This window comes from Cornus florida, unplaced genomic scaffold (assembly GCF_030987335.1).
Source record: "Cornus florida cultivar Cherokee Brave unplaced genomic scaffold, ASM3098733v1 CherokeeBrave_3.0.0_Hap2_Chr06, whole genome shotgun sequence".
NCBI classification, from domain to species: Eukaryota; Viridiplantae; Streptophyta; class Magnoliopsida; order Cornales; family Cornaceae; genus Cornus; species Cornus florida.
Genome location: NW_026775576.1, coordinates 46,787,286 through 46,859,374, shown reverse-complemented (window position 1 = coordinate 46,859,374; position 72,089 = coordinate 46,787,286). Strand labels below are relative to the sequence as shown.

The window sequence follows — 72,089 nt, the reverse complement described above, 5'->3', positions numbered from 1 at the left end:
TACATGGTTAGTTTTCCTTTGACTTTAGTTAAATTTACAAATCTAAGTTACATTGAATGAAATAAGTTATGATATTTATTACAAATATGTTCCTACACTATATGAAATTTAGTTGTGATGTTAGTTATAAAATCGTTATGGTGTTATTTTTCTAAAACGGTATAAGAATATTATAAATGGTTTGGTAACTCACTAAAAATATATAACAAATTAACAAAATTTATGTCAAATTCTTCAACACCGAAAAGAGAGTAGTATTTTATCTCCAATCCAACCTTACAAAGAAATCTCATTCATAAGATTGTATAAATCAAATAGTTGCGTCTGATCTGTTAGAGAATTCATTGCCATATGGATCTGTTTGCTTTTCATGTTTCCAGCTGCAGACCAACTTTTTTCTCATTTTTGTTGTTTTGGGGTTTGTCTATTCTTCATTAATGTCTAAAAATTTAAATGGGTTTTGGAATTATTGTTGATTAATATGTTTAGATTTTATTCAGGGTTAAGAGTTCCTTAGATCTGAACATTTTATAGATTCAGGGATTCTTAGCTTGAAAATTATGCTATTCTTTTCGATCTAGGGTTTATTGTAGTTACTCTACAGTTTGGATGAAATAAGAAGATACAACAAGAACCAAAGCAAAAGAAAACCGAAGAGGAAACGATTTCACCTTTCCACAAGAACCAAAACAAAATATATCAAATTCAAGAAAAGAAAAAGAAGAAGAAGAAGAAAGAATAACCAGAGCAAAAATGACACCGAGAAGAAGATGAAGAATTAATATAATTTGTAATTTTTCTAAAAAGGTAAAGATGAAGTATATTGGAATAAAATAATATTGTATATGATATATTATATAACGTATAACGTATAATTGTATGTTGTATTGGATATTTGTACATGTAGTAAAAAAAAAAATGTAGCTCAGTAAATTTGTCCACTAACTCGTTGGCTAGGCGCTGAGATGGAGCTAAGTAGGCACTGACAAGGCAAGGGAGCTGAGGTGGGTTTGATCTCAGCCGTTGGATCCTTACTGGAGCACTGGAGCAGATTCGCGTCCGGGAAAGGTTTGTTTTCTAAGAGCATCTCCAATTAGCTCTCTAAATTTAGGCTCTCCGAATTCGTTACATCAGCATTTTTTAATAGCCATGTCAGCATTTCTCATAACTACGTCAACGTTTTAGAGTCTCCAAATTTTAGTTATCGGATGTACTCCAATGGTGCATTTTCCCTCTCTAAAAATATTAATATTTTCATATTTTTAAAATTTTTAATAAATTTTATTTTTTAACTTTTTCCTAACTGCTATATTTTTAAAACGGCTATATCATACAAAAAAATTTAAATAATACAATATTTTTTATTAAAAAAAATATGATACGGCATAAATTTAAACAATACAAAAAAAAAATAAAAAAATAATACAATACGACATGAATTAAAAACATAACTAGGAAAAACAGCACAATCATATGGAATCCTTGAGATAATCCTATGAAAAGCTTGAGTTACCGCGTGTGCGTATAGATGCTAATATTTCATTTTGGCGTTCAATTAGCCATGCTTTCCCGACTTGTGTTGGCATTGATTCTGGATCTTTTTGCATGATTAATATCTCTTCAGCTCTTTGTTTGTTTTCAATCTCTCTTAATTTGTTTTGAAGTTCGAGTTGTCTGGTCTTTTCTTTATCTGCTTTGCGTGCCTCTTGTGCTATTTGAGTTTCAGATTGTCTTTGATAAAAGGTTGTTGTTGTCTAAAATATGGTCTAAGTATACCATATACTATAGTACTATTTATTTAAATATTATGTAAAAATATAATGTTTATATATATATATATATAATTATTATAAAATAATAATCTATATATATAATTACTTATAATATATAGTTTAATATAATAAAATAAAAAACTATAAATAAAGGAACTGATTAAAAATCAAGGCTAGAATTTGATTCTATATCCTTAAGACAGATTCGCCCCGCTATGGTGCTAACAGACTTAGTGGCGTCTATTTCCCAAGATACAACGACTTGTCTTCCTTCAGTAGTAGCATTGCAAACCAAAGGAATAGGCGAACCAGCTCGGTGTAGTACTCTCTGACTCGAAGTCGGACTTGAACTCACTGACTAAGGCTCGAACCCACAGACTAGAGCTTGAACCAACAGACAATTATAGAAGAAGAAAGAAGGAAAAAGATAATTCAAAAAGAGAAAAAAGATTTTCTGAATTGGTGTGTTAGCAAATGACCCCAAAGGGGGTTATTTATAGGAAGCAAAGTGCCTTTTCAGGTATGGGTGCAACCACGGGTCATGTTGGTTCAGCACTAGTTGCAACCCTTTTGAAACAGATGCAACTTTTTGGAAAACAGATGCAACCCTTTGGAAATATATGCGACCCTTTAAAAAAAAAAAACTAACTTTTAATTTAAATTCAAAAACCAACCACCCATTTAAATAAGCCCAGCCCAAAAATAAAGGTTCAATCCAAAATTCCATTTAGTAAAAAGAATAATCGGACTTTACAATTAGGCCCAAGCCTAAACGTAAGCCCAAATCCCAAATTTGGCTTATTTAAATTTCAATTGGTTTCAACATTTTTTTCATGTGGGATAAACACTTCCCACATTTTGCATATCCATTTAGGCTTATTAAAACACCATACTTTGGAGCTAATTTCTTATTCACCCGGAAACAGATTTGAGAAAGTAAATATACCACGTTCATCTCCTTGCGGAGAGAAACGCGCTCGTTTAGAGATCCGCAAAAAATTCTTAGCGGAATCTATTCCAAATCTCATCCAAAGTTTTTGTTTTTAATGCCCCCGTTTCCAACAATCCCCCACATGAATGGAAATTTGCGTAAAATGCAAATGAAGAAGATACAGACACTAGAGAGAGTATTATTAGAAAGTTACTGCATCAGGGTAGGTAGTTTTTGGCCTTGAACCTTCCCTAGTGTATTACTATTGGATTTACTGGCTAACCAGTGAACATGATGTCTTGAACTGTTCAACCGTTAATGTAAACCAAGACAATAGCAATCACACAGTTCCTTCCCACACAAAGTCGGTTCTCATAGTTGTGTTCATATGGCCCTGAACAACTCCTGGTATTTCATGAGCGCTCTAGAAAACTTAGCCTTAGAAGTTCTCATAGAAGCAGCCCCACTTCACACTCATATAGGTGACTTCTTATTAAGAGGATCATATTATACCCCACTTAAATTTTCAAGGTATAAGAGTCATTAAAAGTATGGCTTATCCTACTCATCGCTGTAGGTAGCACTGTTTCATCATAGAAATGGGTAGAAAATTAAATCTTCCCAGTGCTTCTGGTGAACCATTCAGAATTTCTATTGTCCCTTTGAACCTAGATCTTGGGATCTCCAGTCAACTAGGTTGGGTTTCCATGAAGATGACTCGTTAGCTTTCGGCTTTAATCCCATTCCCCTGGTGAACTATACACTTGCTCTCTTGTCAAACCTTTTGTAAACGGATCTGCTAAATTATCTTTTGACCTGATATAATCTATTTAGATTATCCTACTTGAGAGCAATTATCTAACGGTATTATGTCGTCGACGTATATGTCGAGACTTACCGTTATACATATTACTTTGTGTCATTCCAATTGCTGATTGATTATCGCAATGTATACATATAGCGGGCACAGGTTTAGGCTAATTTGGAATGTCTTCTAAGAAATTACGAAGCCACTCAGCTTCTTCACCAGCTTTATCCAAAGCAATAAATTCAGATTCCATAGTGGATCTGGCAATACAAGTTTGTTTTGAAGATTTCCAAGATATGGCACCTCCTCTAATAGTAAAGACATAGTCACTTGTGGATTTAGAATCCTTTGTATCTGACATCGAATTAGCATCACTGTATCCTTCAAGTACTGCTGGATATCTAGAATAATGTAATCCATAATTTATGGTATATCTTAAATACCTTAGAACCCTGATTATTTCAGTCCAATGGTTCTTTCCTGGATTACTTGTATATCTACTCAATTTATTAACTGAGTATTCTATGTCTGGTTGTATGCAATTCATCAAATACATTAAGCTTCCTATAATGCGAGAATACTCAAGTTGTGATATGCTAGGACCAGTATTTTTCGATAAATGAAGATTTACATCAACAGCAGTCTTTACAAGATTACTATCTTCTTTATTAAACTTTTCTAATATTTTCTTAATATAGTGAGATTGAGATAATACTAGACCATCTGATATTCTAGAGATCTTGATTCCTAGTATGACATCAGCTATGCCTAAATCTTTCATATCAAAATTTTTGATCAATATCTTTTTAGTAGTTTGGATTATAACATCATTACTACCTATTATTAGCATATCATCCACATATAGGCACACAATGACATATCCATTTTTAGTGTTTTTCACATAAACACATTTATCACACTCATTAATTTTAAAACCATTTGACAACATCACTTTGTTAAATTTTTCATGCCATTATTTAGGTGTTTGTTTCAATCCATATAAGGATTTTACAAGCTTGCACACCTTCTTTTCTTTTCCTGAAACTATAAAACCTTCAGGTTGTTCCATATAAATTTCCTTCTCTAATTCACCATTCAAGAAGGCAGTCTTAACATCCATTTGATGTGTTTCTAAATTTTGCAATACTGCAATAGCTAGTAACAATCTAATAGATGTTATTCATGTGACTGGTGAATATGTATCAAAATAATCGAAGCCTTCCTTTTGCCTGTATCCCTTAGCAACAAGTCGGGTTTTATATTTATCAATTGAACCATCAGGCTTCATTTTCCTCTTGAAAATTCACTTATACCCTAAAGGTTTAGTACCAAGAGGAAGATCCACCAGCTCCCAAGTATGATTTTGCATGATGGATTCAATTTCACTATTTATGGCTTCTTTCCATAAAGGAGTTTCAGGAGAATACATAGCTTCCTTATAGCTTTATGGCTCATTCTCCAATATATATGTCAGAAAATCAGGACCAAATGACTTAAATGTTCTAGCTCTTTTACTATGCCTAGGTTCTTCTTTATTTTCATCATCTATAAACTCTTGGTCTATATTCTTTTGTATATTGCTATTAGCAATATCATGATTTATTTTAAGAGGATTTTTACATGGAAATATATCCTCAAAGAAATAAGCATTCCTTGACTCAATAATTGTATTGACATGGATATCAGGAATTAATGTCTGATTTATGCACAAGGAAATGATATGCACTACTATTCTGCGCATAGCCTATGAAAATACCATCAAAGGTTTCTGAACCTATCTTAACTTTCTTAGGAGTAGAAACCGCAACCTTAACTAGACACCCCCACATTTTTAAGAATTTATAGGAAGGTTTTTGACCTTTCCATAATTCATAAGGTGTCACATTTGTTTTCTTTTGAGGTATTTTGTTGAGAACATAATTAACAGAAAACAAAGATTCCCTCCACAAATTCTGGGTTAAACCAGAACTTATCAATACAGCATTCATCATTTCTTTTAAGGTACGATTTTTGCGTTTAGCAACACCATTCTGTTGAGGTGAATAAGGAGCGGTAGTTTGGTGAATAATACCATGTTCTGAGCAAATGTCAACGAATGGTGCTTCGTATTCACCACATCTATTACTTCCAAACACCTTTATCTTTTTGCCAAGTTAATTCTCAACCTCATTCTTGTAATGTTTAAACATTTCCAAGACTTCATCTTTACTTCTTAACAAGTATACATAACAGTATGTTGTGCAATCATCAATAAAAGTAATAAAATACTTTTTCCCACCTCTAGTTGGCACAGATTTAAAGTCACAGATATCACTGTGAATTAATGCTAGAGGTTCAGTACTTCGCTCTATAGAGTGAAATGAGGTTCTAGTCAGTTTTGCTTTGACGTATGTTTGACATTTTTTATTTAAATCAATACTAAATTTAGGTATAGAATCCATGTTAATTAATCTACGAATCGTATGATAATTAACATGTCCTAACCTACCATGCCACATATCAGATGACTCAATCATATAAGCAGAAACATTTGCTTTATTATTATTAATAACTTTGGGTACAACAGTCATTACATTGAATTTGAATAATCCATCACTAAGGTACCCTTTGCTCACATACACCCTATTCTTAATAAGCACAAATTTATCAGATACAAAGACCAACTTGAACCCATTCTTGCTTAGGAGTGATCCAGAGACCAAATTCTTCCTAATGTCTGGTACATGCAGCACATTATTCAGAGTGATCACTTTCCCCAAGGTCATCAACAGCTTAATTTTTCCTTGTCCTTCAACATTTGCAGTAGAAGAGTTCCCTATATAGAGTTGTTCTCTATGATCTATAGCTTCATAGCTAGTGAACATTTTTTTTTTCTTAGCAAACATGACGAGTAGCCCCTGTGTCCACCCATCATTCTCCATTGTTGCTTACAAGGTTGATTTCAGAAACCACAGCTGAAAGATTTAGCTCTGACACATCAGCTGTCAACTTATCTTCCTCAGCAATGTGCACCTCAGTGGTTTTTTTCTTGGGGTTATGTTGTGCTTTGCGACTACGACAGTTTTTAGCTCGGTGTCCTAGCTTACCACATATGAAGCACTTCCCAGTGAACCTCTTGTAGTTTCCTTGGCTGGGACTTTCTCCAGAGTGCTTCCTCTTCTTATTTTTCTGTCCACCTTCCACTACATTTGCCTTTGACACCATTGAAAAATTTTCGACTTTCTTTTCAGATGTACAGTTATCTTCTTCAATTCTCAGCTTGTTATCTTCTTCAATTCTCAGCTTGACAATCAAGTCTTCAAGCCCCATTTCCTTGCGCTTATACTTCAAGTAATTTTTTAAATCTTTCCAAGTAAGTGGCAGCTTCTCAATGATTGAAGCTACTTGAAAAGATTCACTCAAAGTCATCTTCTCAACATGTATCTCATGTAGGATCAACTGGAGCTCCTGCACTTAGCTCATAACTGTCTTTGAGTCTATCATTTTGAAGTTCAAAAATCGTCCGACCACGAACTTCTTCGAGCCAGCATCCTCTGTTTTATATTTCTTGTCTAATGCCTCCCAGAGCTCTTTAGCAGTATTCATTAGACTGTACACATTATATAAAGTGTTATCCAATCCATTAAGGATGTAGTTCTTGCATAGGAAGTCTCCATGCTTCCATGCGTCAACAGCTCCTAACTTTGTAATGTCAGTCTCACCCTCTTCTAGTACTGGGGTAGTCTCAGTTAGGTACTTGTTTAGATTTAGAATTGTAAGGAAGAACATCATTTTCTGTTGTCACCTTCTAAACTCAGCCCCATTAAATTTTTCGAACTTCTCTCCATAACTGATGGGAACATTAGGCATAGTAGTAATTGTACTTGTCATTCGTCTGATTATAGTAAATATACATACCACGAGTCAAATTACAGTAATTATAACAACCACAATAATAATTAAATAATTAATACTATAGTAAAGCGGAATCTGTCTTAAGATTGTTGTCCAAAGTATGGTTTAAGTATACCATATAGTACTATTTATTTAAATATTATGTAAAAATATAATGCTTATATATATATAATATTATTATAAAATAATAATCTATATATATAATTACATATAATATATAGTTTAATATAATAAAATAAAAAACTATAAATAAAGGAACCTGATTAAAAGTCGAGGCTAAAATTTGATTCTATGTTCTTAAAACAGATTCGCCCTGCTATGGTGCTAATGAACTCAGTGGCATCTATCTCCCAAGATACAACGACTTGTCTTTCTTCGATAGTAGCACTGCAAACCAAAGGAATAGGCGAACCGGCTTGGTGTAGTACTCTCTAACTCGAAGTCGGACTCGAACTCACTGACTAAGGCTCGAACCCACAAACTAGAGCTCGAACCAACAGAAAATTATAGAAGGAAAAAGATAATTCAGAAAGAGAAAAATGATTTTCTGAATTGGTGTGTTAGCAAATGACTCCAAAGGGGGGTATTTATAGGAAGCAAAGTGCCTTTTCGGGTATGAGTGCAACCATGGGTCATGTTGGTTCAGCACCAGTTGTAACCCTTTAGAAACAGATGCAACTTTTTGGAAAACAGATGCAACCCTTTAGAAATAGATGCAACCCTTTAAAAAAAAAAAAAAAAAAAAAAACTAACTTTTAATTTAAATTCAAAAACCAACCACCCATTTAAATAAGCCCAGCCCAAAAATAAAGACCCAATCCAAAATTCCATTTAGTAAAAAGAATAATTGGACTTTACAATTAGGCCTAAGCCCAAGCCCAAGTCCCAAATTTGGCTTATTTAAATTTCAATTGGTTTCAACATTTTTTTCATGTGGGATAAACACTTCCCACATTTTGCATACCCATTTAGGCTTATCAAAACACCACACTTTGGAGCTAATTTCTCATTCACCCGGAAACGGATTTGAGAAAGTAAATATATCACGTTCATCTCCTTGTGGAGAGAAACACGCTTGTCTAGAGATCCATAAAAAATTCTTAGCGGAATCTATTCCAAATCTCATCCAAAGTTTTTGTTTTTAATGCCCCCGTTTCCAACAGTTGTTGCATGATCGAATTTGCTAATGAAATCATTCTAACTTTCAGATTGTCTTTTATCCTTATTTTGCCTTTGTTTTGCTATTTTTCATCCTTGTGGTCGCTGACATTCTTCAACATCTGTCGGATCATTTTTGCCTATGTGTGCCGATCCTTCAATCGAACTTGGTGTTGTTGTTGCATTACTTTATGGAGTAGATGGATTTGAGTGACCAATAGGCTTACTATCATCAATGTGGATTCCACTCCTCTTCTTCGATTGTTTTTTTTTTTTTTTTTTTTTTTTTTTTTTTTTTTTTTTTTTTTTTTTTTTTTAAGATGTCAATTCTTTTTGACAATGTAAATGCCATTTATTGTTGTTCTTCAAAATATTTCAACAATTGTCAAACTTAAATTTGGTGTTATTTTGACGAGCGAACAACTCTTTGGCTGCTATCATCTAAAAAAATAAAAATCAATAATTATTAGAAGACAAATCTTTAAAATATCTACCAATTAAATTTAATATAATAAATAACTTACCTTTTACTCCTTGTCTTGCCCACTTTTAATCTGGCCATGCATCCATAAAATTTGGTAATCATTTGTTGCATGAAGCACTAACGATTCAAGCAGACGATATGATTTCGTTTAGGTGTACTAGCACAACTAACGTGATGCTCAAAATTTTCTTGAATTCGGATCCATAATGCTGTCTTTTGTTAGGTCTGAACCGATAATCGCATCAATACTAATGGCCATCCACGCATAACATAAAGCCTCATCTTCAACCGTGGACCAATCAGGAGGCCGAATAGCCCTTTGCTTTCGGGGAGGTTGGGAGTTACTGAATTATGGCACTTCAATAGGAATTTTGGAAACTTGAGAAGGTTGATGAGACAGAAATTGAGATTCTTCTCCAACAAATAAGAAGGGATCAAAATTATCATTTGATTGGTTGAATTGGGAGTTGTAGTTGTAATATGGTGGTGGAGTATCCATGTAATTGAACTTGAGTAAAAAATATAACTAAAAGATTGAGAAAATGACTTAATGGTTGTAGTTGTAGGTTGAAGACAAGAGAAGATGGGTTAGATATAAGGTGAATAATACTAGGCGTTGATGTATTTATAAAGGAAAAATGAAGGGTTCTTTTTTTTAAAATAAATAAATATATAATAATTTTTAAAAAAAATAAATTCAAAAAATAGGTTTTTGTGCCAATATAGCCGTTAAGGCACTGTTTGGGTTAGCCAAATAGTGCCTAAAATAGCTATATGTCAGAAGGAATATTTTAAAAAGTAAATTTTTCAAAAAAAAAAGGCACTTTTCTCTATTTTTTAAAAACTTTTTTTTGTCCAAAAAAGCCTTTAAGGCACTATTTGTGTCAGCCAAACAGTGCCTTAACGTCTCTTTGGTTCAATTATTTTGAGGAACAAAAAAAGAGACTAAAACAAGCCAAAAATTAGTTTTTTTTCTTTTCTTTTTTTTCCAGGCAAACAGAACCTTAGGAATAGTGTTCTAGGCTAAAACACTGTTCTTGGCCAGAATAAAAAAATAAAATAAAACAAAACAGATGCGGGCCCGCATGGCAGCCCGCTGCTTACCAAGAGGGTTGCGTTTTTCAGCGACCCATTGGGTGGGGCCCAATTTTTGGCGAGGCCGTTAGAGGATTCCAATAACGGAATTTGGCCCAGAGTCACCTTAAAGGCCTGCGTTGGAGTTGCTTTAAGAATAATTTTTATTTTTAAAAAATTAAAAATAAAAAATTGTATAAAGTTTTATTCAGTTTTATGAAAACTAAGTTATAGAAAGATCTATTTTTAGAAAATTGTCTTTTATTATTCTCTGAAAATTATTTTATATTCTCTAAATTCTTCAGAACTATTTTTTAGAGTTACAAACCAAGCATGCACATACTCTCTAAGAACAATTTTATGTTTTTGGAGTTCTTGAGAACTGTTTTAAGAGTTGCAAATTAAGCAAGTCCTATACCATTTTATAACTGTGGAGGGAAAAATATCCCTTCAATGAGAACTGTACACGTCATCGCAATATAAATATCCATCACAAATGTCAGAGGCCCATCCTGCTCAAAGCCCAGTCTAAGCTCGTTGACAGCCCAAAATCATAAGACACAAGCCCAAGGTCACAGCTAATTGATCTCTGTAGCATTGCTCAAGCCCGAAACAAGAGATCCAGCCCGTTAGCAATGTCACATGGATTAAGTTACTTACAACCCAAATCCATTGAAAGGAAATTAGTCCTATTAGAAGAAAGATATAGCAAAGAAAGAAACTACTGCACAAGAAAAATTATACAAAGGAAGGAGCTCTATTTGTAAAGAATTTCTGTAGGCAAAGAATTGGAGGACAAGCAATGCGAGTCCTACCATAATTCAACTAATCTTTTGTGTATAAATAGAGGCTCAGACCTCCAATAAAAAAGAAAAATCAATTCTACGCTTCTCTATACACTATTCTTATTTACTCTTATTATTTTTTGAGTGAGTTGTTTTATTTTTCTCAATCATTATTGGTTAAGCGAAATTTTGCACCTACACTTTGGCGCCGTCTGTGGGAACTCGTATGCAAATATATCCCCACTCTTGTTTTTGTTTCACAGGTGAATCCTGCAACTACCATCCAGAATGTCGAACGGAGGATCTTCAACGGATCAACAGACGGAACTGATGCAGAAGATGCGTGAAGAGTTTCTACACCAGTTTGACGTACTTCGTCAGGCAAACGAAGCAAGCGTGGCTCAGATCGCCTTGCTTCAACAGCAGAATAACACTCTGCAAACGGCGTTGGCTCAGTTGGCACCACCGCCACCAGTGGGTGACATAGCAGCACCCCCTAGTCAGAATGTTCCTCCGATTACCGGACTTCCGCCTGATGGGGCTCCACCTAATATGGCACGACCCAATGAGGCTCAGCCGAATGAGGTTCAGCAACAACGGAGGGCAAGATCCAAGGCTGCGGCTTCAAATAACGTCCCTCGTCGCACACAGGATGAGCAAGTCGAATCCAGCCATAAGCTTACGGTGTGGTCCAATGGAATCCCAGATGGTGCAGGTGTTCAGGATGCCTTCGACGAGAAGAGACCCCTGAAGATTCAGACACCTGCCGAGATGGCTAGAGAACACAAAAATTCCTTGGTCAAAACTCCTTTCACTGACGATGTGTATCTAGTTGAGAGGCCCAAGAAATTTACCATGCCTTCTTTCACCCAGTTTGATGGAACAGGGGATCCTTCTCGGCACCTAGATCATTACGCTCAAAAGATGGCTTTGGATGATCGTAATGACCCTTGGATGTGCAGAGTTTTTCCTACCAGTTTGACAAGAGCAGCACTAGAGTGGTTCAGGAATAGACCGCATAAGTCCATCTTGGATTACGTAAATCTATGCACCATATTCCTGGCACAGTATTGCGGAAATAAAAAGCAAAAGAAGAGCATTGCCAGCCTCTTCACCGTAAGGTAAAAAAGGGGGGAAATATTGTAGGATTTCTTGTCAAGATTAAATATGAAAGCCTCAGAAATAGCGGATTGTCATCCCGCAACTGTTATAGAGACATTTAAACTCGCGATGATTCAGGGGACGAAGTTCCACACTTCCTTAGTCAAGTATTCTCCTCCCGACATGCAGACTCTCAATGCCAGGGCCCAGATCTACATTCAGCTTGAGGAAAATATAGCCCACCGAGCGCAACACATCACCCTCGTGACAGTGGAAAACAAGCTTCGAGAAAGAATTCCAACTCTAAAGATTCAAAAAAGCCAACATTCCTGAACGCCAATCACCCAGGCACCTGAGAAAAGGCAAAGGGTAGAGGAAGGATTTACACCTCTCTGAACTACCTTGGCTCGGCTCTTCCAAGAGAATAAGATGAAGTTCACAACTCCGCAGCCAATAAAGCAACCCCAGGAGCAAAGGGACAAAAGCAAGCATTGCGCTTATCATCGAGACTATGGGCATTCAACTAATGATTGCAGATCCCTCAGGCGACAGGTGGAGAATATGATCGCTAGAGGTGAGTTGACGGATTACCTCATGACAAAGGAGTATGCAAAGCCCCGCGAGGTCTATCCCCGCAAGGTGGAAGGTACGCAAGTAAAAGTCATCCATGCAATACATGGCAGGTCTGAAGATGATCAAGAGTCCGAGGAGGTATACAGATCCAGACTGAGGGCAACCCACAAGCTCAGGAAGATATCCTCGGTCAACGCTATCGCTTCGGGTAGCATCAGTATTGGATTCGGAGATGACGACCTATCCAGAGTTCAACTCCCCCACGAGGATCCATTGGTCATCAGTCTTTTAGTGGCTAATTGTATGATCAGGAGGGTTTTGGTAGATCCAGGAAGTAACGCCAACATAATCACAAATACGGTCTTTGAGCAGCTAGAGATCCTGTCATCATCTATTCGACCTACCTCCAGCTCGTTGATGGGATTCGATGGCACAAGAGTAGATCCCCTTGGAGTAATAGACTTATCCGTAACCGCGGCGAAGAGGACTCTAAAGGAGAACTTTGTTTTAACAGAGATCCATCCTTCTTACAATCTCATCATGGGAAGAGGCTGGATACATCGGACGAGAAGAGTTCTGTCCACCCTTCACCAGGTGATGCGGTGCTTATCTCCGGACGGGAAAGAAGTAATTAATCTGTGGGGCGATCAAGTCGCAGTGAAGGAATGCTATATGTTGACACAAGTTGAAGCAAAGAGGGTGTCGACTCAACAGCAACCAGGTGTGGCTTCCAAAACTGGACCCAAATAGCAATTACAGAGCCCTCTGCCCAAGTATCTTAAGGTAAAAGAGGAAGAGGAAATTGCGAAGCCCACCGAGGAGACCCTTGAAGCCGTGGAAGTTTTCCTCAGCGACCCTCAGAAGGTTACTTATCTAGGCTTTTCCTCCGCGTCTGAAGAAAAGGAAGCGTTAATTGATGTTATCCGGAGCAATGCAGATGCTTTTGCGTACGATCACTCGGACATGATAGGGATCGATCCCTTAGTTTCCTGCCATAGTTTGAAGGTGGATCCGGAGTTCAAACCGGTTAAGCAGAAACACCGAAGGTTTGCCCCCAAACGCAATCACATTATAGCTGAAGAAGTGAGCAAATTGTTGCAAGCAGGTTTCATTCAAGAAGTGCAATATCCCCAGTGGTTGTCAAACGTGGTAGTCGTACAAAAGAAGAATGGAAAGTGGAGGGTTTGTGTAGACTATACCAACCTTAACAAAGCCTGCCTTAAAGATAGCTTCCCTCTGCCCAAGATAGATCAGATGGTTGATGCTACCACCGGCTACTAGAGGCTGACATTCCTTGATGCATACTCGGGATACAATCAAATTCCTATGAACCCCGAAGATGAAGAAAAAACGGCTTTCATTACAGAAAAGGGGACTTATTGTTACAGAGTCATGCCCTTCGGACTGAAGAATGCTGGAGCTACTTATCAATGTCTTGTCAACAAGATATTTGATAATCTGTTGGGAAAGACAGTTGAAGCATATATAGATGACATAGTGGTTAAAAGTGTGAAGAAAGAAGATCATCCGAAGCATCTACAGGAAGTTTTCAATACCTTGAAGAAGTACAACATGAAGCTGAATCCATCCAAGTGCTCCTTCGTGGTATCATCAGGTCAATTCCTCGGCCACATAGTGAATAAAAGGGGGATAGAGGTAAGTCCGACTCAGGCTAAGGCCCTCATCCAGAATCAGGAACCAAAAAATCGCAGGGAGGTGCAGGTTCTTACCGGTCGGATCACAGCCCTCAGCTGATTTATACCCCGATTGTCAAATAAGTGCAAACCATTCTTCGATGCTATACGATCTAAGAATAAAGATATATAGGGACCTCAGCAGCAGGAGGTCTTCAGTCAGTTGAAAGGTTACATGGCCGAACCACCAATTCTATCCGCTCCAAAACCCGGGGAGGTTCTTATTATGTATTTGGCAATTTCTAATATAGCGACAAGTGCAGCATTGATTAGAAAGGAAGGAAAGAGGCAATATCCAGTCTTCTACACAAGTAAGACCATGACAGTTGCGGAGACACGATATAACAAAGCAGAAAAAGTCATCTTAGCCTTGGTCTATGCCAAGAGAAAGCTTCGGCATTATTTTGAATCTCATAACATTGTGGTACTCACCAACTATCCTATACGGGGTATACTCTCTAAGCCCAATCTATCTGGGAGAATTACCAGGTGGGCTATCGAGCTTAGTTCCTTCGACATAACTTATGAGCCAAAGGTGTCGCACAAAGGGTAGGCCGTAGCAGACTTTCTTCTCGAATATGAAGACACTCCCGAAGAGCCGGTACACCCTGAACCACAGTGGGAACTTCGAGTCGATGGCTCCTTAAATCAAGCAAGTGCAGGGGTAGGAGTTGTAATGTTAACACCCGAAGGCACCAAGTTGCAGCAATCTATTTGTTTGAAGTTCCCGGCTACAAACAATGAGGCCGAGTACGAGGCGTTACTTGCTAGTCTTCGATTGGCCAGCAGCCTCCAGGTACGTTGTTTAAAGGTTTTTAGTGACTTACAACTTGTTATAAATCAAGTGACAGGTCAGTACCATCCCAAAGAGAAAAGAATGAAAGCATATAAAGAACCTGTAGAGAACGTTGCACGGAGATTCGATCAGATCGAATTCTATCAGGTACCTCGTGTTGAGAATGCCGAAGCAGATCAATTGGCCACATCAGGGTCATCCTCAAATGAAGATCTGACTCGGATTGTGCCGATTGATGTCCTGGACGAGCCCAGCACTAATCCTCCGTAGGAAGTAATGGTGATTCCAGTTGTTCCTCGAGAACTATGTTGGATTGATCCATTGGAAGCCTACCTCAAGCATGGAGTTCTTCCAAACCAGAAGTCCGAAGCACGGAAGCTCCGTCTCACCGCAGCTAAATATGCCATCATTAACAATCAGTTATACCGAAAGTCATTTTCAGGTCCTTACCTGAAATGTTTAAGCCCTACTGAGGCTCTTGTGGTGTTAAAACAAATCCATGATGGAGATTGTGGCAACCATTCTGGAGGTAGATCCCTTGCGCATGAAGTTCTGACTCAAGGTTACTTCTGACCGTACTTGGCACGGAATACAGAAAAGTGTACTCGGAGGTGTGACAAATGTCAACATCACGGTCCCATGAAGCATCAACCTGCTGAAGATTTGCATGTAATGGCAAATCCATGGCCATTCGCACAATGGGGGATTGATATGGTGGGCCCGTTACCCAAGACTGTGGAACAAAAAGGAGTACGTGCTACTGGCTACCGATTATTTCACTAAATAGGTAGAAGCCGAGGCCTACTCAAGTGTGACCCATGAGCAGGTAAAAACTTTCCTTTGGAACAACATCATTTACCAGTTTGGGGTCCCAAAAGTCATTATGATGGACAATGGTAAGAACCTTGATAATAGAAGTACAAGAAAATTCTTCGCTGAGCATGGAATTATACAAAAGTTAGCTACAGTTAGTCATCCATAAGGGAATGGACAGGCTGAAATAACTATCAGTTGTTTAAAGAAGAAACTGGAGAAACTCAAAATGAAATGGTACAAGAATCTCCCTCAGGTGCTTTGGGCGTATCGAACCACACCACGGCGGCCCACGGGGAAGAGTCCATTTGCATTGGCTTATGGATCCGAAGCGGCGGTTCCAGCCCTTCGGACATCCTTGTTGCTTGAAGGAGACAATAGTCAGCAGCTCAAACATAGTCTTGACCTCCTCGATGAAAAAAGGGATGATGCAGCAATTAAGCTTGCTGCATATCAGCAGCAGCTGTGCAACAGTTATAACAAACGTGTCAGATTCCGGAGCTTTGCGGTAGGCGATTGGGTTCTGAAGCAAGAGAAAGCTCATGTAAAGAAACTGGAACCTAATTGGACTGAACCCTACAGGATTACCGAAGTAATGGGGAAGGGAGCATATCATTTGGCTGAAATTGACGGACGTCCCATTGCGCATCCTTGGAATGCAATACACCTTAAACGGTATTTTCATTAGATAAGTTTGTCAATTTTATTAAGAATTCTTCACAAATAAGGCTGCGTAAGCCCACAGTTAGCCATGTTTTTCTTTATTTTGTTTCTATTTGTTTCTTTCCATAAAAATGGGGGCCATACCACCATTCTATGATCATGCAATTTTTATGCAAAGAAAGAAATTTGAAATTTTCAAATTTTATGCAAAGAAATTTTCATACTACACTATGATTATGCAATTTTTATGCTTTTATGCAAAGCAATGTTGGAAGCAAGTTATTAAAAAGCATGCGTTTTGACCTATGGTTAAAACTCTTTGTCCTACATCGGATAAACATAGAAAGGAAATGTGGTCAATATATACGTAGTCCATTACATATGGTTGCCAAGAAGGGAGTATCAATGGAGGAAAGTCTCCAAAGTAAACAAATAGGAAACTTCCCAGCCATTGTTACTCGTTTTCTTGGCCTCCTATCATTTTTGAGTCCTCGGCAAGTTGTTTAAAAAAAAAAAAAACGACGAAGAAAAGAATATATATATGAAAACTACCCTCAGGCTCATCGCTGGGGAGTAATTCATTCACCTCAGACCCTAAGTGTCCGGCTCGGCAAAATCTCGTCTCGGACCCTAAGTGTCCGGCTCGGCAAAATCTCGCCTCGGACCCTAAGTGTCCGGCTCGGCAAAATCTCGCGTCGGACCCAAAGTGTTCGGCTCGGCAAAATCTCGCCTCGGACCCTAAGTGTTCGGCTCGGCAAAATCTCGCCTCGGACCCTAAGTGTCCGGCTTGGAAAACTCCCTCAGGCTCAGCACCAGGGAGTCCCTCAGGCCCAGCGCCAGGGAGTAATCCATTCGCCTTAGACACTGAGTGTCTGGCTCGGAAAACCTCTTATTTATTTTGCTTCGGTCCAAAACAAATAAGAAACCTTCAGGCAAAGTACCTTCTTTTAAAATAATAATAATAATAATAATAATAATCTCTCAACAGAGTGTGTGCAATATCAAAAGCATACAAGCATACTCAATCGAAGCAGAATAAAAGAAACACAACTTAAGAAATAAGGTTATATTATTCAAATTTATCATTCTCAAAATTGTTTCATTACAAGGGAAAAAAAGGGAAAAAAAATAAATTTGCTTGATCTTACTTCCTCTTCGGATCAAATGGGGCAGATTCGAAAGCGTCTACTACAGCTGGACTTGCAGGTGGAGGGATTGAAGGACCAGGAGTTACAGGAGTTGATGAGCTTGGAGGATCTTTCGGGTGAGCCTTCACCATTTCAGCAAAAAGCACCTCAGCCTCCTGAGCCTTCGGACCCTCATTATAAGGGAAGGACACCCCCATGTTCACATCAAAGGCATCAGGATCCATCGTTTTGGGGCCTGAGCCTTGATTGAAGCCGGACCGATAGGCTTTTGCACTTGACAAGCGCACCAGACTAGAGTAACGACCTTGTATCTGCCTCCCGGCAATGATGCAAGTGCTAAGGGCATCATTCAAACGCTGGATTTCAACCTCCAGCGACTCAATTTTTGCATCAGAAGCAGCCAGACGCTTCTTGTAAACATCCCGAGCCTCATATGCAATTTGTGCATTGGCAATGGCATGGGATGCCTTCTTCTCAGAGTTGCTGAGGTCTTTCTCCAGCTTCTTAAGAGAAATAGACTGAGCCTCAGTAGTAACACAGAGGGCCATAGTATGATATAAGCCCTGCGTCATGAGATAATAACAATGTAAGAAAATTTGTAAGACAATTATGACAATGGAAATGAAGGAAGGAGCAAACCTCTATGGCACGAACAGGGGCAGATGGGAGTAGCTATTCCAACCCCATTCTGCTGATAATTTCTTCATCCTTGGGGAGCCACATTCCCCGAGCGACGGCAAGTGCTGTAGATGGGTCAGTGATCATAGAATCACCAACATGAAGGATGGACTTGTCAGCCCTCGAGAAGGAAGGAGTCCAAGGTGCCCCAACCTCGCCAAGGACGTAGGCGCTGACCTCATCCTCAAGGTTAATCTCCTCGGCTTTCTTCCCTTTGCTTTTTGGGTTGGAAGCACCCTTGGGTTTCGTGGTTGAAGAAGGGTTCAGCCTTGCCCTTTTGTTCAAGGGGACTTCGTCAATCTCCTTCTCCTGCTCGTTTGTACGCAATATAGTCAGCGGGGCATTCTCTGCAGCTTTCCTCTTTAAGGCTTCAGCCCTCTGTTTTTCTTCCTCAATCATGGGGAAGCTGTCGAATGATGGAAGTGAGAGGTCTATGAGATCAGCGGTTACAGCTCTGGAAGCAACTGCTTTAAGACTTGCAGAAGTAAGTAAGCTCTCGACCGAGGGAGGGTCACTCCAAACCTGCCCTTCCAGGAAGGAAAGCCTCTTCTTGGAAGCCGAAGAAGGAAATGTTGCTGTAAAAACACCAAGAAACTCGTAAATATATCGAAAGAATAAGACTCAACATGGGAAACAGCCAGAACAATCTTCATGAAGAAAATGGGGATATTCTATACCTAACTTCCCGAACTTGCGAGGGATTGGGAGTTTGCTCGATTGGGGCACGGCCAATCTCCCTTTAACGATTATCATCCTCTCTTTCCACTTCTTCTCAAAAGTAGGGAGGTCTGTACATATCCTTTTGTGCAAGGGGGAAGTGAAAAAGAAACGACAAGGTTCGGTCCCATGCTTAGAAATAGAATAAGTAATCAGCAAGTCAGCCAGAGTCAGGTCAAGACTCTCCTGCCACCGGCGAATGAGGAGTGCCAAGATTACTCGAAGGAAGTTAGGGTTTACTTGCAGGGGTGCAATCCCCAATTTGTTGAAGACTAAATGATAGAAAGGATGAAGGGGGAACCTAAGAGCGTTGAGATGCCCAACAAAGATGAGCAATTCGTCTTCTCCAACGCCCTCGCCGGCGCAAAAATCAGCGCCTTTGGGGTATTCTGCAATTTCTACCCCCTCGGGAATCTCGAATTCTTCCATTACGGATTCAATGGAGAACGGGATGTGACGAATAGAAAAAATTGCATTTCTTTCTTCCTTAATGAGGATATTATCCGACCTAGAGGTGGATGTTCAGCTTGGATCAAGGAAGCACCCGGCTGATTAGCCAAGTCATTTACAGGTTTAGGAAAGTTCGAAACCCTAGGTGGGGGAACCCTAATGAGATTAGGGGAAGACGAGGGAATGGACTCAGAATCTATGATCTCTATACGCTCAGGAGTAGTCGAAGTACTCATAATGCAAGATCGAAGAGAAAAAGATGAAGAACTAACCTGATAAGACGATAGAATGAAGAACGCACGAAACGTAGTGAGAGCAAAAGAAACCCTTATGGAATCTCTTAAGGCAGAATGGCAATCGGCAATCTTCGAACCGTCTTTTTACAAAATAGACAACCGTGCAACTTCAATTCCCTTTTTAATAGAAGCCGCAATCCAATTAAAAAGGGAATTGGGGGCAAAGTGTGGAGGGAAAAATCTCCTTCCAATGAGAACTGTACACGTCATCGCAATATAAATACTCATCACAAATGTCAGAGGCCCATCCTGCTCAAAGCCCGGTCCAAGCTCGTTGACAGCCCAAAATCATAAGACACAAGCCCAAGGTCACAGCTAATTGATCTCTATAGCATTGCTCAAGCCCGAAACAAGAGATCTAGCCCGTTAACAATGTCACATGGATCAGGTTACTTACAGCCCAAATCCATTGAAAGGAAATTAGTCCTATTAGAAGAAGGATACAACAAAGAAAGAAAATACTGCACAAGGAAAATTATACAAAGGAATGAGCTATATTTGTAAAGAATTTCTGTAGGGAAAGTGGAGGATAAGCAATGCGAGTCCTACCATAATTCAACCAATCTTTTGTGTATAAATAGAGGCCCAGACCTCCAATAAAAAATAAAAATAAAAAAGCAATTCTACGCTTCTCTATACACTGTTCTTATTTATTCTTATTGTTTTTTGAGTGAGTTGTTTTATTTTTCTCAATCATTATTAGTTGAGCGAAATTTTGCACCTACAATAACTGAGTTTTCTGAAAATAATTTTCTATTCTCTGAATTTTTTAGAACTGTTTTCAGAATTACAAACCAGACAACCCAAAAATGACTTGAAGGAAAAATGAGTAATTTACTGAGGCCCCAATCCTAAACATTTTGTGTTTTTGTTTCTTAATAAAAACATAAACAATGTAATGTTATGAAAGTGTGTTCAATGGTGATGAGAATTATATTTGGTAATATAAAAAATTTTATAAGATTTTTAGAAGTAAAAATATAAAAATATTAGTAAAAAAATATTACAAGTTTGGAAAATAAAATGATTGGTTAAAAAGGATAACTAGATTTTTTTTTTGGTGTTCTGTAGCAATACTTCAGTGCGGAAACACTAAATTGGTGTTCTAGTTTTGGCAATTTTTTTTTTTCAAAAATAAATATGGTAAGTACAACAAAAGTTTTTATTTTTTATTTTTTATTTTTTAGGGAAGGTTAAGTAAACACACACCCATGCCTCTAAAACCCGACCTCTCATTTGTATATGAGACTTTGTACTAAAAAAGAGTAATGATACTCACACCGAACACTTGCAGTGAATTGTCTAACTGAATAATTTTTAATTAGCTATTTATACCAAATATAATTAAGTAGAAGGTTCAACTTCCTTATTTATTGCATAATTAACTAATTAAAAGAGTAGGTTTATCAATTCACTACAATTATTCGGCCGCAAGAATCATTTTCACTAAGTAAAAGCAGTTACCAAACATGTCTTTAAGGAAGATTTTAAGCTGATGAATTTTTTACTCCTCCAAAAGTGATAGACAAGATAATTCTGGTTTATTTATTTATTTAAATAGTGAATTCTTGTCTTGTCCCTCACAAAATAAAACAAATTATTTTCATTTCATTTTTTTTCCCACAACTTTTCCAAATGCAAATAGAAAGTTTATTACTATCATTTTTTTCTCTTTTTTTGTTTTCCCTCTCCTAAAGTTTTCCAAATATGACGAGTCGTCAATGCTACGAAGTATTATTTTGTTTGATGACTTTAGAATATTTCATAACATGAGAAGAATAATAGAAATGTGGCCTATATTTAGAAATTTTGAAATTTCCTTCAAAATATGAACTGCTGCAAATAAGACCTAAATTGAGATTTTTATAATCTCTTAGGGACCATACGTCAAATCTTGTTAGTATTTTGAAAAAGACTATTTATTAAAAATGGAGAACTACAATGATATTGAATTAGGTTCTTATTTTTATCATTTTATAAAAAATTAAAGTTCAAACTAATCATTGATGTGTTAACAATTTAGTTAATGAAAAATTTTATATATATATATATATATATATATATATATATAGATAAATAGCTCGTCCTTGTATATATATTTATACACACACACTAGTATTGTATAGTCTACACGTGGTGTAAGATGATTGGACAGCACATTCCCACATGCTACCAATCTTCATTTGCTTGGCTTTGCTTGGCAAGTTTTGTTAATAACGAGATTAAATGGTGAAAAGTAGAATAGAAGTAAACTGATGGAAGTTTTTCACCATAATGAGAAAATGAAGATAGTTTTTTCTGTAAGGATGTGTTTGGACAAGTGAGTATCTGGTTTGAATGATGGAAATGAGAGGATAATAAATAGAAGGATTTTGGAGGATAGGGAAAAAGATTAAAGATAAAGGAGGGCTTCACTTACGCTTTTCAGAGTGATTTTTATTTTTATTTTTTATTTTTTTATTCTTCCAAAAGTGGAAGAAAACAGATCAATTTTACTTTTTTTATTTTTTTATTTTTTTATTTTTGGTTGTAACCATGAATGCCTATCTTATCACTTGCAAAACAAAACATATATATATATATATATATAGTTTCTCCATTATCTTTTCCACAAAAAAAAAAAAAAAAAAAAAAAAAAAAAAATTTACTACTAATTTTTTTTTTTTTTCCATAATTGGCGTTGTATTAACAGAAATAATAATTACATATGCAACGAGGGCATACCCTCATAAATAAAAGGAAAAACTAATATACAACCAAAGCTTCAATGAAGCTCAAAACAAAAACAGATTTCGAAAAATAGAACTACAAAAAACCAACACCCAAGAAAGAATATCAGTCAATGTAGCTTTCTGAACTTAAAGAACCTCCATCAATATATTCCTAGCCACTTCCTCTTGAGAATTTGAAGCAGAACCATGAAGCTTGTCATTTCTCTCCCTCCATATAACCCACAAGACAACAGCAAACAGGCTTCTTAAAATTTTGAAGCATGATATAATTGATCACGCCATAAGAATAACTCCTCAAAAGACGAGACAGCAGCAAACTGGGCCAAATTTCAGTGCAGAACTACGCCTAACCATGACCAAATAGCCTAAGTGAAAGCACAGGTGAGGAGCAAATGATCTTTAGTATCCACAGCGCTATTACATAGAGAGCATCTAGGTGCCAAATGAACCTTTCTTCTCTGCAAATTTACCATACTTGGCAACCTATTCTGCATTGCGAAAACAACAGTAGGAGACCACCTTGGTCTAGCTCTCCCCCAACACAAATGGTACCATTGAACATCTTCTACAGCAACCCTGCAACTTTCCCAAGCATTCTTGAAAGAGAACTTTCCCCCAGCCCACAAAAGTTTATCCTCATGTGGGCTAATCTATAATGACACAATATAATGCGAGTTAGGCGGTGCGGAATGTGTTAGTTGATTTAGTTGTGATTAAATCCCTAAATGACCTAGATGAGAATATTAGGTCAACTTGTCCAATTTTTGTGATTGATTAATTTATCTAAACAATATAATCAATTAAATATCCACAATCAGAAAGATAAATACTGAAAAGTAAAGCAAGTAAAGTTAGAGAAATGACACCCCTAGCGAGGAAATCAATTGGAAAACCTCAAGGTTTTATGCGCTATCCTAAGCGTAAAAAGATCCACTATATATGAAGTACAGTACACCGAACTCTGACTTAAACTCAAACCCCTTCACTCTACCAAGACTCAATCTGCTAAATGTCTCTGACTTTGCGACTTCCTGTCCAATAGCTCTCGACTTTAGATTCATGTCTCAAACCCTGTAGAAAGTTGTTGGTAGATCAACAACACTTCGCAAGTGCCTTGATCCCTTCAAAGTGTGATCTGAAATTCTTCTTGTTGAATCTGAATTTGATGTAGAAGAAGTAGATCTGCTTTTCAGAATTTCTGAATCTTCAATTATGCTCAAATTCTAATGAGATAGAGAACAACACTTTTAAATACTTGTGTACATATGTGTGTGCTATCAAAATATAAACAGAAAAATCAAATTTAATTTTCTGAAAAATATCTCTCAAAAGGCTCTTTCAAAATAATGAATTTTTTGTTCCGAAGAGTCGTACATCAATGTTGAATAAAAGAGAGATTATATAGAAGTTTGGAAGGCCTAAAAATACTTGGAAACCAAGTCAATTTCGTGCACAGATTTTTGGAAAGAAGTCTACCCTCAAAAGGAATCAAAACAGGGCGGGATGATAAGTTACCAAAACAGATCTGTAAGCCTTGAACCGGTTCAGAAAAGTGGAACCGGTTCAAGATGGCCATGTAAAAATCGAAGTACACTTTTGATTCTTGACCCGGTTCAGGATGATTGAACCGGTTCAAGATGGTCAATCTTGAATAATACCAAAAAGCCTCAGATGTTAAACCTGTTCCAAGATTCTTGAACCAATTCAAGTTTGGCAGAATGTAAATTCTTCATAAAACCCTAAGTTTCAACCTCCCAAGTGTACTCACACACTCTCTTACCTCTCTAAAGTATTGTTCTCATCATCCTGGAGTGTATTAAGGCATGAACACTTGAACTTCTTCAAATCCGCTTCCGATCTTCAATCTTGAAATTATAAACCGAAATATTACAACTCGATCAGATTTGTTTTGACAACAAAATTAGCCAATTACAAAATATATATATCTCACAATCTCCCCCTTTAGCAATTTCTTGACAAAACCCTAAAAACAAATTTATAATCTACCCAAGCAGAAAAAGAAAATTACAATTTGTTAAAGAAATACAACGGAATTCTTCTTGAACCTCATGAAGCTTCAACACTTCTAGAAACCTGTGATCTGCACATCATCTCAACAAAAACTACCCGTGAAGCTTACTCAAGAAACAATACACACAAGCATAAAATAGCAATGAAAGCTAATAATGCCCAAAAGTCAATGCAATGCAAATGCAATGATCAAATATTCACCCTTTCAATGTAAATAGTATCTCTCCCCCTAAATGATAACTCTCAACTCTCTCCCCCTTTTTGTCAGAAATTGACAAGGGTCTAAAGGAAGAATTATTCTAGAAGAAAGAAGCAATCAACCATATAGAACTTGTAAATTGAACCCAATGAGAATATAGACTCCACATGACTATATGAATAAAGAAACCATAACTAAGATCAATTAATTCATTGAAGTTCCATAAACTTAGTAAGTGTAGTAAAATCACCACCAAGTTCTAATTTGTCAATTATTTCAATTTCAAATAATAAATCAGTGATATCACATATCCTAAGTCAAACAATTAACATGTGCAAAAGATTCTTTTTTTTCTCTCTCTTTTTGTGCTCCATTTTTTTTTTTGTACACATGACGACTTTCACGCTGTATGAGTAGTTATGATTGTTACTTAGCTCCCTCCCCTAAACTTCCAAAGGAAGTATTGTGCTAATATAATATATATTTATGTATATCTACATATACGTGTCTTTTGTGTGTGAAAGCAAGTGTTGTTAGCAAAAAGTATCTCATCTGTCAAAAGGAGAAAATTTATAGTATTTACATTAAAACTATCCACTTTTTCATTTACTAAAAAAAACAAAATAGAGATCTTTGATTAAGAGGAGTATCACATGTCAAAATATTCCCGAGTAAAACTTCTCATATAATGAGATTATTTTGTTAACTTATATCAACATATTTTCTTTTTCTATGCTTATATAGTTATATGTCTATTCATGTAAAGCAAGTTGGCCAAGATCACAAGGTGCCAAAAAAAACAAAAAAAAAAAAGTTCACAAGCTTCCCTTGGTATAACCAAATTGCTATTTATGTGATGTCATTCTTATGTCATGGGCATTACTTATAAACAACATATAAATATGTCTCTTGCAAAGTCCACTGTTTTGGAGACCAAGAATTATATACATATGCATATTTGACACACACACTTAACACGTACACTTCTCACCATTTGCTGAACCAGCTAGTTTGAGATAGTTTTTTGGAACTCCGGGTTGGGTACGAATCAGTTGCCACTTAGGTAGAATTAGAACATATTTTCATATAATAGAAACAAATATTGGGAGAGTCAAATTTAGTTCTCTTGGATCCCGTTGGGCCACAAACGTCTTGCGGTTATATTTATTCAATCTTTATGAATGTTTCAAATCTTGAGTTAAAAGTGTGTACCAGTCTATGTATTGAAAGCTGGAAAAAAAAAAAAGAAAAAGAAAAGAAAAAAAGAAGAAGCTATGTTTTAAAGGTTGATGCTTAACAAAAGCTGTTCTCAACAGCTTTAACGTAAAAATAAAAAATAAAATAAAAATAAAATTGAGCTAAATTGAATTAAAGAATTGAATAAAAGTTGTTGTCAACAGCTTTAACTTATATGATTAGAAGTTACGCTTGCAGTAGTACACTAACAAAAAAAATTAGATAGTTTTTAGCCAACTTTTTAAAACACCAACCTTGCTCAAGTTTGTTATATTTTCTAAAAAAATTCGGTGGCACTAGGCTGGTGAAATAGTAAATAGATGCCTAATATTTTTGTCTATCAAGTCTTGCCACTATAATTTTGTTGTTGATAAATTATACTAACTTGGTAAAATAGAGCAATGAGTGAGCCATTTAAAAGGCTCACTGACTGTTATATGTTATATAGTTAGTAAAGCGGTGAATATAAGTTTTTTTTAAGCAAGAAAGGAAGGAGAAATCAAACAATAACCAAGAAGGATAAGATGAAATAGAAGATGAATCAAGCGATGCAGACATCATCAATTTAATGAAGTACAATATGATTGAAGTCTGGTAGATTTAAAAAAAAATAAAGTCGAATATGAAGATAATTATAATGTCTAGTTATATATCAATATATGCTATCATAGACAACTAAAGTGTGATTGGAGGCAAAACCACAATTTTAGACAACATGTACATCTCATGGATAACTTTTTGCAATGTTAGTAAGATTAGTTAGGGTAGTTTAGAGAATTAGTTTCTAAACAGATGGTAATAAAGCTAGAATTAGAGGTGTAGCCATTTGCAAATCAAAACTCAATAGCTTGGTTTTAAGAGACAATGTAAAGATATTAGAGCAATATCTTTTTTTTCAATTTAAAAAATATTATTCAAATAAAGTTTTTGTGAGATGTAATGAATATGGGGGCTTATAATCTTTTGGAAGACCATGTTAGTTTGATAATAGATTGCCCACCTTTGCAAAAAATAGATAATTACATTTACCTACCTTGTATATTACCTAAAATTAATAACAGGAAACTCTTATATAGTTTCAAATATAACACTTACCTCTCGTGTCAGTGTTGAGTTCATTGACTTTGACTCGAAGGTGTTAAATGACTACTATACCCATTATACTTTTCTTCATGGACAAAATAACATTTTGAAGCTTTCTAAGGGCATTATCAGGTTTTAAGTAAATATTGAGCATGATATGAGCAGACATGAGTGTTAGATTTTATGATAAAGGAAGTTAGTATTATATGTGAAGGGAGATTATGTTATTGAAGATGCAAGAAAAATCATTCTCTATAATAGGAAAGATTTTCTCACACTCTAAACAATCTGCCTCTCTTTCCTTCCTAGCTTATATTTATAAAAGCTTACATTTGCCCTAATTTCTTACATTTTGGCCCTAGGTTAAAGGTTGATGGGCCTTCTTCCTTGGTGGGGTGATTCACTTACACCAAATAACCCAAATGGAGGCTGTTTTCACTATTTTTGACTAAACACCAATTGTGCTTGAACTATGGATCCTTCGGATGGTAAGCAACTCAGTCGGTTGGGTCTGTTGGGTTGCACCTGGCCTTGCCACATTTCCCAACTCTTCATCTGCACCTTTAATTTCCCCATAATGATTAGGGCGAGATTAATGTATAATGATAGTGATGAAGGCTATGATTGGACATGATGGTGTGGGGGATGTGTAAGGGCAAGCCGCGTTAGGTGCTTAAGTTTCCGAATCGTTAAAATTGTTGACTTCTCCATGTGAAAGCCTTAAACTTCTATAAATTGGAGATGGCTTTGTTCATTACCTTCTCTTGTCACTACCAAGTACTTCCCTTGCAATCTCTGTACACTAATCTTTAAGCTTCCCTACGGTAAGAATCTGTGTTTTCTGGCGATCTTCCTACTTTCCTGCTTTCTTCGTCTTCAAGGTTAGTCTTTTTTTTTTCTTTTTTTTCTTTTTTTCTTTTTTTTGTAATCTCTTCTCTTTCTCATTTTTTTTCCAACCTTACTCCCATCACCACATGCATTAACATCGAAGCCCTTCGCCTTCGTTATAATATCCCCGACGGCATCACCACCCATCTTTACTCGAACGATAAGAGTGCCAGTACCGCGAGGGCCTTAAAAATGATGAAATCTTGTTTACCCCCTCCCAACTCTACGTGGTTAGGTTTCCCCTTCATCCTTTATTCCACTCGGTCCTCAATGCCCTAGGGTTAGCCACACTTCATGTAATGATCCTGATTTTTCCTATTTTCCATTTTTTGGATTTTTCTAATTTTTCGGGGTTGTTTCTATCTTGTCTCGTTTTACATGCCGGATACTGTGGGGTGTGCCGAATGTGTTGCGAGGGTTGGTTGGGCATTTCCTTAAGTTCAGGACTCTTGGAAATGCATTGGTTGTCATTTCGGTATTTTTTCATTTTTCAGGCCGGAAGGTCCCAGGTGGGACCCGTTATCGATGTTGTGGAGCAATGGGATTGTGTTTCGGGTCTATTGCATTTCATGCATTGTTATTTTGTATAATTTTATGGGTACATATTTAAATGTGCAGTGGTATTATGTTTGTTGTATATATATATATGTTATAAAGTAAAATGAGATATTTTGGTAATTGTGGGACCCACCACTAAGTAAGCCATTATTTATAACCTTGGAATCACTTTAGATGATCATCAGATCATCTCTCTCTCGCGCAGTGCACTTCTTCCTTCTCATTTTCTATTTTTTTTTTTAATTTCACCACACTTTGAACTTAGATCTAGGTTTTTCCATTGGAAATTTGATATTGTCACCGAAGACAAAGTCGATGAGTATGACGAGAACTCCATTTCGATTGGAGCAATTTTCGGTTTGGAGCTACCTTGAATTTTGTGATTTTGGGTTTCTTGAGCTGATTTGGGCTTCTTAGATTCTTGGTCTCCAATTGAGGTAGTGGTCTTCCTAATGCCACAAGCTTTGCCTTTTAATTGAGCAATTCTAATTCTTCTTCTTATATTTTGAAAATTTGTGAAATGTGAAATGAAATTTCTGGCTTGTGTATGTTAACACTATGTTAAGTGTTTAAAGCATGATTGGTTTTCAATTATGTATCAAAGGCATACTTGATTTTATTCTATTGAAGTTATGTTAATGTATGGTTGATAGTATGATGTTGATTTGTGAGTGATTTTATATTAAGCATGCTTAAGGATAATTCTCGTAAATGCCTTGTTTACAAATAGTGAGTTGTGAATGCCATGTTGATGTGTTATTACTATATTGTTGATTTTGATGTTAAGAAGATGTGACATGGTGCATTGCATGACATGGCATAAAAAAGGGGGTTTTGAAAAATGTTTTAAGAAAAGGAAGTTCATACCAAGGAAAGATTTAGCTTGAAATGGGAAGTGAATTTTTTAAAATTGAACTGGATTTTGTGAGTTCGGGGTTATCTTGACCTAGAGGGAGCGCAGTCCGGTGTAGGGCATGAAAAGTTTGATACTAGGCCCTTTAACGGTTGCTAGGCCTTACCAGAATTGGAACCAGGGATAGTTGTCAATCTCGCCTTGGTAAAGTCTGTTAGCAAGTTTTCAAAAAAGTGTGAGTTGGGCCGGTATAGACCAAGTTGGGACGGGGTGCATTACATTTCATATCATGCACGATATTTTGTAGATTATGTTATGTGATTGAGAACACTGTTTGTCATATTATAAATGTTAGACGGATTGCCAATGTATAATCCCATTTTCTATTATTTCTTTATATGTTACGTAGCTCAAGGGAGTCCAAAGTTGGCGCCTTAGGCGACTTCTACTGAGCGGTTGTGCTCACCGCATTATTTTACTATTTTTAGGATACAGAAAAGAAGTGGTGGACGATAATCCACCACAAGTTTAGTATGGATTAGAAGACTATTTTTGGTTACATTTTATAGTTAAACACCATTTTGTAAAACCTTATTATGACATGTATAATTTTGTGACATGGGGACTGTAATTGCAACCATTTTCATTTTGTTGTAACTTAAACTAAAGGGTTATGGCCATTGAAGCATGTAACAGACTTCATTTTTTTCCTCTTCCTCGCATTCAGGTATTCTTTGATGGTTAGTCGACTACTATACATGGGTAGTCTACTAGGGTTAGCTGACTACCATACCGGGGTAGTCTACTGAGGGTTAGCTGACTATAGTGTAGGGGTAGTCTACTGGGTATCATTTAAAATGAAATAACAAAAAAATAAAAAATATATAAAATTTTCCTTATATTCACGTGCTGGACCTTTATAATTAGGGTCATTCCACCAATGAGTACTAGAAGGATCTATGAATTGTACTAGTTACATCTTAACCTTAAAAATGACAACATTACCCCTAAATGATCTCGTGTTCGGGTAAGAACCCGGTTAGTGATTCGGACCCTCAGGTTCGAGTCATTATAAATTTGGTATTAGAGCCTGACCAGCCGGAAGTGTGGCCAATGAGAACGTTGGGGCCCAAAGGGGGGTGATTGTGGCGACTTTGTGGGCAGGTGTGTGTGAACATATACAGGTGACACCAGTAGGCTACCACACTAGGCGAGCTATAGGTGCACAATCCCATATCACCTGGGGTGTGGAGGGGGTAAATGTTATATATAGATTCAACACCCTTCTATGGCACGACGCTTTTTAAAGTCGCGATGGCTGTGAACATACTAGAACTCCAAAATTAAGCGTGCTTAACTTAGAGTAGTACGAGAATAGGTGACCCCCTGGGAAGTCTCTAGTCCAGGGGAGCCAAAAACAGATAATATTGTGTCTAGCTAGGGTGAGGGTCTTTACAAATAGTATCAAAGCGATGGTTCGAAAACCATTAGGATGACAGGTAGAGGCCTACCTAGGGTTGGGTGAAAGTTGAATTGCATTGTTTATGTACTTATGTGTTAAAGTGTTTGTTGTTTGAGAAGCATGTTTATTTACTTAATTGCTTATGTGTTTACGTTTTTGAAAGGTATGCTTACTTATGAAGTGTTCACATGTTTATGTGTTTAAATGTCATGGTAATGTATACGGAATAATTATGTGATAATGATTAAAAGCATGCTGATTTTGATAAGATGACCAGTGTGAAGAGTATGGTGACTGCAAGTGGTAGGCACGGTGTGTGTAATTTTATTTTAAATAATAATGTGGCAAATAGTGAGCACGGTATGTGCAAGCATGTTTAGTATGGTATTATGACGGTTATTTAAGTTTGGTTTATGCAAGCATTTTCTTATGAAAAATCGGGTGTTTAATTTTTTTTTTAAATGAAAGGACATGATTATATCATGGTATGTGGTACGGTTATCATATATGTGTTTATGTGTGCATATATGGTTGGGTACGGGATGGTTGCTGGTACGGTAGAGTACTTGTTGCGGCATTGATGGTTGTGTAAGTTTTGACCTGAGTAGGCAAGGAGCTTGGTTGCTCCAGAGTTATTTGGGTGTCAGTTCTTATCAAATGAATATTGTAGGTCTTTAGCTCGCGGATTGGGCTATTAGGTACATTGTTGCTTCAGTTTTCTCATTATTTTTTTGGGCGTAGTGCTTGGGGTACGACTTTCGACCGATTGCGTATGGCACAGTGCGATGTCCAGGGTGAGACGTATGAGTTTCATGTGTTAGCGCGTGGGTTCCTGTGATCATAGAGGTCAGGTATACGATGTGAGGTTTTCGTGAGGCATGCATGACTTTTACAAGTTAGTGTTTGTGACTTAGGTCACGGTTTGGTACTGAGGTTCTCTTCGAACCAGTTTGTGGTGGGTGTGATGGAGGTTGCTCAAGTCACGAGTATAGTCTATGGATTACAGACGTATATTTCAGATATTTTGGCACGGTCTAAGGAAGTGTGTTGGTTATGATTGTTGAGGAGATTTGTTAGACTCTGTAAGTTTAAGATGGCGTGGGCATTGACTGGAGTCATGCAAGTGCTGGGTAACCGATTGATAGATGTAGTTCAGTGTGTGATCTTGCAAGAGTATGTTTTAGAGACTGGTTTATTGATGAGTGATTCCCATTTCGGATAGCTATAGGAGTACGGCAGGTAATTGACTCTCAGTGAGTTGATTGCATAACTCGGTGGATGAGCAGGGTTATAGGTTGTCACGGTTGTCGAGAGAGTCTCGAGGTGGTGTATTGTGGTTAGTTTTGGCTGTGTAGTGTAGGATTGCACGATAAGGCAGGTAGTAGGTGGTCATTAAAGTGCTTGGTTGTTTGCGGATGAAGTGATAAATGATGGGTACTATGTTACCAAATGGATTATTGTTTGGAGTGATTTGGGACGAGGGTGATCTCGTAAGTATAGCAGGTAGCCCCATTTAACTTTTGTTAGGGCCAAGGGTGTTCTGAGGAATGGTGAAGAGAGAAGGTGATAGTGTTGATGCTAGGGCGTAAGGTTCCTTTGGCTGAATGTGTAGGTTGTCTTGGAAGGAATGGTTGAAGTATCCGATGAAGTGTTAGTAACTGATTGTGTTGTTAATGGCTTTGAGGGGACAGTTGGGTGTTGAGCATTCTAGGTTTTGTGCTCATTTTTCTTTTGAGATTTGTTGGCATATATGGAATTGCCGTATAGAAGTTCTTTTCTGCTAATAAGTAGTGGTTGTTGTGGGAAGTATTGAGAGTGGGGCATACTCTCTTGTTGTGATAGTGTCATCCTAGGGATGTTTGAAGGGAGATTATTTGGTGGTAGCCTGTTGAGTTGGTGGGACGTGAGTTCAAGTTGTCATTTGAGAATGATGGTAGTAAAGGCATTATGGAGGGATGTTTTGCACTGGTGAACAGAATAGTTTAAGGTATGATCTGAGGGTAGATTAGAGAGTATAAGTTGTTTGTTATGTGTTGTCAAGTAGGTGATGGAATTGTGCACCAGTTGAGGCGATTGTGGACGATTTAGTCTTTAGAGCCGGTGAAGGCGGTGTTGCCATGTAGGCGCATTTTTTTCTGACGAGTTAGTGGGTTGCTGTGATCGAGTTCACGGGTCTTGTGTGCACGTTGTTTGAGGCAGTGTTGCCAGGGAAAGTAGAGATGGAATAGGTGTTGAGGTGTCATTTCACGACATAAAGGGTATCGATTGGGAATGACTGGTTCCAGATGGAAAGGGACGCTATGTCCGAAGGGTTATAATTGTTTCTAGTGTTAGTATGTTGTGAGCATTAATGCTCTTATCTGATGGTCATATTGTGGGATATACCTTAGTACTCGACGAATGGGTGGTATAGATCTGATTTGTTTTGGCTAGCATGAGTATCGCGGTGTAGTGTATTCGAGGTTCCGGTGTTGATAGTGTTTGGCGGTCCGTTAGTGGCGAGATCATCTAGATTTGAGTTTGCAGTCTTGTACGGGCATCCAATTAGCTTTTCTCCTTGTGTGTAAAGAGTTTAGTTTATCTCAGGTGAGATTGGGTGTCCACGGCTGGGCAAATGATGAGCAACGTGTGATAGGGTGTCAGGTGCAATCAGGTACGAGTCGTCAATCTCTTGTTAGAGCGGGGTTTGTTACCTTTTCCATTTGTTCTAGTCTTAACAAGGACGTCGTTTGTCATATGCCTTGTCCTCCATCTAGGAGTTGAGCGCTTCCGCGGATGGGCTAACCCGTGTGAGGGTTGTTATGTTATTAGAGTTCACAGGTAAAGGTTTGGTTGAATGGGTCGACTCACTCCCATGGAGGGAATGGAGTCTTTGGTTTTTGTTATGCTTATTCTGAGGGTAGTTTTAACTAATGGTGTGTGAGGCACGAGTTACCGAATAGGGATTGTGTGTTTCTAATTTCTGGTATTAGCGGTGATGGCTAGGGGATGCGTTATGAACTGTAAGTTTGAGGATGATTAGGTAATGTGATGTGAGTCATGCACTCAGATCTTTTTATAGGCGTTTAATTCGAGCAATGTCTTGAGGACAAGTGTCGATGTTGCCTTTAAATTACGTGATTAGAGAAAGTGAAAGTGGGATTTCATTGAGGAATAATGGGAAAGATTGACTTTGGTTTTGAGATCTCAGGCATGAGTTAGTTGTATTGCGTGTTTTGATAAGGTAAGAATTGAATCGAGTGATGTTATGGAGTTGTTTAACTGGTATGGGTGTTATGAGGAGATTAGAGAGCTTTTATGCTAGTGGATAATTATGACATTTGGTGCTGTGTTATTTTTAGATTGTTACGGGTTGTGTGATTAAAGCATGATTGAGATTTTTAGAACAGGAATATGACTGTATAGTTATTGAGGTGTAGAGCGACGGATTGATAGTGAGTGGATATCATGTTTGTCTTGTGGGCTGTGTGAGGTTGTGTTTGGGGTTTGGACCTGAGGACAGAAATGACATCTGTGTTGAGACCGGATTGATGATAAGAATGGCCTGGCCAATCATTTCTCCTGAATCAGTCCTTCTTTAGCACGATGTCGGGTCAAAGGTTAATGATTATTTTAATTTGTCAGGGACAGTGAGAGCATGGTACTGTGCGTTGTATCGGTATGACAGTGTGGATTCAAATGATTAATTTATCTCGGGTGACGAGGTATGTTAGGTAAGACCAAATGTCAGATAAAGGGTGGTGGTACGACCATTGATTATTGAAGATCTTATTTTGAGGATTTGCCTCCTGGGTATAGGATAGTTCGTTTTATTGTTCCAGTGACTCATGATTATGCAGTCATTGGGAGATTTGTTGTTTAGTCATCTTGAGGTTGTTAAGTGTAATGATTGCCAAATGGTGCAGTTAGTGGTCGTTTGTATCGAGATGTGATGGTGTAACTATGTATTAGATAGCGAGTGTTTGGTCTGACAGGGTTGTATAGATTTGGGTTTGAGCTTGGTTATGAGATGGATGATATTCCTCGTATGGGATTTAGGATGTCTTTTAAAGGACGAGTTGAGATTGGATGTCTTCATGTTCAGTGGTCTGGTGACTGTGCTTCTTTCTAGCTTTGAAGCCTTGCGAAGTAGTGTAAAGTAGACCGATGTCCATTGTGTTATGATGTGGTGAGGGATGAATACCCTCATAGGGTGGTGAATATCGTGTTTTAGTGGCAGCATGGTGTGATTGCCTATTGACGTCCGATGTCAAAGGCAGTAAGGTTGGTGAGTTCATAACCTTGCAGCTTTGTGAAGTGTCTCTTGTGAAGGTTTGTGTCTGTGGGTCTCCTCTTTAAGGAGGGTCGATTTCGAGGACGGAATCTTTTTAAGGAGGGTGGAATGTAATGATCCTGATTTTTCCTATTTTCCATTTTCTGAATTTTTTAAATTTTTCGAGGTTATTTTTGTCTTATCTCGTTTTACGTGCCGGACACTGTGGGGTGTGCTGGGTGTGTTGCGAGGGTTGGTTTGGCATTTCCTTGAGTTCAAGTGTGATGACCCTGTGGGCGGATGTGCCGTGGGTGGGTGCGAGAGACACTAATAGGATACCACACTGGCGAGTTACGAGTGCACAAGTCCCACATCACCTGGGAAAGGGAATGTGAAGTGCTTATATATAGGTGTGTTATCTCCAATTGGTAGGAGGCCTTTTGGGATAAAGCCCAAGAGCAAAACCGTGTGGGTTCAGGCCCAAAGCGGACAATATCATACTATGTAGTGGAGTGGGTCGTTACAAATGGTATCAGAGCCTGACCCAGCCAGAAGTGTGCCGACGGGGACGTCGGGCCTCTAAGGAGGGTGGATTGTGATGACCTTGTAGGCGGGTGTGCCGTGGGCAGGTGCGAGAGACACTGTCAGGCTACCACACTGGCGAGCTACGGGTGCACAGTCCCACATTGCCTGGGTAGAGGAAAGGTGAAGTGCTTATATGTAAGTGTGTCATCTCCAATTGGTATGAGGCCTTTTGGGATAAAAGCCCAAGAGTAAAACCGTGCGGGCTCAGGCCCAAAGCGGACAATATCATACCATGTGGTGGAGTGGGTCATTACATCAGAACTCTTGAAAATGTATTGGTTGTCATTTTGGCAATTTTTTATTTTTCGGGCCAGAAGGTCCCAAGTGGGACCCGCTATCGGTGTTGTGGAGCACGGGGATTGTGTTTCGGGTCATTGTTATTTTGTATAATTTTGTGGGTACATGTTTAAATGTGTGGTGGTATTATGTTTGTTGTGTGTGTATATATATATATATATATATGTTATAAAGTAAAATGAGATATTTGGTAATTGTGGGACCGCCACTAAGTAAGCCATTACTTATGACTTTGGAATCACTTTAGATGATGATCAGATCATCTCTCTCTCACACAGTGCACTTTCTCCTTCTCATTTTCTATTTTCCTTTTCATTTCACCACACTTTGAAGCTTAGATTTAGGTTTTTCCATTGGGAATTTGACGTTGTCATCGAAGATAAAGTCGATGAGCACGACGAGAACTTCGTTTTGATCGGAGCAATTTTTGGTTTGGAACTACCTTAAATTTCATGATTTAGGGTTTCTTGAGCTGATTTGGGGCTTCTTGGGTTCTTCGTCTCCAATTAAGGTAGGGGTCTTCCTAAAGCCTCAAGATTTGCCTTTTAATTGAGCAATTCTAATACTTCTTCTTATATTTTGAAAATTTGTGAACTGTGAAATGAAATTTCCGCCTTGTGTTTTTAACACTATGTTAAATGTTTAAAGCATGATTGGTTTTCAATTATGTGTCAAAGGCATGCTTGATTTTATTCTATAGAAGTTATGTTAATGTATGGTTGATAGTATGATATTGATTTGTGAGTGATTTTATATTAAGCATGCTTAAGGATAATTCTCATAAATGTCGTGTTTACAAATAGTGAGCTGGGAATGCCATGTTGATGTGTTATTACTATATTGTTGATTTTGATGTCAAGAAGATGTGAGATGGTGCATTGCATGACATGGCATGAAAAGAGTTTGAAAAAGGTTTTGAGAAAAGGAAGTTCATACCAAGGAAAGGTTTAGCTTGAAATGCAAAGTGAATTTTTTTAAATCGAACTGGAATTCGCGAGTCCGGGGCTAGCTTGACCTAAAGGAAGCGTGGCCCAGTGTAAGGCATAAAAAAGTTGATACTAGGCCCTTTCACAGCTACCAAGCTTTGCCATAATTGTAATCAGGGATAATTATTAATCTCGCCTTGGTAAAGTCAGTTAACGGGTTTTCAAAAAAGTGAGAGTTGGGTCGGTATAGACCAAGTTGGGACAGGGTGTATTACATTTCATATCATGCACGACATTTTGTAGAATTATGTTATGTGATTGAGAACACTGCTTGTTATATTATAAATGTTATACGGACTCCCAATGTATGACCCCATTTTTTATTATTCCCTTATGTGTTACGTGATTCAAGGGAGTCCAAAGTTGGCGCCTTAGGTGACTTCTACTGAGCGGTTATGCTCACCCCATTATTTTACTATTTTCAGGATATGGAAAGGAAGTGGCGGACGACAATCCACCATAAGTTTAGTATTGATTAGAAGACTGTTTTTGGTTACCTTTTATAGTTAAACACCATTCTGTAAAACCTTATTATAACATGTATAATTTTGTGACATCGGGGCTGTAATTGTAACCATTTTCATTTTGTTGTAACTTAAACTAAAGGGTTATGGCCATTGAAGCATGTAATAGACTTCTTTTTTTTCCCTCTTCCTCGCATCCAGGTATTCCTTTACGGTTAGTCGACTACCATACAGGGGTAGTCTACTTGGGGTTAGCTGACTACCATACAGGGGTAGTCTATTAGGTACCATTTAAACTGAAATAACAAAAAAATAAAAATATAAAATTTTCCTTATATTCACATGCTGGACCTTTATAATTAGGGTCATTCCACCAATGAGTACTAGAAGGATCTGTGAATTGTACTAGTTATATCTTATCCTTAAAAATGACAGCATTACCCCTAGATGATCTCGGGTTTGGGTAAGGACCCGGTTAGCGATTCGGATACTCGGGTTCGGGTCGCTACACTTTAGTTAAATCCTAACTTCTATAGGATTATTTCTGCCTTAATATTCTTAAATCTAGAACGGGGCCTTCAGTTAGATGCATTTAACCTTTTCTTTTGCTATAAAGTGATTAGGACCAGTAAAAATGGCGTTCGGTACCATCTCCATCCTATTACTGATCGAAAAATTTGCACTGACACTTCTGATTCGAACAAGAAATGGAAGAAGAATCCTATTGTTATTCGGGGCAATTGGAAGTCCCCTCAGACCCCTTTTCCTACCATACCCAGAGAGTTCAGGATGAGTGCCCTTCCAACCTTCACTCCATATAAAACACATATATATGAGTGCACGTGTCAAGAGTGTCTTCCACACTTTTGTGGTTTTCTTGCCCATCACTTGGGATTTTTTTCTGACTTCTTTGATTTCGAGATTTGCAAAGCGAGGCTTAGGATTCTGCTGCAGTTGTCTGTTTAGAACAACATCCCTAAAGCCTCAATTTTCTTAACATAAGTGGCTTTAAAGAAAATTACAGTTGTAGCAAGCCAAATCTTACCAATGGAAGATACTCCAATTCCCACCTTTGGCAGGGCAAGGAGGAATGAAAGGCTTGCATTTGTTGACCTGAATGGCTTTCCTATCCCTCATTCTCTTTCTGCCTCCACCCAGACGACCTCCACTCAGGCTACCGTCCCCTCTTCTGCCATTTTTGATAAAGCCCTAGGCAAGAGGGTTGTTGAAGGAGATGTGAGGGGTGATGACAAGGGGTCAAGCCAAAGGCGGAAGGGAGCCAAGGGATAGTGATCAGAAAGTGCCGTTCAGATGAACCCCCTCAAAATCCCGATGTCGTCTATCCCAATGCCGAAATTGTTATCCCCTTTAGGCCAGTTTTCATTAGAGATGATAGCTCCATGGTGTCTCTTGATGACACCATGTTCAGGGATGGGCCTACTACAAGAATATGTGGACTCTAAAGGACTTGGAGGCTAGGTTAAACTCAGCAGGGAGGAGATTTTTAGTTGGATCCTTCTTGAAGCAGTTGAGGTATGCCTTGCCCCTTCTCTTCTACTTTAATTCATAAATTCTTTTTGGGGATTAACCCATTGACTCATTTATTTTAACTCTCTAGATGCCTTTATTAGCCTTGCAGACTTTGTTCGGCATTACAGCTATGCAAAGGACGATTGAGCAGAGTGACAAAACGGTCAGTCAGTTAGCCTCCCGAGTAAAAAAGGATGAGGATGACCTGAAGGGTGCTTAGACTCGGGTTTGACTTACCAAAGAGAAGTTTACTACTGTAGACAATGCTCGAGCTGAGTTGGTTGGTCAGCTAGAGGCAGAGAGGGTTGCTCAGCTTGCCTTGGAGCAAAAGAATGATGAGCTCAATGGAGAGATAGTCTGTCTTCTTGAGCTCCTGAGCAGAGTGAAGACGGGGAAAAAAGCCATGCACGAACGGTTTTCCCAGATTGGGGCTGTTTGCTTTACCAATGGTTATAGAGACAGGTTTATAAACCACAGTAATTTGACTGACCCTGGTGATAAGCGCTGAAATGTGCACATTTAAACCCCTTAATCATGAATGTTCTAGGACCTTTATCTATCTTATTTTCCCGTTTTAGTCTAATTTCATGTTATTCCCCTTTTCAGACACTTATCTCTAAAACATGTAAAATCAGTTAAATTAGAGCACTGGAGGAAGCAATCTAAAGTCTAGTTAAAAAAAAGGAGCAAAGTGGAAACAAAGTGGTGAAAAAGTCCTCTATGATTAATCGAACAGGGCCATGATCGATTGCACTACGATCGTTCCAACCATGCCATGATGGATCGAACCTCTTGTCCTTATCCTCAGGAAAATTTCCTTTTCGATCGATCCAACCTTTCCTTCGATCGATCGAATCTTTTGATCTTATCTTCACCAACCACTTTTGTCCTTTTCCCATAAATATCTCAGCCTTGTCCTTATCCAAATAAATGCACCGCCTTACTTCGATCGATCAGAGCAACCATGTGATCGATCGAACTGCCTCAAAATGCGTGAAAAACAGATTTCAAGCTGAATTGAAGGTGTGCTAGTGGTGTAATCATTTGGAGGTCCTAGTGCACGAGGTCTGACCATTGGGTGTGACATTTGAGTTACCTATATAAGGAATTTGGTTATTTTTAGCATGTAGGTGGGTTAGTTTAGAGATTGGCTAGAGATTAGAGAGAAAACATTACATTTTTGGGAGAGTTCTTCATTCTTTTAGGGTTTCCACTAAGAACACCAAGGAGAAAGATGAATTTAACCATGGAGGAAGCCCTTGAGGGTTGGGTGACACCAATCATGAGTGGCTAGACTATTCTCTTAGGGTTAGAGATAACCCTAAGCATACTTCCTAGACTTTGATGATTGTAATTAATGGGGATTTGGTTTGTAACTATTGTTTTGAGCTGTTTTATATAAATCTTGTTTTTACATGATTTGTGTAGTTTAATACTTCCAATTGATCTTTTAATTCTATTCATATGTCTATGTATATTGGAATGAATGGTCATATGCTTTACACTTGATTCTTTACACTTGATGCATGTCTATGTATATTAAATTGATGAGTCTAGTGTGGGTCAAGGCATGGTGCTTAATGGATTACTCTTGTGGTTTATTTGATGGTTCATACTTATTTCTTGATGGATTATACCACATCCTTAGTTTAATTAGTTTAATTTTCATGTCATTAGCATAGTTGTAGTTTAATTGTCTTAATTACCTAGATAGGTGGACATTCCATTCTTGTTGTTTGATGATCCATGCTTATGAGTACAAGTAGTATATTTCTCTAGATTGTTAAGTGTGCATTGATTGTGGGCTTATGGAAGGATTAATGGCTTAATTTGATATATTGTGCTATCCACTTGATTGTTTGGACAATGTATGCTTACTTGGCCATCCAAGTTTATCAATCCAATCAATTGCACACACCTTGTTTACAACATATAATCTTCCTAATTTATCAAATGTTGAATGTCTAGAAAATCAATGCTTAGTGATGAACTCTATGTCCCAAGAACCCTCTCTCATTCTCTACATCTCACTTATTTTACTTGCTTTATATTGCATTACTTTAGTTTACATTGTAGTATAATTAAACCCCTTTTGATTATTCGACCTACTAATCTAACATTAATTCCGGAATACCTTCTCTTTCCCTTGGGACGATCCCTACTCACTCTTGTTACTTTAGTAGTTAGTAGTGATAGTGGTATTTTACAAATTTAAGTTTGGCCACAATCTTTATCGCACTTTGAGTGTTGGTTGTCAATCGCGCAGTCACCTGGTAAGGTGTATGATGGACCGAATGACTGTGAACAGAATCTGAAGATTGACCCTCTTGGTACTTACGTGAATCCTCTTCCTGATGATCTTGAAGAGGTCTTTGTCGAATGCAAAAAGGTAGTTGAGGCTGCAGATGGCTCTCTGACCCTTCGTTCTCCTTCTACTGGGAAAGGACGGACCTGCTCCTGTTGCTCCAACCCTTCCTACCCCCTGATGGATCTGATGAAGTAGAGATCATAGAGGATGCAACCTAGCTTTATGGCCCCTTTACTTTATTTTTTCCCTTACTTCCCTTTTTTTTTTTTTTTTTTTTTTTAAATGTAATTGAAGAGAGGGATGCCTATTTGTACTTGAAATGAATTAATAAAAGAGTTTTTTTGTTGAATCCAGAGATCTTCAATTCTTGTTTGAATTTCTTGCTAAGTGTTTTTGTTTGAAAATTTTTCTAAGTGTTTGGCGTCATATTTGTGTTTACAATTAAATTTCAATTTTGTTTGAAAAATTTTCTAAGTGTTTGGCGATTGGCCACTCTGCCACTTCACTTTTATTGAATTTTTTTTAAGTGTTTGGCATTCTCCCTTCATAGAGTCTCTACGATTTGCATCAGGTCATCGTGCCTAACCTGTTGGTTCTCTTCTTGCTGGCGGGAGCCTTCATCTCCAATCATAGCTCTCGATCGGAGCTATGTCATTCGTTGCTGAAATTAATGAATCATTCTATCTTTCCCATAGACGGCGCCAGATGAAGATGCAAGAAAAATCACTCTCTATATATAGGAAATATTTTATCACACTCCAAACAATTTGTCTCTCTTTCTTTTTCTAGCTTCTATTTATAGAAGCCTATATTTGCCCTAATTTCTTATGTTTTGCCCCTAGGTTAAAGATTGATGGTCTTCTTCCTTGGTGGAGTGATTCACTTACACCAAACATGCCCAAATAGAGGCCCACTTTCACTATTTTTGACTAAACACCAATTGGGCTTGAACTATGGATCCTTCAGATGGTGAGCTGCCTAGTCGGTCGGGTCTATTGGACTGCACCTAGCCCAGCCTACGCTTGTTCACATTTCCCAACCCTTCAGATATTTAGACAATCTCAGAAAAAAGATAGTGTAATTATCCTTTGGAATATATTTTTTTTTATGCCTTTTATACAATGAATTTTTTTTTTTTCGAATTATACAATGAAGTTAATTCAAAAAAAAGAAAGAAAGGGCATGCTTACTTTTTTTCTTATTATTATTATTTTTTAGGTGATCTTGAACTTGGGTTAAATGTTGATTCGGAAATTTTATCGACCACACTGTCTTAATGATACTGAATCCTCTATTTTCGTTTAATTAATAACGCATTAATATGACCTTACAATTCCGAAAAAATAAAAAATAAAAAAATAATATGATCTTCCAAGAAAAAAAGAAGAAGGTAATTACTACGTGTTACTTTGCACGGCGTCGTTCTTGTGCAAAATGCATTTCTCTCTCTTGGATTTCCTTCTCTCTTCCCCATTCAAAACCTCTTCATTGCACTCATTTTAAATCTAAGAAACCCAAATCGATTCAATTCTCTTTACCCATATTTTTCTTGGTTTTTGATTGTTGTGAATAGAAAGAGATCGTGCGTGAGGGAGTCCCAAGGTTTTCAATTGGAGTCCGCAGTTTGAGTTCGTCGGCATTAGTCGGGTTTGCCGCCTCCACCGCCACATCGCCACCATAGCCGGCGGTGGCACTCCTAAGGGTCTTCTTTCACTTCTAGGTACGTTTCATTTGCGAAATCGTTTTACTGCTAGAACATAATTGATTTATTTATTTATTTATTTTTAAATTTTAAAATTGCTTGCATGTTGAACTGATATACATCACAAAGTTTCACAAGGTAAAAATTGTAAAATTGCTTAAATGGTTTTGGATTGATCTGAATGAAGACATTTTATTTGAAATTGAAGATTGTTGGAAGCAATAACATAAAATAATGAAACGGCTATCATCCTCCTTGTACTCTCTAAGCCATTTTCTACCCTGTAACATGTAATAGAATTGTGCTAATTAATTAGTATTATCACCTAAGGCGTTTTGACTTTCATGGAGTTGAGACCAAATTGCAATAGAGTGTGTGGACCAAACGGTGGTGGATAAATTAAGAGGGTCAGTTGTAAAGTATGTTTTGTGACGGAACATGTAGAGAGGATCAAGTACATTGTGTGGAGCAAACGGATTGTCGATAACAAGTTGCAGTAGATTGTGTAAAGTTGGAGCATTAGGTGCATCAAGTAACAACATCCATTCCAGCCACCTGCTACACATAGAGAGCACAATCTTAATATAGACATGCATCAAACCAGGAAATTCCCAGCTAGAACTATCAGGTCCAAGCATCCAAATACTATCCTCCAATGCTCTTCTTTAGATCAGATAAGCCAATCCCCATAGTGCCACAAACCTAAAAAATAATTGATTTTGAAGCATTTTAAGAAATTCCACTATGTAACCTTCCATTTTTTCTTTGGACTGCCCCTATCATGAACCAACTTGATCAACAGTTTCAAATTGCCTCCATTGCCAATTTAGAAAATCAAACATTCCTATCCAAACTTGCTGAACATAAGAACATTTGACAAACAGATGGTCTATTGAGTCACCATCGTGCATGCAGTTAAAACATACAGGTACTACAATCATTCATCTCCTTTTAAGGTTCGATAAGGAAGGAAATTTATTTTGAATCATTAAACAAGTTGTACTACTAGCAGCAGGTCTGCATCTATTCCTGATCAAGAGATACCAATCTTTTTTTGAGTAAGGAAAACTGCGGCAATTTCAAAAGGCTTTAAAGGAACAGTTACTTTTTTTTTTCAAAGAGATCAAGCCTGGGCCATGGTGAATCTCAGTAGAAGAAATCTGATCCCTTGTGAGTTTTTTTTTTTTTTGGGTACTCACACACACGTGCCTCCACCGAGGTTCGAACCCCTGAACTTTGGGAAGTAGGAGCCTAGTACCGCTAGACCACTAGCCTGTTGGTGATCCCTTATGAGTTCTGCAGCTGAATCTAGGAATTAGGCCTCACCCACCTGCCGTCTTGAAGAATACTACACAGATCAGCATCTTTAGGGATATCAAATTGCCTCTCAATATTATGCCCAAATATTTGAATTAGAGACGAGCCTTTCCACCAAGGGTCAAGAAACAGATTTAATGATTTATCATCACCAATTTTGAATTCTAAGTTTGCAATTAAAATCTGTATAACCTCAATTAAACTTTTCCAGTTTCTAGAATGATGATTTTTTGGAACACAATACCAAACAGATGGTTTATGTAGATTCATAGCTTTGATCCAAGCTATCCACAGTCTTTGTTTTGTATAAAATCCCAAAGCAATGCACACTTTGCAGCCTTGTTTATATTTGCAACCTTCCTTATCCCAATTCCCCCTTCAGCTTTTGGTCTGGTAACATCATCCATTTCTTCAAATGAAGTTGTCTGACATTTAAACAGCTTCTCAATTTGCCCTATAGCAGCCATTGGCAATTTGAAAGCATGAAGCTACTGTTTTCAATAATTCCACTCTACCAGCCAAGGAAACATTTAAAGAACTCCAGCTATTCAGTTTTGCAATCCCCATTCGTAATCCCTTCGTCTGTCATCAGTAAACCCAAGTATATGATGGGGAGAGTACCCATTCTCATGTTTATCATTATAATAATTCTTCACTTCCTTCTCACTGAGTTGGAGAAATAAACTCGACTCTTTTCCACATTCACAGCAAGCCAAGATAATTTTTTGAATATGTCAAGACAATTTGAAATACTTCTATTAGATCCCATATGAGCTTTTGCTACTATAAGCAGTTCATCAACATCGAAGCAATGAAGGAAACCAATGCGAGCTTTTTTAACTGGAGCGCAAGATTGAAATATACTTTACCTCAGTTTGCATTTGAAGCTGATAATAGCTCATTAGGTCTTAAGAACTTGAAATTTACACATTTACAATACATGGTTAAGCATTCGATTGGTCAAGTCTAGCCTTCGTTCAATTTCTTAAATCTTGCTTTTAGATTATAAGAACTTGGACGCCAAAAATTATAGTGTTGCAGTTAAGCGTTGAATTTGCGAAGTCGGGCATTCAAATATGTGGGTGTTGATCAGCATGCCCTAAAAAAATTGGGATATATATATATATATATATATTTTTTTTTGGATAAGTAAAAATATATTAGAAAAACGTTCAAAAGGGGAATGTGTCCCTAATACACAAAAATGAAAGAGCAAAAGCCAAACCTACGGACCAACAGAGTCCAATAGAACAAAAAAATCATCAATCGAGGAGCAAGCGCTGCCTCTAACATAACAGAAAAGAGAGCGAAGAATAAGAGACTTAAGGTTTGCAAAAGACGATTCCTTCCCTTCAAAGTTTCTGTTATTTCGCTCTTTCCAAATACTCCACCAAACACAATGTGGGGAGACCCTCCAAAAATCACGAGCATGACCAGAAACAGGGCAGCTTCTGCAAGCGTTAATTAATTGGAAAGAGTGCTTAGGCATTACCCACTGAACGCCAAAAATACTGAATATGAGATTCCAACAATCAGATGCAACAGGACAATGCATAAGAAGATGGTTCACGGACTCACCATCAGCTTTACAGAGATAGCACCAGTTAACAACGGTATTACCTCTCTTACGCAGATTATCCAATGTTAGAATTTTCCCCAGGTAGCAGTTTAAACAAAGAAGGCAACTCTAATAGGAGCTTTAGAGTGCCAAGTACACTTCCATGGGAAATTATGTCCAATAAAATTAGACAAACACAAGAACATGGATCGAACTTCGTATCTACCATGAAAAAAGGGGGTCCACAAAAGATCATCACAACCTCTGCCAACATCCTTCTGTCTATACAACAGGTCCAAAAAGACGCAAACTTCTGCTATCTCCCAATCCTGAAAAGAACGCCTAAAACGTACATCCCACGTAACTCCATTGTTATCAAGATGATAACAATCAATTACATAAGCATGCTTATTCTCGGCAATGCTAAAGAGACGAGGAAAGGAAAGAGACAACAACTGATCACCACACCATAAGTCTTCCCAAAATCTTACATTCATACCATTACAAACCTTGAACTGAATATGGGTGGAAAACACAACCCAACCTTTTCGAATGAACTTCCAAACGTCAACGCCCCCCAATAATAGAAACAGGACGAGAGGACCAACCTCCACTCTCCTCCCCAAAATGACACGAGATAACTCTTCTCCATTGTCGATGATGCTCTTTACCGAACCTCCATAACCACTTCCCCAATAAGGCTCTATTAAAAGGGACCAACTTTCGGATACCTAACCCGCCAAACTTCAATGGTTTGCAAACCTGCTCCCAATTAACAAGATGATACTTAAACTCCTCTCCTTTTCCACCCTAAAGAAAATCTCTCTGAATTTTTTCAATTCGTTCAGCAACAGAGCACGGAACAGAGATAAGAAATATGTGGGAAGGGACGAGAGGGTGATCTTAATAAGAGTGACCTTCCCCCCTTTCGAAAGATACTGTTTTTTCTATCCCGTTAATCTTTTTTCATACTTGTTAATCACTGGATCCCAAGTCCCCACTCTACTGAGATTCCTAAAGGTAATCCCAGATAAGGGAGTGGAAAAGCATCCACTCCACACCCAAGAATAGCAGCTAAAGAGGAAATATTAGAAACCTCCCCCACTGGGACAAGCACACTCTTTCCAACATTAATCTTAAGACCAGACACTGCTTGGAAGCATGTAAGATTGCACCTCAAATACCTGAGTTGGGAAACATCAGCGTCACAGAAAACCAAGGTATCATCTGCAAACAACAAATGGGATATCTCAATCTGGTTAGCAACATCTTTGCCAATAGTGAATCCCCTTATGTACCCCAAATCCTCTGCCTTTTTCATTAATCTACTCATTCCCTCCGTGACAATAAGGAAAAGAAAAGACGACAAAGGATCTCCTTGTCTCAAACCACGCGAGCTCGGAAAAAAACCAACAGGAGAGCCGTTCACAAGCACAGAGAACATTACTGACGAGATACAAGATTCAATCCATTTTATCCATCGATCCCCAAACCCCATTCTTCGAAGCAAGTAAAGAAAAAATTTCCTATTCACGTGATCATAAGCTTACTCGATGTCAAGTTTGCATAATACACCAGGAACTTCACTCTTAAACCCGGAGTCGACACATTCTTCTGCGATAAGAACGGAGTCTAAAATCTGTCTACCAACAACAAAAGCATTTTGTGACTCTGAGATAATTCCATCCAAAACATTTCGCATTCTAAGAATAAGGACCTTGGCAATAAGCTTATACATACACTCCACTAGACTGATTGGCCGGAAGTCCTTAATTTCAGAGGCGTTGCCCTTCTTAGGAATAAGAGCAATGAAAGATGCATTTAATGATTTCTCAAATGTGCCATGAGAATGAAATTCCTGAAAAGTGCCCATTACCTCATTACGCACCACCTCCCAGCTCTCCTTCAGAAACCGCATAGTGAATCCGTCTGGCCTGGAGCTTTATCACCATTACAACTGGATAACGCCTTGAGAACTTCCTCTTCAGAGAATGGAACCTCAAGCATATCACTATCCAGCAAAGAAATAGCATCGAAATGCCAACCATCAAGTTTTGGTCTCCATTCCAAAGTCTCGGTATAAAGCTGCTGATAAATAGAAACAATACCCCCACGCACCTCATCTTCTTTCCGTAACTCTAAACCATTCACACGAATACGCCCAATGTTATTGTATCTTCTATGAGCGTTAGCAAGCTTGTGAAAGAATTTAGTATTGCGGTCACCTTCTTTAAGCTATAAAGCCCGAGATTTCTGACGCCACGAAATCTCCTCCATAGTAGCTATCTCAGCAAAAGTCGCTTGACAAGACACTCTTCTAGAGTGTAGAGATTCCGTGACTTGCCCTATCTCATCAAGACGATCAATCTCAGCAATATCAGCCAGGACTCTATTTTTCTGCCATTCAAGATTCCCAAACACATCTTTGTTCCACTTCTTAAGCTCAGATTTGAGAATCTGAAACTTCTTAGCAAGCACATAGCTAGTAGAGCCAGTAAACGTTGCTTCCTCCCACCAGGACTGGACCTTCCCTTGGAAGTCCTCAGCTCTCAACCACATATTTTCGAAACGAATTGGAGTCCGTCTAGATCTCATACCTCCACAATCAAGAACTAAGGGCACATGATCAGACGTGACTCTAACCAAAGTTGCCTGAGTGACATCCGAGAACTTCTCCTCCCAATCTCTAGAAATCAGGAATCTGTTGAGCCTCGATAAAGTAACTGAGTCTCTGCCGCTAGACCAAGTGAAAGTTGCCCCTTCCAATGGCAAATCAATTAGAAGGTGACCATCAATAAAGTTGGAGAACTGGGTAATCTCCGAAGACCACCTCCCCCTTGTGGATCTCTCAAATGGAGGCCGAACAGAATTGAAATCCCCACCTAAGCACCAAGGCAATGACCACAATTCCTTAATGTAGCTAAGTTCCGACCAAAAAACAGGTCTATCACAATCAATAATGGGTCCATAAACTCCAGAAAAGACCCAACTGAAATTATCATCTTCCATCTGAAACACGCATGACAAAGAAAAAAGCCCTTTCCAGATATTCGTTCTGGACATCCATCTACGATCCCACATAATAAGAATGCCACCTGATGTACCAGAGGTGTTCAAGGCTTCCCAATCCACGAACCTACTTCCCCAAAGGCTTCTAACCACATCATCAGAAATAGAAGCCAACTTGGTTTTTTGCAAACAAATAACATGGGCATTACACTTCTTCAAAACAACTTTAACCACCTTTCTTTTGTCCGGATCATTTAATCCACGGACGTTCCATGTAATAATTCGTATCTTCATTGAGAACCAAAAATAATCCGTTCCCCTCCTCCCTGCTTCCCACTTCTGGTCCTTCCCCTTTCTTTATTCACCCTATCCTTCCCTTCGTAATTGACATTGGAAATAAGGTTCTTAACCTTCTGATCACCTTTCCGATGTGCATGTTTCCTATTTTTAACAACTTTTGTGCTTTTAGAGGTCTCTGTATTATTGTTTCCTGCCACAATATCATGAAGAATGGTTTGTGTTCGATCATCATCTCCTTCCAAAGAGACACCCAAAGCTTCGCTGACCTCGCCAATATTATCCAACACCCAGTCCATACCCAAATCGTTAACCGTCTCTAAGCAATCACGGTGCACAGTTGCTAAGGGTTCCATGATGTCCACATTAGATTGATCAATATCCCAGGCAAGAGGACAGATCTGTTGAGACTGATCTACAAAGTCCTCCCCTTTGCTTTCAATACTATTCTGATACAAGTTTAATTGTAGATTCAACTTTGTTCCAGGGTCATCCGTAAAATTTGTCATCAAATCATGGGTATAGTTCGTCCCAGTCACGGAGGGTAGACCATTTAAGCCTTTTAGAGCAACACAGAGCTTAAGTTCATTAAGTAAAGTCATGGCTAAATCATCTGTCAGCTTAAAATGAAGGTCTCGTCCAACACAAACTGTCACCCTGTTGGAACAACCAATACTTTCGGACTTGGTCATTGAAGACGGTGATTCTGCATCCCGTGGAATAATGGCTTCAGAAAGACCTCTCCTTTGATCCAAACGATCCTCCACTCCACCTTCACCATTTCCCATCACCTCACACGAAGAAGGGGTAGAAGATAAGTTCTTAGGATGAGAGACAGAGGTCGAACCTGGAGAAGGAGAAGGAGAGCGTGCTACTCATTTCTGTTTTTCAGTATGAGTCCATTGAGTACCACGTCGAACAGCTGAGGCAACCGATCGTCTCCACTTTTCTTTCTCAGTCCGACGCTGAAATGAAGAAGAGGAGAGATTTTGATAATGGGCTTGAGTGTGAACCTGAGCTTTTCTTGGATCTGGTTCGTTAAGAACTGAAACAGAAAATGAGTTGGGTCCTCTAAGAACTCGTCTTTTAGTGTGGGCTGGCTTAGGCCCAAAATCAGGCTTGAACCTTAGCACTTTAGTTTGCCCATAACCCTTCCGGCCCAAATCAACTTTAGGCCAATCTGTGTGGCCCAACCCAGCCTCCTTACCAACCCTTGTAGATAAGGATAGGGTCGAATTTGGAATTGAGTCTCTACGAGCGCCACGTGTAAATTTATCCTTGTCAACTATGATGTGCGTGACCGGCGCGTGTCGTTTACTTGGTCTTCCTCGCACCCATTCTTCCTCCAGCATATGATGAGACCCGTCGCCGCCTTCAATACTCTCTGTCAAGGGAACCAACGCCGGCGCAATTTCTTCCCAGATCGCCACCTTATAACAGAAAGTCTCATCATTAATAAACACAAATTGCGGACAGGTCGATCATATTCTCACTGTAATTCGAACACTTTCAGCGTCCCTTGTTTCATTAGCAGCAACTCCCACAAATCCGCCACATAACTCTCCTACTTTAACAAATAAAGCATTACACCATAGGTCAAGGGGAAGTCCAAACATTTGAATCTGTTTGAGACCTTTTTCTCTAAGGAAGCTGCAACAACCAACCCTAAAAGACCATACATCGATCCGCAGGGTTGTAGATCCCCATTGACGCCGGCCTTCCTTCAACACACGATGGGCTTTGGCCTGAGAAGGAAACCTGAAAAGGAGTAGCGAATCAGATAATGGAGTGACACCCACTCCACATGACGTATTCCATGCTCTCGCCGCCCATTCCTCCACACAATCACATCCCCCAACTTCCTTGTCAAAACGCCCGACCAAGCCAGATGAGAGAACTGATTTCCTCCCTGCGACGGACTCCCCGTCGATGTACAAAGACGGTCCTCGATGTGGAATTGCCGACTTCATATCCCCAGTTAGTGAAATTCTTGGAATCCTTGCAGTCTCTAAATAAGATTTCATCGCGAACGAAAACAAAAAAAGAAAGAAAAGGACAAAGTCACTATCGCCTTGAAATCGCCCCTAGTGGGGTGAAATCGCCCATAGTGACGTCATCAATATCTCTTGGTCCAATATGAAAATGAAAAATTGACAAGTCTAAATAAGATTTCAATATATATATATATATTTGACAAGTCTCGAAAAATTGGGATGATTGTTTAAAGTAAACCATATACTTTTTGTAGTAATTGTCTTTTGATTAGACTAAAAGAAATGGTTGTTATAGAAAAAAGTAAAAGAAAGCGCAAATGATCTAAATCCTAATTATTAAAAGAAATACATACCATAAACACAAGCCAGTAACCCTACAACTAGAGACAAAATGAATACAACTAATAGTGCTGCAAATACATAGGTTTTTTCAATAAAATGGAAAATTAAATATATTACATAGAAATTAAACAGTAGAGAGATAGAATTCCTAACCCTAATGGCCTAATCCGAGTGGGACATAGAAAAGTAAGAGAACGGAGAAATGCTTTACTAAGAACTTACATTGCTGGAAATAGGACATGGTAATATTCTGAAACGTTCTGTCTTTCCTTTTATTTTTCCTTCTACCCACTTTTTTTTTTTTTCCCATCCTCCCTTTCCATTTCTTGTCTTTCCTTTGGATGAGAAAACCTTGAATTTTTTATTGGATGAGAAAGACTTATTATTATTATTATTTTTTTTTTTCATTTTGGGCTTTGAGATCAAAGGCCAACACAAACCCGCTAATTTTGAATTTGGGTTTGAGTCATGTTGACGGGTTGTGCCAATCTAAAAGCATTGATCAAATAGAGAGGGGGAGGCATAGAGATACAATGGTTCCAGCTGTGAAAGAGAAAAGAAGGGGAGGCTTAGAGAGAGAAAATGGGTTTAGCCGTGCAAGAAAAAAACAAATGCAAAGAGAGAGAAAATGAGTTTGGCCATTCGGTAATGGCATTGATGAATCTGGCACTCAAAACGACGTCTTTTGAAGATATTTCCTTGAGTGTCAGAAGTGGTGTCTTATAAATTGTACTTCTGTGTAACATAAGAAGTGCCAACATCTTAAGGTAATTCTTACCCTAGAAATCAGTACTCATTGGCATGCTTGAATTAGAAGATTCAATTGTTTGAAAACATAGTAGATCATTCATGTATTGTCATCTTTCGTAATTTTTTGTACATTATTGTTTTTATATAAACCCTAGCTAGTTTTATTGCATAAATCTCACTACATCAACGCTGGAATGGTCACATTGCCATTTTGGATCTTTGACATGTTTCCTCTGTTTGTTTTGAATTAGAATGGTTCTTCCAAGTAATTTGTTGAAATATTAATGTTAGGAATCCATTTACATTGACTGGTGTTTTATAAGTGATGCTGTTTTCTTAATCTTTAATTCATGTGGTTGATGAATATTCCCGAAACGCTCACTTAAACAGTCTATCTAATGGGTTCAGCTGGAAAGAAATTAATTTCTCAGAAAAATCTCAATCCAAACAGACATGGGTCGTGCAAAAAAATATATCTTGTGAAACATTTCATGTTCAATTAAAACATAGCTTCAGGATTTGATGAATTTTACTGTAACTAATACCGCTTTGAGGATTATTGCTGTTTATATTAGAAAGAACTTGAATGCCTACTGTTTCATTTCTTGGTAGTTTGGAGACAGTTTCTCTTTCATTTTATTGTAGATTGGAGGCCAATTCCAACTTTTTACGTTATCAGTCTGCGATGATATAACTTTATCACTTTACTGTAGAAATCAAACTCTTAACCTTTTTCAATTAAAACTAAAAGAGACTTGAGTTAAGTAGTAGTTTGGAAAGGCTTTGTTTGGTTGAGTTGAGTTTAAAATTTGTTATGAGGAATTTTTCAGGAAAGCTTTCATTTTGAATTATGTGGTAACCTGTTAGACCTTGAAACGAGATAGAAAAAGGGGTAGCTCAGTGCATGAGGCTCCTGCCACTGTGGGCTCTAGGGTGGATTAGATGTATACGGCCTTACCTCCGCATGTGGAGAGGTTGTTTGCTTTTTCAAACCCGCGACCTCCAGCTCAAATTGGAGCAACCTTACCGTTGCGCCAAGGCCCGCCCTCAAACCTTGAAACAAGATACTTTGGAAAAGTTAATCTATTTCTATATGTTATTTTATTGTTTTTTGCAGAGTATGTTTTGTGCTTAATAAAGTTTAAATTACCCGTGGGCACTTGTTTTGTTTTATTACTTTCCCAGATTCTTGTAATAACAATTCGAATATCAAGTATATAATATTTCTCCCTTGACTCATTAGTGCAGATATGGTCATTCTGTTACCAAGATCAAGGAACTGATGCTACAAGCATGCCGTCCTTTTCTCAGTTTGTTGCCTCCAATGGCAATATGTTCTGGGGATGGTTCTTTCTCATATTTGGCTCTATATTCTTTCTAGGTTTCTTCTACACAGCAATTATGTCAAAGTTTCTTCCACCATCAGAGAATGTTTTCTTATCTGCCATTCAAAATGATAGGTAAAATTCTGTTGCACTGGGTTCCATCTCTAGACAAATTATTGAAAAATTTGACATTGCTGATTCCTATATTAAGCAATGTAATATTCTTCTAATTTTCTAAACTATTGTTTACCCAAGGGAATGATGTGTTTCGCTCAATGTTCGGCAAATTAGCTAGTTTTGAATTATTATTGTAGCACTGTATTGTCACACTTCTTAATATTGAAATCATATACTTGCTTCTGTTTATTGTATATTGGGGTGCATTGCATTCAATTAATGGAGTATCTTTAGGGTTGTTTATGGTGCTCAAAGTTACACAAAATTCGTGATACAAGTATACATATGATTAAAAAAATTGTGATTTAAGTTCACCAAGTAAATATTAGATAGACGTCTGATTCTTTTTTGCTATGTCTTAGTGACGGAGATCAGGACATGGCTCGAACACATGAATTGCACACAACTCGCACCTATGTTTGGAAAATGGGCAAGGACAGATAGATTTTATAGTTTTCCTTTATATTTTAGGAATTATAATAAATAAGAGTTAGCTTTACAATATTTCTTGGGTTAATTTCACTGACACCCCCTTAGGTTTGGTCAAATATCACCCTCAAACATCTTTTGAAAATAATTATCATTTAGGTCCATTTTCACTTTTCTGTTTCCGTTAAAAATATGTAAAAAGACAATTTTGCCCCTAAATTCCCTTTGACTTGGTCAAAAGTGCTCCCTAACTTAAAAAAATTAAATGAAAAGGCTACAATACCCCTAAATACACTACAAATTTACAATTATATATATATCACATATATATATATATATATATATATATATATATATATATATATATATACCGAGCAGGAACCTAAACGAGCGACTTGCAGTAGGTACGGCGGTGAACAAGTCGCTGCCACCACCATTCTCATGCCGACCAATCCCTGCCCAAAAGCAGCAACCAAACTTGGTTGCTTTTCTGAAACAACCTTCAACAACGGTCGTCGCTGTCCATGGCGTGACCCTTGGTTGCTTTTACGACCCCCACTTTCACTATGAACACGGCGGATGCCCCTTTGGCCGTAGAGATCGACCTTAGGTGTGGGTCGATTGCGACCTAGTAGCTGTTATGATCTCGACGATTACAACAAAATTTTCATTGAACTCTTCAAAGCATCTATTAATCAGCTAGCGCTTTTGATTTGATATAATCTGAACAAATACAGCTTTGTTGAATTGCTTTATGGATTTTGTTTGTAATCTCATTTGAATTTGTGCTTTTCTCAGATTCTCTACCGAAACATATCTCAACCTATCATTCATATACTACTCAATTTGGCATAGAAATTGAACTTTACCTCAAATCTCCCGCCAATGAAATTTCAGCAAAATCAAATCTATATATGCAATCTTTAACCAATTCATAAACGCTTCGAATAATATTTCTACTTCAGCTCAAAACCAAACAAATTTTGTCTGCGATGATTCTCATCTATGAACTTCAGTTAAACTGCAAAAGCAATCATTACACCCCCTCCCCCCCCTTCTCTCGCTCTCTCTAAAAACCATACAAACTCTTCGCCAATCCTCTACTTCTCTCTCTCTCACTTTCTCTCTATAGATAAGATAGAGATTAAGCAGCAGCAACAACAACAACAAAAGAAGGTAAAAGATGAGAGGAGGCAAAAACATAGTAGTCGCAAAGCATGTCTGTTAGCTTTAAAAACAAACACCTTTAGAAAACAATTAAAAATAAAGAAAATTAGACTTTCTCTCTCCTAATCTACGTGATCTATCGTGACCCATTTTAACCACGGTTTTGTTTCCTAATCGTGGTTAATAAGCTGTTATTGTTACCCTATTGGGCACCGACGGTGGTGGACGATGATGACACCGACGGTAGTGGACGCTGATGACACTGACGATTGTGCTATGTGATATTTATCTTCAATAGCGGTGATGGTGGTGGTGGTTGTAGTGGTGGAGAGAGAGGAACGGTGGTGGTGGAGAGAGAGAGGAGTATATATGTCTTGTGTAATATATATATATATATATATATACATGTATATATATATGTCAGGTATATTTATATAATTTGTAAATTTATAAAATTTTAGGGATATTTTAGTCTTTTAATACAATTGTTTAGGCAAAATAGTTGTTTTGACAAAGTCAAAGGGTATTTACGTCATTTTATATCGTGTCAAAACTGTTCAACTAACGTTTGGGGTGTGAGTAAATAACGGAACAAAAGTTTGTAATGTGAGTGATAGTTATTTTCGAAAGATGTTTGAGGGTGATATTTGGACAAACCTGAGGGGGTGTCAGTGAAATTAACCCTATTTCTTTTAATTAGTATTAGGACTAAGTTTGCCTATGAATAAGGTCTGGAGCTTGGTTGGACTGAACAGAGCTATTTTTGCAGCAACCATTGTGGACCTTAAAGTTTTTTGTATTGCCTATATATACATAGGCATATGTATTGTATTGATCACCTTTTATGAATATTGAAATTGAGTATTGATTGCAGATTTTTGCTCCCTCAGATTCTTCTTCCTTCCTCTCTTATTCCCTTTCCCTTCTATCTCTTTTTATCACTCTCCTTCTCTCTTCTGGTTCTAAATCACGCACACTACCTTCTTCTACATCAGTTGGTATCAGAGCTCACTACCCTTCCTGCATCAATTGGTATTAGAGCAAAAGGATCCATAGCACTCTCTGTCACTTTCAACTACACCCCGTAAGCCACAAACATCATCAGTCTCTTTCACCTAAACCTAATATCAAAGCCTCAAACAATTCCAACAGAACAGCCCCAACCCCTGTTGTGGAACCCCAACCAGCTCACCATCTTCATCCACAACCATTAACCATAACATCTTCACTGCAACCAACCAAACCCATTTAAACCCCCAAATAACCGAAGAACAAACAACTCGTACCATCAATTTCACCCACTGCTACACCTTTACAAAAACCCATCAACATTACAAACCCTAGTCATACAATAATTCAGGCTAACCACAGCCCCATTGCAAAACCCGATCATCGATGAGTCCCACAGTCCCTATAACCCTAAGCAGACCTTCACTGACTGCAAAAAAAAAAAAAAAAAAAAAAAAATAAATAAATAAAAGGAAGAAGAAGAAGTCGATCAGTGAAGAACAACTCACTGGGACTTCAGACGAAGTTTCTTCTTACCGTCGGCCTCTTCTCGCCGACTTCTTTGTCATCGATATTTCATCATCGAAGTGCTGCTGTTGTCACCTGTTTCTTCACGCAATCTCTTGCCTTCACTCTCCAGATCACTAGTGTTTATTTGCAAGAGGCAAAATTGTCAGTGGGATATTAATGTCCCAAATCTTACCCGTATCCACTTTACCCATACCCACTTTAAGATTCAGGCCGTTTTTTTTTTTACTTTTGCCCAGCAGCCGCTTTTTATTTAAGTCCAGTAATTTATTTTTATTTTTTTTTCTTAGTTGGTACTCACACACATATGCCTTCACTGAGGCTTAAACCCCTGACCTTTCTTTGGAAAGTAAGGGCCCAACACCGCTAGGCCAGGCCACTGGCCCCTTTTTTTTTTGGTAAGCAAGAAATGCATAGAAAGCGCTCAAAAGGGGAGTGCGTCCCAAAAAAACCAAAAAACCACTAAGCCTTCAAGGAGGCCAAAATTCGACAATCTCCTCACTAGATTTAAAATCTCTCCATGAAATCCAACAAAAAATAGTGGAAAGAATAGAGAACTTAAGAAAAGAAATAGTCCTCTCCTTTCCCTCGAAATATCTCCTATTCCACTCGAGCCAAATACACCACCATACATAAAGAGGCGTAGCCCTCCAAGCATTACGAATATGAGCCCCCACAGAACAACCTTTCTAAGCCTCCATCAACCCTCTAGCGGATCCAGGCATGACCCAGTGAATCCCAAACAAACCAAGCATCAAAACCCAACAGTCCCTAACCATGGTGCAATGTAAAAGAAGGTGATCCACTGTCTCCTCATCACGAAGGCACATGTAACAACGATTGACCACCACCTGATTCCTCTTTCTCAAATTATCCTGGGTTAAAATCTTCCCGAAGACAGTGGTCCAAGCAAAGAATTGAGAGGAGCCTTTGAGCGCCAAACTGACTTCCAAGGAAAAAAATCTCCAGGCTCATCTGAAAGACACTTGAAGAAGGACCGAACATTGAAACGGCCCTGAGAGCCAGAAGCCCAAATCCAACTATCAGAATCCGCGACCATAACTCCTTGCCGATAAAGTAACTCCAAAAAACGAGTGACATCCTCAATCTCCCAGTCCTGAAAAAGCCGCCTGAATCAAACATCCCAAACCAGTCTCCCGCTATCAAGATGATAACAGTTGACCACCATGACCTGCCTATTTGTAGCAATCCTAAAGAGTTGAGGGAAAGCGAGAGCAAGAGAAATATCCCCACATAAACATCCTCCCAAAAACTGATCCTCCTACCATTCCTCAGACGAAACCGAATATGTTTGGAAAATTCATCATAACCCTTCCTAATGAACTTCCAAACCCCCACACCCCTTGGACCACGCACCTCAAGAGAACACCTCCCTCCTTTGCTCTCCCCATACCTACACGCAACAACCCTCCTCCACAGCCAATGCCTTTCCACCGCAAACCTCCACAACCATTTCCCAAGGAGAGCTTTATTGAAAGGCACTAATCTCCCAAACCCCAAACCTCCACTCCGAATCGGCCTGCACATTTGCTCCCAACGAACCAAATGAAACTTGAACTCCTCCCCTCTACCCCCCCACAGAAAATTCTGCTGTAATCTCTCTATCCTTTCAACCACAGAAGAAGGGATTTGGAAAAGAGAGATAAAATAAGTGGGAAGGCAAGAAAGGGTGCTCTTAATCAGAGTAACCCGACCACCCTTAGAAAGGTACTGTTTCTTCTAACCCGTCAGCCTCCTCTCAAACCTGTTCACGATAGGATCCCACACCTCCACACATCTCGAAGGAGCTCCCAAAGGCATCCCTAAGTAAGAGATGGGAAAAGTGCCAGTATAGCAGCCAAGGATACTAGCAAGCATATCAATATCAAGGACCTCTCCAACTGGCGCCAAGACGCTCTTACCAACATTCACCTTTAGGCCGGAGATAACTTGGAACCAGATCAAAATGCATCTCAAATAGCGAAGCTTGGACAAATTAGTAACACGAATCACTAAAGTATCATCTGCAACTAAGAAGCACGGATATGGATATGAGACACGGATACGACACGACACGGACATGGTGACACGGCAAATCCAAAAAAATTAGGATACGGACACGGCGGGGACACGAGGAATAGTATATATATATATGATGTAGTACTTTAAAAATTACTGAGTGTTACTATTTTTCATCAACCTTACAATGAAAAAAAAAACACAAATCATAACTCATAACTAATAAACTATAAAAGAACAATGTTGCTGAGTTATAAAACCAAATAAAAAACAAGACATTAGAATAATAACTAGTATCATTTAATCATCATTGCAACTTTACTCCAAATACAAAAGCATAGATAGAAAGGATTATTAACATTCATGACTGTTTAACATTCAGGACTTTACTGTTAGCACTTAACATTCACAAAAACCTAAAGGCTAGTCCAAAAAAAGATACAAAAATAAGTCAGTGTACTATCATCTATTCCCATCCATTATTTGACCTAGTACTTTTACCATTTACAATACCAAAAGGGTAGTACAAAACAAAAAACAGAACATATCAGCATTCAAAAAAAAAAAAAAATTCCAGACACGCGGAGTGTCCGTGCCGTGTCCGAGCCGTGTCCAAAAACTCAAAAAAAAGAAAAAATTCCAGACACATTTTTTGGTGTGTCCGACACGTGTTGGGGCGTGTCTGACGCGTGTCAGACACGGATTATTCGTCCATTTTGGAGTGTCCGTGCTTCCTAAATCCTCAAACATCAAGTGGGATATCTCCAACTGACTAGCAACATCCCTGCCCACCCGAAAACCTCTCAGAAAACCAAACTCAATAGCCCTCCTCAACAAGCTACTAAGGGCCTCCATCACAAAGAGGAACAAAAAAAGGGAAAGCGGATCCCCCTGTCTCAAGCCCCTTGAGCTAGTAAAAAAACCTGTTGGAGCTCCATTCACAAGAATAGAGAACCAAGCACTGGAGATACAAAAATGAATCCATTTCCTCTAACGAACTCCAAACCCCATCTTCTCCATTAGGTAGAGAAGGAAGCTCCAACTTACATGGTCATATGCCTTCTCAATGTCAAGCTTACACAAAACACCCGGAATTCCACTACGCAATCTGGAGTCCACACACTCGCTAGCAACAAGAACTGAATCCAGAATTTGACGGCCTCCCACAAAGGCATTCTAAGAGTCAGAGATAATGTCATCCAATACTTTCCTCAATCTAAAAGCAAGGACGTTGGCAATCAACTTGTAGATGCATCCCACCAAACTAATAGGGCGAAAATCCCTAACATCCATCGCCCCCCCTTCTTCGGAATGAGAGCAATGAAAGTGGCATTTAAGCTCTTCTCAAATGAGCCCTGAGCATGGAAAGCATAAAAGGTGCTCATCACCTCCCCTCTAACCACCTCCCAGCACTTCAAAAGGAATCTTAAGGTAAACCCATCTGGACCTGGGGCTTTATCCCCATTACAACTCTTTTAAGCCACCAGAACTTCCTCCTCAGAAAAAGGCTCCTCCAGACTAGAGCACTCCTCACCAGAAATAAAGTCAAACTGAAGCCCTTCAAGTAAGGGTCTCCACCCAGTCGACTCAGTGAACAACTTAGCATAGAACTCAGCAATACCCTTGCAAACCTCATCCTTCTTGTATAATCACACCCTTGCCACCCGAATCCTCCCAATATGATTTTCCCTCCTATGGGTATTGGCCAATTTATGGAAAAACTTCGTGTTCTTGTCACCCTCCTTTAGCCATAAAGTTCTGGACTTCTGTTTCCACGAAATCTCCTCCATGATAGCAATCTCAGCATATTTCGCCTTACACTGCACCCTCCTAGCCTTCAAGGAATCCACCAGGACCCCTTGACCCTCCATCTGATTAATATCAGCAATCTCAGAAAAGACCCGATTTTTCCTCCAAATAAGATTCCCGAAGACCTCTTTGTTCCAAATCTTGAGACTTTCCTTAAGAAAACGAAGCGTATGACTTGGGGTGCCGACCACCCCAAACCCATCCCACCATAAACGGACCCTCTCAAGAAAGCCCTCAGCTCAAAGTCACATATTCTCGAATCTGAAAGGAGAACGACGTCTGCGCAACCCACCACAATCCAACATCAATGGACTATGGTCAAAGATAGGACGTGCCAAAGTAGCCTGAACAACATCGGAAAACTTTTCCTATTCTCCCGAAACAAGGAATCTATCAAGCCGAGAGAGAGTAGGAGGAGAGTGACCACTAGACCGAGTAAAGCATCCACCTCCAAAGGCAAATCCACCAGCTTAGAACCATCAATCAACGACGAGAAGGATTTCATGTCAGACGTCCACCTTCTTCCCACCGATCTCTTAAAAGGAGAACACAACATTAAAATCCCCTCCAATACACCACGGCAACAACCATCTCCTCCTGATATCCCCATCTCCTCCCACAGCAAAGGACGCACACTGTCCTTCGTAGGCCCATAAACTCCAGAAAAGACCCAATGAAAACCATCCTCCACTAAAGAGAGAACGCACGAAATAGAGAATCTCCCAATCTGAGAATCCTCCAAAGACACCCATCTGTTATCCCACATAATAAGAATTCCACCCACAGAACCACAAGCATCCAAGGCACACCCTCCACAAATCTTCCACCCCATAGGCTTCTCACAATCATATCCGTCATCGATGCGATCTTGGTTTCTTACAGACACACCACATGACCTCCCCTTTTACTAATCACCGCCTTTACCACTTTTCTCCTCACCGGGTCATTGAGACCCTGAACATTCCATGATAAGATTTGTAGCATCATAGGGAAACAGTAGTAAATGCATTCCCTCTCCTCTTCCCACTGTGCCTCTTCCTGGGCCCTAATCCTCCTTTCATACGTAATAAAATCATTGGAACTCCGTACCTCCCTCCCTCCCAACCTATCCTGAACCCCACCCCTGCTTCTCCCTATCCATTATCTGAGAATTGAACATCATGGAACAAACTCAACGCCTCCTCCATCCTACCCTCGAAAGACACACCCAAAGGAACAACCATCTCCACATTCGGCTTAAAACCATCCTACTGAACCAACCTTTTATCCCCATCAAGTGAAGAACATGAGACACCCTTTTAATCCTCAAGAACATAATTAGAAGGAGAATAACAAGGCTGCGGAGTCCCGATCTCCTCTTCAGACACACAATCCCTTGAATTGCCCTGAAAGCTTTTCAAGGCTATGTGAACTCGCAGCTCCTTTAACAAAACAGCGGCAGAAACCTCATCCAGATTGATCCGCACATCTCGCCCAACACATACAGTAACTCCCTCGCAGGTCTTCTTAGGAAACCGAGAGGAACCCATCCTAGTAACCTGTCTTCCACATCGACTCTTATCCACTGCCATCTCCGTATCCATCTCAAAAATCGAATCCAACCTTTTAGAAACAGAGGACATCACTCCTTTTTCTAACCCCGAGCAGCGCCTCGACACCCCACAAGAAGGGGTAAAGGAAGAAGAAGAATGATTAAGAAGAGGGAGACCAGGCAAAGGGTTGGGCATACCCGGATCAGAAATGGAATCCTTATGCTTCACCCACTTTTGCTTCTCCTTACGTGTCCACCTTTTGCGAATAACTAGAAGAACAATCTTCTTCTTAGATCTTAAACGGTGACCTTGCATAGGGAGCTTAGCACGCCGTCCAGCTTTGAAGCACTCACCGAGCAGACCCGAAGGCTGTGTCTTAAAGCCATCTGTTAAAGAAGACAGAGGCCCAAACCTATTGCCCACATCCAGTCCAGACCCACCAGAACTAGACCCCAGCCCAACCTTCAAATCGCAGCCCAAACTAGAGGAATCACCAATTGAGCACCCAGCATCAAAAACTTGGGCCTTCGCCGCTCTAACCAGTCCACAAGAACTTATGTCAAGACTGTTAACCAACAAAGACCTAGCAACCGACCCATGAGAAGATGGAAAACAATCACAAGGAACAAAGGCCCCAATCTCCGGCCCAACAATGGGCCCATTCTTATAAGAGGCCTGCTTAGCCTTTCGGGCTCGAGAATTCGAAAAAGAATTTGAATAAAACGTGGATACAGCTATATCCCTTTGTGAACGGGCAAACCTTGCTTGCCAACCACGTGTCCTTTCCCTATGCCTTTCCCACCCACGCGGTGAAGGCATGTGCAGACCACCTCGCTTTCTTCTCCATTCCCCTTTCTGCAAATCTGGCTGACAGCCATGACCACTGTATCCTCCACCCCTTTGAAAAACCCAGAGACCTGCTTTCCGGCTATGATCCGTCAAAGAAGATAAACCTTCTCTCCTCCTCTGAGTGAAGATCCTTCTGAAACACTCCGAATTATGGATCCAGAGCTTATCACGCCACACCTTCCATTTTTGAAAATTGGCCAACCCCATCTGTCCTATAGACTCCCATCTCAGCCATTCCACCTCCTTTAACATGTGCGAGCCGTCTCCTCCTTCCAGACTATTCGTCGTTGGAACAAGCTTGGGTGCTTCTCCTCCGATATAGCCACTTTGTAGCAGAAACTGTCATCGTGAATGAAGATAAAAGGAGGGCAAACACGACCGTCAGAAACAGTGATGCGAACCCTTTCTGCATCCAAGGATTCATCAGCGTCCACCCAAATAAAACCACCACAGAGATCTCCAACCGCCACAAACAAGGCATGACTCCAGAGGTGAATAGGGAGGCCATACAGCGTCACCTTCTTCAGCCCCTTTTCTTTCAAAACCTTAGAATAACCCACCTTGAAACTCTGTGTGTCAACGCGAAGAGTGGCCCTACCCCAGTCACGGCGACCCTCCTTGAGCACATGTGCTGCCTCTGTCGAAGAGGGAAGACGAAAGAGGAACAAAGAATCCGGCAAAGGCGAAACCACCACCTCCGAGGAGACCTTCCAAGCTCGAGATGCCCAAGCAGCAATCTGTGCCCTATCACCCACATCCTTATCAACTGTAACGGGTGGGTGCTTCGGGATACCAACCGTGACGGGTGGGTGCTTTGGGATATCGGATCGTGGACTGGGTCTGACTCTGATACCAACCGTAATGGGTGGGTGCTTCGGGATCAGACTTAAATGCTTAAACTATTAGGTGGGGTTAATAGCCAACCCATTTATACTCATTACATTTCCCATCTGGATCCACTGTGGGACAAGTCCCACTTGTAACACCAGGCACAACACTTGCACCTGTTGTGTGCCCAGGACCGCCTTTGACAACATTTGCACTTTCATAATGGAATATGAATATGTTTTAATAGTAATTTAATTTTTCAATTGTGCATCTCGCTTCACTCAGGCTCGCGCCTAGGCTCCAAAGGACCAATAGTGCCTTGGTAGAAGTGATCTCTTAAAATGCAACTTGAACATAATATGTGATGGAAAAGGGAATTCTTATTTCATGTCCTGAATAGTGATTGCGGTGGATGATGTACATAACTTTATTTCGAGGGAACTATAACCACATAAAAATTTAAATGAATGAAAAACGTAAATGATGAAGCATAAGTAATTGATACTAGGGTGAATGGCCATTAATTCATTTAAAAGGTACTATAATGGTGCGGAAGAGTTGAGGTTGAGTCTTTCCTATCTTTAGAGTTGAAAGTCTTCCTTGTCTTAGAGTCTAGATGAATGTGATTTTTATGGAATATCATAAAATGCATGAGATTAATTTATGTTTAGCCACATCCTTAAAATGTTAAATGCTAGTAATAACACTATAATGAAACTAAAAAGTGTAGTTTGTCAGAAGAAAATTGAGAATCAATGTCAGATCACACATGGAAGATAAATGTTGTTTAAAGCAGTGGCCATTCTTTTGTTCTTGTAAAAAATTGTCATAAATGAGACTTAATCCATTTCATTTTGGCAACAATACTTGATATTTGAAAGAAATAAATTTGAGTAACAAAATGAGAAAGTTAAGACTAAATTTTTAAATAATTTATCTTAAGCAACTTTGACTTGAGATTTCAAAATGTGAAAGTTTGGAATGAAATTTTAAAAGAAGTATGGGAGAAAGGATGTAACATAAATGGAGAATTTTATTTATTTAATTAGTTTGAAAATGATTCTTGTTTTGATTTAATTTACTTTTTATTATGTTTAAAAATAGGTGCTTACAGAGACTGATTTTTTAAAAATTTTTAATTACAAAAATATATGCTTTTACGAACTTCTGAAGTATTGTCTCAAAAATGCACTGCAGACATTAGGTGCGTTTATGCCTGAACAATATTTTTTATTTCATGTTTAATATATCAATATACATTTACTTTTCTATGATGTTAATCCTATAGTGTAAAATCATTTTGGAACTACTTTAAGTTTGAACATTTTATCACATAATATAGTTGGAAGTCATATAGAATAACTTTTATATATAAGAAGCACTTTGCAGGTCTTATATATTCAGCTGCTCTTATTCTTTAGTTTTATCCTGTAACTTGTATATTTTTCACATAAATGCAATTATAGTATGTGCTACATTTGTCTATGGATGCGGTATGCCAAGTTTGGGTCGAGTTAGGTTGCGGAAGATCGTATCTCAATATTTTTCAACCAAATTGCAATCCATTCCTACCTTAGGTTGGATTGGCATTTGCCTTTTCCATTTACAGCTGGAGCTTTGTAGTAGAACTTCAGTTCAATTTTGTGCAAGGGAGTGGGTTCAAAATGCCAATGTTTCAGCTTTACATGCACTGTGTGTGTGATTGTTTGTCGTTGTTGTATGTATTGGATTTTTAATGGTTTCCGGTAATTACATTATAATGTTTTGTTATACATATTTCCCTGATTAGTTTTGTTTTTTATGACAGGTATTATTGCCTTTTGGTGCCCTTGACTCTTCCAATTCTTGTGGTTGTTGTATATTTTCACTGGCTGAGTATGAAATTGTTTAAGCATGCATGATCTCGTACTCATATTGTTAAAGCATATATGCTGCTAGCAAAGGAGTCAAAGTATGGACATCGTTGATCTATATTATACATTTTGTTTTCGATCTTTAATATAATAAACATCGTAGCTTTCGACTCTTTTCTTTCTCCCTTCTCTCGCTATATATATATAAATTTGTATGTATTTATATTCTCTCTATACCCATATCCAATTGTCTGAGACCGTTGAATGATTTTATCTTAACTTCTTCCTATTCATTTTCCTTATTCAGTTGATATCTTTTCATTACTAGGTGTATAATAGTCAAATAACGTTTAAAGTATGTTTAATGAAATGTAGTAGTAAATAATTCAAGAACAAAAAATCTTGCAAGTACTTTCAGAAAATATTTAGAAAAACAACTCTTTTGGTAGAAAAATATGTTAATTTTTTAAACTAAATAATAGTTTATTAATTTTTTTTCCTAGTTGGTACTCGCACACCCCCCCTCCAAGGAATTGTTTGCACTTAGCAGGAATCAATCCTAAGACCTAATATTTCATGAGGCACTATGGCCCAAGTATTTTCCAACTAGGCCAACCCCTTGGGGTTAAGTAATAGTTTATTAAGAAAAGAAAAAATAATTTTAGATATACTCCGTGTTGTACAGTATTGTATGAGTTGTCACGTTGCACAGTATTGTATGAGTTGTCGCACGTGTACAATTTGTATTGTATGAGTTGTCACCTACCCCTCATTACCATACATAGAATTACCATGTATAGGGTTTACTTATTCTCCACTCACTCCCGTAGCTTCTCCTATATAAACACATTGTATTATTGTATTACTTACTCAATAACATATACATTTTCATATATTCTCTCTCTCTTTCTCTTAACATGGAATTAGAGCAGAAATCAATCCCTCTTAATTTATTTTTTTAAGTCTTATTTAGACTCTCCGATCTTGATTCCATCTCGGCTTTCTCTCAACAATCTCTTCTCGGCGATCTCTCCTCGGTGATCTCAGTTCTCATCTCGGCAATCTCTCTTGGATCCCTCCTCGATAATTTCTCTCGGGTTCATCTCGGTTAGATATTGGTTTTCTTATCTCAGCTCCCGCTCACTACTATACCTTATTTGTTCGGCCGCTCTTGTGATGGATACTAAGGAATCCCATCTTCTTGGGTCAATCACCATCACTAAACTGAAAGGCTCGAACTACCTTCAATGGTTTTGAGCCGTAGAGGTGTTCTTACAGGCTCGAGGAAAACTGTCCTATCTTAAATCAACCAAACCCACCAGTGATGAAAAGATCATTGAGGCTTGGGAGAAAGAAGATGCTCAGAATGACTTAGTTATGGAATAACTTGGAGCTTGAGATCTTCAACATGTTATTCCTAGAATCTACCAAAGATATCTCAGGGACATGTATTCTTCAAAGATGAATATTTCTCGTATTTATCAGTTGTATCAGGATATTTTTAATCTCCAGCATGGAGATTGTTTTGTTAAAGATTATTACTCAGGACTGAAGGGCATGTGGGAAGAATTGAATTTCTACGAACCATTGACTACAGACATAGAACAACAAAAACTGCTTTCGGGTGGCAAAATTTTTATCTGGACTTAAACCTGAACTCGCTTCGAGCAATTCGCAGCTTTTGTCTGCTAAGGAAATACTCACAACAAGTGAGACTTTTGCTCGAGTTCGAAGAACATCTATTCATGCCTCTGTGATTGAGAAGGACAACCACTTTGCTCTTGTTGTTTCTACTGAGCGACATGATACTTTCCAACCCAGGATGTGGTACTTGTGGTGACAGAGGGGGTCGCGGCAGCAAGAAGTGTACTCATTATGGCCGAAACAGTCACTCTGTTGACTTGTGTTGGGCTCTTCATGGCAAGCCAGCTTGCGCTAATCAAGCTTCGGTTTCAGAGGAGACTACTCTCACTCCTGCGAATGAACAAGTCGTTCTTTCCAAAGACGAATATGATTTTCTGGTAAAGCGTGAGCGTGCAAATCATCCCTCCTCCATCGCTACTATCGTTACTTCAGGTATGCATGAGTTCTTCCTACAAAAGTCAGTCTCGCTCTTACTAATGAAAGTCAGCGATCAATGCTTTCTACTTCAAGTGTGTAAATATTGCAAATCCCCGGTATTTATTACTGGTCAGAATTGGACCATAATGGAATTTCGGTCTAAGATTTGTTTCTCCGGAGTACCAAAAGCAAGCATGACATCATTATGAACATAAAGTCCCAAGGTATGAACCCCATAAAGAGGCTGGCCCAACTCCATGCTTCATCTTCTATACCTTGGATCATTGATTCAGGGGTATTCGATCACATGACAGGTAACCCATCTCTTCTTTATGATATTTCTCATATTTTCTCACCATTGATTGTTACTGTAGTGAATGGTGCCAAATCACCTGTTCATGGAATTGGTACCTTCCGCACTTCGGGTCTCACTTTTTCATCAGTTTTATATATCCCTCAATTTTCATTCAATTTATTGTCAGTTCGCAAAATCATATCAGATTTAAATTGCTCAGTTACTTTTTTTTCTTCCCGTTGTGTCTTTCAGGATCTCAAGATGAAGAAGACGATTGGTGGGGGGTTTGAGAAGGATGGTCCTTACTACTTCCAGCCAACTACTACTCCGACAACTCTACATTCCACCTCCTCTTCAGCTTACTAGTGGCATTGCCGCCTTGGACATTCCTCTTTAAATAGTCTTCGAGCCTTGGTCCCTTATTTAGTTGATTTTTCTAAGTGTAATTATACTACTTGCGAACTTAGTAAACATCGTCGGGCTACTTTTAAGTCTCGTTTTGATAATAAAAGTTTAAAACCTTTTGAATTAGTACATTCAGATGTTTGGGGACCAGCTCGTACTACTGGTTTATTTGGTGCTCGTTATTTTGTGTCATTTATTGATGATTATTCACATTTAACTTGGCTTTATATTCTTAAAGATATATCTCAAGTATTTTCTGTTTTTCAATCCTTTTATGTTGAAATTCAAAATTAGTTTGATGCAAAATTACTTGTTCTTCGAACTGACAATGCCCTGAATATAAACTTAAGTGTTTTTCAAAAGTTTCTTGAGTCGAGGGGCATTATCCATCAAACATCTTGTGTTGATACCTCGCAACAAAAGGGAGTTGCTGAACGGAAGAATGGCCCACTCCTAGCTATCGCATGTGCCTTAATAATTCAAATGCATGTTCCAAAACATTTTTGGGCAGATTCAGTTCTAGTTGTTGCTCATCTTTTAAACTGCATGCCTTTTAGGGTTCTTCATGGAAAATCACCCTTCCAAATGATGTTTTCTGACAACAACCCTTTTTCCATTCCTCCAAAGGTGTTTGGGTGTGTCTCTTTTGTTCATAATCTAAGCCCGGAACGAGACAAACTTGATCCTCGTGCTCACAAATGTATTTTCTTGGGTTATTCTCGCACTCAAAAAGGATATAAATGCTACAGTCCAACTGTTCGTAAACAATTTGTGTGTGTAGATGTAACTTTCTTTAAGGATGTTCCTTATTATTCCCAGGAATGGAGGACTCTGTTCTTCAAGAGTCTGTTCTTCCAACTTCAGTTTTTGATTCTAACTTCCCACCAGCTCTTCTTGTCTTCGCTCGTTGCCGAAAAAGAGTAGTTAATCATGTTCCAACGACTGAAGTAGTAAACCCAGCCTTGCCACTTCCACCAGTCGATTCAACGCCTGGAGATTCTCCCATCTCTGCGGATTTTGATCTTGATCAACCTGTTGCTATTCGGAAAGGTAAACGGTTTTGTACCAATCACCCTATCTCCAATTTTGTATCGTATAATAAATTATCCTCCTCCTTTCAAGCTTTTTCTTTGTTATATCCTCTATTGCTCTTCTTAAGTCCTACAGGGAGAGACTTTCTCATCTAGGGTGGAGGAAAGCTATGGAAGAAGAAATAAACGCTTTAAAATTGAATCATACTGGGGACCTTGTTCCTAAGCCTGCCGATACTTAGGTTGTTGGTTGTCGTTGGTTTTTTACTATTAAACAGAAGCCTGATGGTACTGTTGACCATCTCAAAGCTCAACTTGTTGCTAAAGGCTACACGCAGACTTATGGCTTTGATTATACTAAGACGTTCTCTCCTGTGGCCAAACTAAATTCTGTTCGTATGATAATCTCTCTTGCAGCTAATCTAGATTGGCCACTTCATCAACTTGATGTTAAAATGCCTTTTTGCACGGTGACCTTACCGAGACAGTCTATATGACTCAACCACCTGGGTTTGAGTATAAGGGAGAGTGTGTGTGTCATCTCAAGAAGTCTATCTATGGACTCAAACAGTCCCCTCGTGGATGGTTTGATAAGTTCAGTAAAGCAGTGGTAGCTCATGGTGTGACCAGAAGCCAGGCTGACCACTCTCTCTTTTTTAAGAAAACGAAATGTGGTATTGTGATTCTTGTGGTGTATGTAGATGATTTCGTTATCACCGGCAGTGACAAAGATGGGATACAAGTTCTAATCCATCACTTGAGTTCTAGTTTCCTTACCAAGGATTTGGGCAAACTTTAGTATTTTCTAAGAATTGAGGTGGCTCGGTTGAAGCAAGGCATTAGTCTTTCTTTGCGGAAGTAGACTCTTGATCTCTTTTAGGATACTGGATATCTTGGTTCGAAACCTGTAGCTACACCCATGGAGACTAATGTAAAACTTAAGGTGGATGATGGTGACCCACTCGATGATCCAGAGATGTATCAAAGACTTGTAGGTAAACTTATTTACCTCACAATCACTCGTCTAGACATCCTATGTAGTCAATGTTGTGAGCCAGTTCATGACCAGTCCTCGGGTACCTCACATGGAGGCAGTTGTACGCATCTTAAAGTATCTCAAAGCTGCTTTGGGATGTGGTCTGCTTTATCGATCTTCTGGACATCTTCGGATTGAGGGATACATAGATGCAGATTGGCCGGTTCTCCTTCTGATCGACGGTTAACCACGGGTTACTGCACCTTCATAGGAGGAAATCTAGTAACTTGGAGGAGTAAGAAACAATTAGTTACCTTTTCCTTTTTTCCCGCCTAAATAAAACTTATATATGGTACTAGTTATACTGAGAGGAGAAAATTCTAGAAAATACACCAAATGCATAAGATCAACTTAATTCGACAAAACATTCCCAAACTATTTGGGGTCAACTGAATGTTTCCTTTTTCACTGTTTAGCTCTATTAAGGCTGTAACTTATGCATTAGTTTTAATATTTTGCCCCTTTCTCATAAGATTACTCTCGATATGGACCACATCACTCTTTGTTACCGATGCTACTATTGGTTTTCCCTCTACATGGTCAACCAATTTTCTCTTAATTGATTTTTCTCTTGTTTTGTCTTCCATGGATGCTACTTCAGCCGTTTGAAGAAGAAATTGAATGTAAGCCTAGGAGGGGAAAAAAAATGAAGAATTCATACAACTGGTTAATCTATAACTAAAGTGCACGTCAAAACTATAAATATTATTATTTCAACTTTGGGTCCAGCAAAATAGAGAAATGAGTTATGCAACCATAATTTGAGTCCAATCTTCTATAATCCATTTCAAGTTCGAATATTACAAGATTCTACTAAAGAGATAGGAACATATACTAAAAATATAAATAAAGTAATGCCAATATGATTACAGATGCATAGGTTCCCCCCTCCCAAGCAGCAAAAAAAAAAATAAAAATTGACAGATGTTATTAAGCTCAATATACCTATCTATTAGAACATATAATTTCAAATCTGATAATGACAAAAAGTTTTTTTTTTTTTTTTTTTTTAAAGAAAGAATCAACATTATAAAGAATTGATTCTAGTCATTCCAATTTGATGTAGAATACGAAGAATGAAACACATTCTAGAAATTAAAATATATTCAAGCAACAGGACCACCTATATTGAAACACGAGTATTTATAACAGAAATTATGAGGATTTCAATCTTAACTGAGTTGCCAACTTGTTTCAGAGTATCTAATAGGATGTCTAATTTGCAATTTTTTGTCAGTAAGCAAAATGATCTTTAGGAAAGATTGAATGTTATTTAAATTCCCCTCTAAAATCTTACTGTGTTTTTATTTTATTTTCTTAAACCTATTTAAATAAACTGAGATATGCCTAGTTAATTATTAATCATTTCATACATATTTTAATTGAGTATTTGCACATATATAATACCACTAGTATCTATGACTGAACCAAGTTTTAATTTGGACTTCTTTTGATGAACTTTCAAGTCC

General features: G+C 38.5%; 1 long non-coding RNA gene across 2 annotated transcripts; it reads left to right on the top strand.

Moving 5' to 3' along the window:
* Window positions 1–42,282: 42,282 nt before the first annotated feature.
* LOC132311430 (uncharacterized) lies at window positions 42,283–65,869 on the top strand. 2 transcript variants are annotated; one of them, XR_009482995.1, is made up of 3 exons: window positions 42,567–43,019; window positions 53,517–53,728; window positions 65,747–65,869. It is a non-coding gene; the product is annotated as an uncharacterized LOC132311430 (long non-coding RNA). The 2 variants fall into 2 exon arrangements; XR_009482994.1 differs by lacking the exon at window positions 65,747–65,869 and having other exon boundaries at window positions 42,283–43,019; window positions 53,517–53,964.
* Window positions 65,870–72,089: the final 6,220 nt, after the last annotated feature.